Source organism: Canis lupus, chromosome 32 (genome assembly GCF_048164855.1).
Source record: "Canis lupus baileyi chromosome 32, mCanLup2.hap1, whole genome shotgun sequence".
NCBI lineage: Eukaryota > Metazoa > Chordata > Mammalia > Carnivora > Canidae > Canis > Canis lupus.
This window is the reverse complement of record NC_132869.1, coordinates 33,038,246-33,107,686: the sequence shown is the minus strand read 5'-3', so window position 1 is coordinate 33,107,686 and position 69,441 is coordinate 33,038,246. Positions and strand designations below refer to the sequence as shown.

At 44.8% G+C, this 69,441-nt stretch overlaps 1 protein-coding gene, 2 non-coding genes and 1 pseudogene across 8 annotated transcripts; 2 read left to right on the top strand and 2 right to left on the bottom strand.

The window, feature by feature from the left end:
* Positions 1-1,008: 1,008 nt before the first annotated feature.
* On the top strand, positions 1,009-1,449 carry LOC140622846 (prefoldin subunit 5-like; annotated as a pseudogene).
* Positions 1,450-9,319: 7,870 nt separating this feature from the next.
* On the bottom strand, positions 9,320-9,435 carry LOC140623378 (U5 spliceosomal RNA). Its single transcript, XR_012023002.1, has one exon. It is a non-coding gene; the product is annotated as a U5 spliceosomal RNA (small nuclear RNA).
* Positions 9,436-16,883: 7,448 nt separating this feature from the next.
* Positions 16,884-17,002, bottom strand: LOC140623379 (U5 spliceosomal RNA). The gene has a single exon (XR_012023003.1). It is a non-coding gene; the product is annotated as a U5 spliceosomal RNA (small nuclear RNA).
* A 10,997-nt stretch (positions 17,003-27,999) lies between these two features.
* On the top strand, positions 28,000-68,147 carry PARP16 (poly(ADP-ribose) polymerase family member 16). Of its 6 annotated transcripts, none has more exons than XM_072809170.1 (8): positions 28,001-28,580; positions 40,727-40,864; positions 43,222-43,428; positions 46,533-46,704; positions 48,420-48,561; positions 49,877-49,955; positions 51,427-51,462; positions 51,972-54,301. In XM_072809170.1, exons 1-8 carry the CDS (start codon positions 28,407-28,409, stop codon positions 51,981-51,983), a joined length of 960 nt encoding a protein of 319 aa, XP_072665271.1. In that variant the 5' UTR covers positions 28,001-28,406; the 3' UTR covers positions 51,984-54,301. The 6 variants fall into 6 exon arrangements, with proteins under 6 accessions (XP_072665268.1, XP_072665269.1, XP_072665271.1 ...); XM_072809172.1 differs by having other exon boundaries at positions 28,002-28,580; positions 51,423-51,462; XM_072809167.1 differs by lacking the exons at positions 51,427-51,462; positions 51,972-54,301 and adding an exon at positions 68,052-68,147 and having other exon boundaries at positions 28,000-28,580.
* The last annotated feature ends 1,294 nt before the right edge of the window (positions 68,148-69,441 follow it).

Sequence of the window (69,441 nt, the reverse complement as noted above, 5' to 3'; positions counted from 1 at the left end):
CAGAGGTTTGGCGCCTGCCTTTGGCCCAGGGCGTGATCCTGGAGACCCGGGATCGAATCCCACATCGGGCTCCCGGTGTATGGAGCCTGCTTCTCCCTCTGCCTGTGTCTCTGCGCCTCTCTCTCTCTCTGTGACTATCATAAATAAATTTAAAAAATTAAAAAAAAAAAAGTAGGTTTGAAGTGAACATACCTCAACATAATAAAGGCCATATATGAAAAAGCCACAGCTGACATCATTCTAAATGGGGAAAAACTGAGAGCTTTCCTCCATGGTCAGGAACAAGACAGGGATGTCCATTATCACCACTTTTACTCAACAGAGTACCAGAAGTCCTAGCCACAGCAATCAGACAACAAAAAGCAGTAATAGACATTCAAATTGGCAGGAAGAAGTAAAACTTTCACTATTTACATATGACATGATACTACATGTAGAAAACCTGAAGGACTCCACCAAAAAAAAACCCACTACAATTGATTAACAAATTCAATAAAATTGCATGGGATGCCCGGGTGGCTCAGTGATTGAGCATGTGCCTTTGGCTCAGGGTGTGATCCCAGGACCCGGAATTGAGTCCCACATCGGACTCCTTTTGAGGAGCCTGCTTCTCTCTCTGCCTCTCTCTCTCTGTCTCTCATGAATAAATAAATAAAATATTTAAAAATAAAATAAAATCACAGAATACAAAATCGCTATACAGAAATCTACTGTATTTCTTTTTTAAAAAATATTTATTTCAGAGAAGGAGAGCAGGCAGTGGGAGGGGCAGAGGAAGAGGGAGAGAGAAACTCAAGCAGACTCCATGCTGAGTGCAGGACCCAACATGGGACTTGATCTCATGACCCTGAGATTAGACTTGACCTGAAACCAAGAGTCAGATACCCAACTGACTGTACCACCCAGGTGCCTCTCTGTTGCATTTCTATACACTACTAATGAAGCAGCAGAAAGAGAAATTAAGGAACCAATCCCACTTACAATAATAAGATAGTCCTCCTTCCCAACATGGAGCAGTTAGTTAAGATGAAGCTGAACTTGCCAAAGCTATAGATGCTCGAGAACCAGCTGAGCCAGGAAGTTTAGTTCTTGTCCATGTCCATTGCTCAGGTCAAGGGTACAGACCATGTGGAAGCCAGAAACTGTCCGAATGTGCTGGGGAAAGAATTACTCATCCCACTGACGGGTTCTCTGTATGTCCCTGGGAAGCTACATGATGTGGAACATGTACTCATTGTTGTGGGAATAGACTACTATGTAGAAAAGATATCCGAGGATGCCAAGAACTTTTTCGAGAGGAAGACAGATTTCCTCACCAAGCAAATGGAGAAAATCTAGCCAGCTCTGTAGGAGAAGCAAGCCATGAAACAGGCTGTCGTGGAGATCATGAGCCAGAAGATTCAGCAGCTCACAGCACTGCGAGCAAATCAGGCTACTCCCAAGGCCTGAGAGCCTGTTTCAGAAATTGGGCAGAGGGACTCTGCTTCAGGGCTTCAGAAACCTGGGACTTTGTGGGCGTGGCTTCCTGGGATCAGGGAAGAGAAAGGTCTAGTGTTTAATGCTAATAAGTGTGCAAGCTGGGCAAAATGGCAACAACAACAACAATAATAAATGAAACTAGAAATAAACCTAACCAAAGAGGTGAAAGACCAGTACTCTGAAAACTATGAAACACTGATGAAAGAATCTGAAGACCCAAAGAAATGGAAAGACATTCTATGCTCATGGATAGGAAAAATAAATATTATTAAAATGGTTATACTGGGATCCCTGGGTGGCGCATTGGTTTAGCGCCTGCCTTTGGCCCAGAGTGCCATCCTGGAGACCCAGGATCGAGTCCCACGTCGGGCTCCCTGCAGGGAGCCTGCTTCTCCCTCTGCCTGTGTCTCTGCCTCTCTCTTTTTCTTTTTCTTTTTCTTTCTTTCTTTCTTTTTTTTTTTTTTGCCTCTTTCTCTATCATGAATAAATAAAATCTTAAAAAAATAAAAATAAAAAATAAAATAAAATGCCTATACTATTCAAAGCAGTCTATACATTTCATTCAATCCCTATCAAAATACCAACAGCATGTTCCATGAAACTAGAACAATCCTAAATTTGTTTGGAACCACAAATGACCCTGAATAGCCAAAGCAATCTGAAAAAGAAAAGCAAAGCCAGAAGGCATCACAGGTTCAGACCTGTCAAAGCCACAAAGCCAAGAGCTAGTTCAGACTTCAAGTATATTACAAAGCTGTAGCGATCAAAACAGTATGGTACTGGCACAAAAATAGACACATAAATCCATGGAACAGAATAGAAAACCCAGAAATGAACCCACAATTATATGGTCAATTAAGCTTTGGCAAAGTAGGAAAGAATATCCAATGGGAAAAAAACAGTCCCTTCAACAAATGGTGCTGGGAAAACTGGACAGCCACATGCAGAAGAATGAAACTAGACTATTCTCTTTCCCCATACACAAAACTAAACTCAACATGGATTAAAGACCTAAATGTGAGACTTGAAATGATAAATAAAGGTCCTTGAAGAAAGCACAGGCAGTAATTTCTCTGACATCAGCTGCACCAACTTTTTTCTAGATATGTCTCCTGAGGCCAGGGAAACAAAAGCAAAAATAATCCATTGGGAAACATAAAAATAAAAAGCTTCTGCACAGCAAAGGAAACACTCAAACAAAACTAAAGGCAATCTGCTGAATGGAAGTAGATATTTGCAAATGACATATCTGATAAAGGCTTAGTATCCAGAATACATAAAGGACATCTAAAACTCAACACCCAGAGTACCTTGCATGCCTCAGTCGGTTAAGCAGCTGCCTTCAGCTCAGGCCATGATCCCAGGGTCCTAGGATCAAGCCCCACATGGAGCTCCCTGCTCCCTGCTCAGGGGAGAGTCTGCTTCTTCCTCTGCCCCTCCCCCTGCTCATGAGCTCTCACTCTCTGAAATAAATAAGATCTTAAAAAAATAAAAACACCCAAAAAACAAATAATCCAATTATAAAATGGGCAGAAGAAATCAACAGATATTTCTCCAAAGACATCCAGATGGTCAACAGACACATAAAAAAATGCTCAACATCAGTCATCAATAGGAAAGTGAAAATCAAAACTACAATGAGAGATCATCTCACACCTGTCAGAATGACTAAAATCAGCAACGCAAAACACAACAGGTGCTGCAGAGGACGTGGAGAAAGCAGAACCCTCGTGCACTATTGGTGGGAATGCAAACTGGTGCAGCCACCGTGGAAGACGGAATGGAGGTTCCTCAAAAAGTTAAAAATGGAACTACCTATGATCCAGCAATCACAATACTAGGTATATACCCAAAGAACCCAAAAATACTGATTCAAAGGGACACATGCACCCCCATGTTTACTGCAGCATTATTTGCAATAGCCAAATTATGGAAATAGCCTGTGTCCATGGACAGATGAATGGATAAAGAAGATGTGGTGTACACACACGAGTATTTTTCAATCATTAAAAAAAAAGAATAAAATCTTGCCATTTGCAACAAAATGGATGGACCTAGATTGTATTATGCTAAGTGAAATAAGTCAGAGAAAGACAAATTCCACCGTATGTGGAATTTAAGAAACAAAACAAATGAGCAAAGGGGGAAAAAAAGAGGGCAAATGAGAGAAAGGCAAACCAAGAAACAGACTCTTAACTATAGAGTACTGATGGTTACCAGGGGAGGGGAGGGGAGGAGGGCTGGAAGGATGGGTTAAGTAGGTAATAGGGAGGGATTAAGGGGTACACTTCTGATGAGCACCAGGTGATGTATCATGGAAGTGTTGAATCACTATTTGTACAGCTGAAACTGATATTACACTGTATGCTAATTGGAATTTTTTAAAGATTGCTTTTTAAAGATTTTATTTATTCATAAGAGACACACACACCTAGAGAGAGAGAGAGAGAGAGAGAGGCAGAGACACAAGCAGAGGGAGAAGCAGGCTCCCCGCAGGGACCCAGACAAGGGACTCGATCCCAGGACCCCAGAATCTTGCCCTGAGCTGCAGGCAGAGGCTAAACCACTGAGCAACCCAGGCTTCCTTTAAGATTATTTTAGAGAGAGAATGGACAAGTGGAGGGACAGAGGAAGAGGGAGAGGGAGAGAATCCTCAAGTAGACTCCTTGCTGAGTGTGGAGCCTTGACACAGGGCTTGATCCCAGGACCCTGAGATCATGATCTGAGCCAAAACCAAGAGTCAGATGCTTAACCAATTGAGCCAGGTGCCGTAACTAACTGGAATTTAAGAACTTTTAACAAATGCCCCAAATAAATAAATACCTCCTAATAAATTCCTGACTACATATATTTTTAAAGAGAGAGAGAGAAAGGATCAGAAAGTCTCCTGTGTCACCACAGGAGGTAAAATACCCTTGAGGAAACAAAGAGTCTGCTTTATTGACAGGGAAGGGGCTCCCCTAGATAGCAACCCATCTGTCTTGGAAAGGGAGTGTAATTTGAATTCCTATGTGTTCTGGAGACCCTCCAGTGCTGCCCTTAGAAAGGTTGGATGGGAAAGGGATCTTGTGGGGGGCCCTGTGAAAGGAGAGGCACCCAGCACTTGCTGGTGTGGGACCCCAGGGAGGGCTGGGGGCAGCAGTTCTGGACTGTGAGGGCACTTTCCCCACAATGGTGCTGATTCAGACACTGAGGAAACAGAAGTGAGTTCCTGGAGTTGCTTTCTCTCCCTTCACTCTTCAAAGACCCAAAGTAAGGTATCGGGATGCCTGGGTGGCTCAGTGGTTGAGTGTCTGCCTTTGGCTCAAGGCGTGGTCCCGGGGTCCTGGGATGAAGTCCCACATCCGGCTCCCTGCAGGGAGCCTGCTTCTCCCTCTGCCTATTTCTCTGGCTCCCTCCCTCTTTGTCTCCCATGAATAAATAAATAAAATCTTAAAAAACAAAAAACAAAAACAAAACAAAGTAAGGTATCATAACTAACCGGGGGTGGGGGGGGGTGCATCCTTGAGGTGCTGTTTGCACAGTGACATGGTGTGGCCAGAGCAGCATCACAGTTCTAGTTGCAGGGACTGGCTGGACAATGGAGTTTCTTCAGTGTGGAAGGCACAAGTTACCTCAAGCCTCCAGTTTGGAGATGCTGGTGTGTGTGTATGCTCGTCTCATCTGCCTCCGCCTTGCTGGAGAAGGTTGTATCTGTCCTGAAGTCACAGGGAGGAGCCCTGCAGGAAGCCTCAGCATTACTGTCTGGTTTTAAAAGATTAGAGCAATGCTTTATTTTGCATATCGCTTTAAAATATTTTCGTTGTGTATCCATCCCCTCATCTGCTTCTCATAACACTCTGTGAGGCAGGCAGGAAGAAACTTCCATTTTCTCACAGAGAGGACTGGCTCCTCTTGAGACCACTTAACGGGAGACTGTCTTCCTCCTGCTGCTTCCTTGCACATACTATTCCATGGCCCAGTCCAGGGCATACAAGAAAAGATGAGACTGAGGTTGTTAGAAGCTTCTAGTCTGGTAGGAAAAGCAAAATAAGAACATCTAGGGGGGCACTTGGGTGGCTCGGTAGTTGAGCATCTCTCTTTGGCTCAGGTCATGATCCCACAATCCTGGGATCAAGTCCCACGTGGGGGCTCCCTACAGGGACCCTGCTTCCTCCTCTGCCTAAGTCTCTGCCTCTCTGTGTGTCCCTCATGAATAAATAAATAAAATCGTAAAAATAAAGAATACCAGTGGAACATGAGAAACTAGGTGTAGTAACAAACTATCACTGTGATAGACCATTTTTTTCCAAATGAATTTTTATTGTTATTATTTTTTAAAGGTTTATTTATTTATTTGAGAGCATGTGCAACTACAAGTGAGCAGGGGGCAAGGCAGAGGGTGAGGGAGAGAGAACCTTAAGCAGACTCCATGCTGAGCACAGAGCCTGACATAGGACTTTCTCTCACGACCCCTAGATCATGACCTGAGCCAAAATCAAGAGTCACTTAACTGAGCCACCCAAGTACCCCCAAAATGAATTTTAAAATCACCTTGTTGAATGAAAGAATCTCTTGAAACAAAAGAAAAACTACCCAAAAACTACACATGAGTATATTGAAGATATATGGCCAGAAAATAGCAAGGTGGAGGGGGAGTAAAAATCCACTAGAGAGGATAGTCAAACTCCAACTTTGGTTTTTTGGGAAAAAAAATACTAATAAAAGTGACAACTTCTGACAAGATCTATAAGGTCAAAAAAAGAAAAAGCACAAATAAACAATATTGGGAATGAAGAAAAGGATATTACAGATATAACAGAGCCAAATGATAGAGAATATTATGAATAACTACCAATACATTTTATTTTTTTAAAGATTTTATTTATTTATTGATGAAAGTCACAGAGAGAGAGAGAGAGAGAGAGAGAGAGAGGCAAAGACACAGGCAGAAGCAGGCTCCATGCAGGGAGCCCGATGCGGGACTCAATCCCAGGTCTCCAGGATCACTCCCCAGGATCGCACTCCAGGATCACACTCCAGGATCACACCTGCGCCACCGTGGCTGCCCTAAATACATCTTTTTAAGAAGTCTCTAGAGTCTACAGTTTGCGTTAAAAAACAAAACAAAACAAAACAAAAACTCCCAAAATAACTAACACAAAGATTCACAATATAAGGGGGAAAATGAGCAAGACATGTATGGGCATTTCAATGAAGATAAACCATGATGGCCAAAAAAATGTTTGAAAATATATACAACGGGGGATCCCTGGGTGGCTCAGCGGTTTAGCACCTACCTTCAGCCCAGGGCATGATCCTGAAGTCCTGGGATCGAGTCCCATGTTGGGCTTCCTGCATGGAGCCTGCTTCTCCCTCTGCCTGTGTCTCTGCCTCTCTCTGTGTCTCTCATGAATAAATAAACAAAATCTAGAAAGAAAAGAAGAAAAGAAAAGAAAAGAAAAGAAAAGAAAAGAAAAGAAAAAGAAAAGAAAGAAAATATATACAACCAATATATACAAGTAGTAATTAGAGAAATGTACATTAAAACCACTGTCAGGGGCAGCCCAGTGGTGCGGTGGTTTAGCGCCGCCTGCAGCCCAGGGTTTGATCCTGGGGACCCTGGATCGAGTCCCACATCAGGCTCCCTGTGTGGAGCCTGCTTCTCCCTCTGCCTGTGCCTCTGCCCCTCTCTCTCTCTGTCTCTATGAATAAATAAGTAAAATCTTTTTAAAAAAATAAAATAAAACCACTGTCATATCATTTCATGACTCCCAAATGGGCGAAAATTAAAATCAGCAAACCAACAGCCAGTAAGGAGAAGCCTTGATGGATGACCAACACTAATGCCATTGATGGAAATTATTACATTTACTTGCCCTGACCTAGTGGTTCCATTCCACACTTTAGGAAAAGAAAGTCTTGCACACACTCACTGTGAGTAACATGATTCTAATAACTAAAATCTAGGGAAAGAAACCAAACCTCCATGAAGAGAGAAAGATCTAGAACTGGTCTGTTCTTGCAACAAAATAGAAGACCGTGCCTAATACTGTCATTAGTTTCATGTGCTGGTTGAAAGCTCAGAGCAGCTAGTCCCAATTAAAATATATAAAGTGCAAGATACATACTAGATTTAGAAGGTTTAGCACCAAAAAAAAAAATAATAATAATAATATTGAAGAGCACCTTTAATCTTCTATACTGGTATCACATTGAAATGAGATCTTGGATTAAATTAAATAAAATCAACCTCAGATGCTTTGCTTCGTATTTAATCGGCTTTTAAAAACCTTCAAATCCAAAAAAAAAAAAAAAAACCACCTTCAAATCCCTCTGCTTCTACTTGGCAAGCAAGCCAGAAAGCCCTCCTCCTTCTTGCTTAACTGGCTTTTAAAACACTTTAAATCCAGAATGAAATCTTGCCATTTGCAAGCACGTGGGTGGAACTAGAGGGCATTAAGCTAAGAGAAACTAGTCAAAACCAGATACCATATGATTTCACTCCTAGGGACACAGCGGTTGAGCATCTCCCTTTGGCTAAGGTCATGATCTCGGGGTCCTGGGATCCAGTCCCACATCATCCAGCTCCCTGTGGGGAGCCTCTGCCTAATTCACTGTGTCTCTCATGAATAAATAAAGTCTTAAAAAAAAAAGAGAGAGAGAGAGAGATTCCACACCTGTGTGGAATTTAAGAAACGAAACAGGGGAAAGGAAGGAAAAACAAAGACAAAAACAGGCAAATCATAAGAGACTCTTAACTTAAAAAAAAAAAAAAAGAGAGACTCTTAACTATAGGAAACAAGGTTGCTGGAGGAGGGGTAGGTGGAGGGGATGGGGTAATTGGGGGACGCAGGGCACTTGATTTAAGGAACACTGGGTGTCATATGCAACTGGCGGATCACTAAACTTTACCCCTGAAATTAATAATACAGAATGTGCTAACTAAATTAAATTTTTTAACTCAAAAAAAAAAAAAAACAATTAAAAAAAGAATACCTTTAAGGGACACCTGGGTGGTTCAGCGGTTGAGCTTTTGGCTCAGGGCGAGATCCCAGTCGGGGGGATCGAGTCCCACTTCGGGCCCCCTCCGGGGAGCCTCTGCCTGTTTCTCTGCGTCTCATGAATAAACAAGATCTTTAAAAACAAAAACCTGGGGGGTGGGGGTGACTGGGTGACGGGCACTGAGGGGGGCACTTGACAGGATGAGCACTGGGTGTTGTTATTCTGTATGTTGGCAAATTGAACACCAATAAAAAAAAATTTATTATTAAAAAAAAATAAATGTGGGTGCCTGGGTGGTTCAGTGGTTGAGCATCTATCTGCCTTCTGCTCAGGTCATGATCCCAGGGTCCTGGGATCGAGTCCCACATCGGGTTCCCCGCAGGGAGCCTGCTTCTCCCTCTGCCTGTGTCTCTGCCTCTCTCTCTCTCTCCTCTCTGTGTATTCTCATGAATAAATAAAATCTTTAAAAAAAATTATTAAAATTTTAAATATAATTTAAATACAATTTTAAATAAAACAAAAAAATAAATGTAAAAAGAAAAAACAAAAACCTTTTAAATCCCCTTATTTGTACTTGACCACAGAACCAGAAGCAAAAAAAGAGCTATCAACACACAGAAAATTCGAACTATTTAAACTCCCATAACTTCAAGCAAAAAGAACCCTTTAAACGTAAAATTACAACATAAACGAATATAAATACAGCGAAATAACATGCCGGTTCTCAAAATCCATGCCAAAAAAAATGAATAAAAAAAAAAAAAAACCTTGCTTCCTATTAGCAATTGAATTCTAAGCCCCCTGCAGGAAACATTTCAAAACAGCTTACAATTATCTTTTTTTTGAGACATCATGTAGCCTTGCTGACACAAGGCCTCAAAAAATTGGTTTAAGACTCAGAGTTGTTCCTCTCCACGGAAATCTTTAGTAAAAGGCGAAAGATTTATACGATCTGAAGAGAAACCAGAGTATGCGTAGTGAAGGTCTAACTCCCACCTCAGGTAAAAAGTACCCCTAGTACGCTGATGGTGTCTAATTCATGCAAGACTTCGTGCCTGAATAAAAATTTCCAGGTTATTCTATAAGCAGAGATCTAACTGTAAGATATGTAAGTAGAAGAATTTTTAAAAATGTTCTTGTTTTAAACTTGTACCGTGTGCAGTGCACTGTGGGTATGCAAATACCCGCTCTTCCGCTTAGGAAACTAGGTTAATATCCACGCTGTACCTCGGCGTCACCAGTAGGGGGCGAGACGGAGGTTTGGCTGACTTGGGATCTAAACGCCCTATTGATAAGAGACTTATCTTTTTTTTTTAATTTTTTAATTTATTTATGATAGTCACAGAGAGAGAGAGAGAGAGAGAGGCAGAGACACAGGCAGAGAGAGAGAGAAGCAGGCTCCTTGCAGGGAGCCCGACGTGGGACTCGATCTCGGGACCCCAGGGTCACTCCCTGGGTTGAAGGCGGCGCTAAACTGCTGAGTCACCGGGGCTGCCAATGGTTCTATGTTTTTTTTGTTGTTGTTGTTGTTTTGGTTCTATGTTTTATATATGTGCATGCCTGAGTTTGATTTCTGTTGAGTAAAGACTTTGTCATTAAATAGAAAAAGAGAAAATTAGCAAATGAGTGATCGATACAGAATTCAAGAGTTTGATTTCTGTTGAGTAAAGACTTTGCCATTAAATAGAAAAAGAGAAAAATTAGCAAATGAGTGATCGATACAGAATTCAGGTCCTTCCCTCGGTGGGGAGTGAGAGGCACGGCTGGGAGGAGCACACAAGGGTTGTATTTGTCTTAAGCTGCATGGTAGGTGCAGGGGTGTTTGTTTGTTTGCCCTTGTTTTAACTGTGCACCTTCAGGGTATACAGTCTTCAACATTCTGCATTTTTCAGAAGAATTCTTGACAGTGTCCTGTTTAAAATTGGAGCCTGCTTGCTTTTGGCTTCGGGTTTCCTGCCCCACCTGGTGCTGCTTTAGAAAATGAAGTCTACTGCTCCAGTTTCTGATTCCGGGTGTCCTTAGCAGGACACCTTAACAGGCTCTTAATTTTTTTTTTTTAAGTTTATTTATTCATGATTTAAAGTAATCTCTAAATCCAGTGTGTGCCTTGAACTTATGATCCCAAGATCAAGAGTCAGGTGCTTGTTGGATTGAGCCAGCCAGGCATCCCACCCTTATAGTATGCTTTTAAAATGTGCTATTCTCTCCTCTGTGGTGCTCAGTTACTGGATCCGACCTGCCTGCACAGGTTCCCTAACTATTGTGGTAACTGAACAACCTTGAGAAAGGACATTGTTGTCCTTTTTGTTGTTGTTGTTTCTGGCTAATTGTATACACATTTTCCTTCCCAACTTTGACACCTTCTTTCTTTATTTATTTTTTAAAGATTTTATTTATTTATTCATGAGAGACACACAGAGAGGCAGAGACACTGGCAGAGGGAGAAGCAGGCTCCATTCAGGAGGACCAAAGTGGGGCTTGATCTTGGGACTCCAGGGTCATGCCCTGGGTGGAAGGCAGGTGCTAAACCACTGAGCCACCCAGGGATCCCCTGATGCCTTCTTTAAATTGGCACTTTCCCTCCCACTTTGCTGGTTCCTTGGCTTGTAACAAGTCAATCATATGTGACATCTATTTTATTTAAAATGTATATTTAAAAAAATTTTTATTTATTCATGAGAGACACAGAGACCGAGGCAGAGACATAGGCAGAGGGAGAAGCAAGCTCTCCACTGAGCAGGGAGCCTGATGTGGAACTCGATCTGGGATCAGGCCCTGAGCCAAAGGCAGATACTCAACCCCTGAGCTACCCAGGTGCTCCTTACATTTCATATTTGAAAAACTCCAATACAATTTTAAAACAGCTTTACTGGATATAGGATTCACTTGCCATACAATTCATCCATTTAAAGTGGATAATTAAAAAAAAATAAAGTGTATAATTCAGTGGTTTTTAGTATATTCAGAGTTGTGCAGTCATCACTACAATTTAATTTTAGAACTTTCTTTGTCACTTCAAAGAGAAACTCTACCCATTGGCAGTTACTCCCTCTCCCCTGCCACACACACACTCCCTGTTCCCTGACTCTGGAAACCACTAATCTACTTCCTGTCCCTAAAGTGCCTATTCTGGATATTTCATATAAATGGAAGTAAACAATCTGTGGCCTCTTGTGACTGGCTTCTTAGAGAAACATCTGTTAGGTTCATCCATGCATACGTTTGTTTTGATACTTGTTGTGTGCTTGCTGTATTTCATAATGTAATGGAAGTTAGAGACCCGTGACCATGCACAGAGTGGGAACTTTGCAGCCTTTTCCCAAGGCCTGTGACGGGGTAATAGCTCCCGTCACAGGCCTTGGCCAGGGGCTAAGGCAGTAAGGGAACAGGAAAGGAGCAATTCTGTGCACTCTGAAGAGTATTTCCCTGTTCCTAAGTTTTAGGGGATATTCACCTTCTGGACTTTGCTCTGCTTCATTATGAAAGGGTCCTGGGCAGCTTTCACTGGTTAGAGAACCACAAGGAAGGTTAGCTATTCATTCATTCATTCATTGTAGCATCCCAGGCTCCATAGGGAGTCGTGGAGTTCCCAGGGCTTCTTCTTCTTTTCCTCCCCCAGGGCTTCTCAATCTAAAGCCTGACCCCATGTCTGATTGCAAATGTGGAGTTCGAGGGAGGGACTGGAACAATTTCATTGTTTATGATGTGGCTGGCTCTTCCATTCCTGGCAACAATTCATACTGATATTTAATATAAGATATAACCTGAAAAACAAAAAAATAGACCATAAAATCCTTTAATTGGAATTTTTGACTGAAATTTTTATTCTTGTCTTCTTTTTGACTCTAAAGAGAAACATTACATTTTATTTACATGTGGTGTTTCAACGGGCATTCTTCATTAGATTGGGCAGATTCCCTTCTATTTCTAGTATGTCAAGATTGATATACATGTAAGTATAGTGAATGAGTATTCGAGTTTATTAAATACTTTTTCTGCACTCGTGGGATTATTATTAAATGGCTTTGCTCCAATCTCTTCCAGTGGAGGTCTGCATTAAGAGATTGTTAAAATCATCCTTACGTGTTCTTGTAGGTTGTTCTCTGGTTCCTATTTGTTGTGATCAGATCCCAGGGAGCACAGCTACAAGTGGCAGGTCTGAGCCTAGGAGCAACACCTAACCCTTACAGATTTTACAGTGGAGAGAGACTCTCCTGTGAAAGATGGATTAAACCTTAGGTCTCAGCTCCTGTCCCCAGATTTACCTTCTTTCTAGGACTCCTTGCTCATTTTTGCTGCAGCCTCTCTACTGGCCACAAAGAGGCGCTGCTTCTCTTTAGTGCTCAGTTCCTGCAACAAGGCCCACCTCTAAGGTCTGGGAGTCCAATGTTTTGCTCTTAGAGCTCCTGAGAGAATTCTGAAAATATATATTCCTTGTGCACACTTTAAAGAGCATATGTATAGTTTCCATAAGATAACTTACACTATCATTCATTTAAATAGAAGCAAAGGTGGACATTTTGTGCATTGTAAATATTGATACTCTAAGCTATTATATCACTTTAAAATGCAGTCAATGGAAGATAAATGCCTTGAGAGATTTGATACCTACCATCATACTTTTTAAAAAAGATTTATTTTTTCATTTGAGAGAGAGTGAGCGTGTGAGCAGGAGGGACAGAGGGAGAGGGAGAGAATCTCAAGCAGATTCCATGCTGATTGGGGAGGACAATGGGGCTCGATCCCACAGCCCCAAGATCTTGACCAGAGCCAAAAACAAGAGTCCATTGCCCAAGCAAGTGTGCTACCCGGGGGCCCCTTATTATAAAAAATTTAAAATTTTCCTTTCTCTTCTCAAAGTTGTTTTTCTACTTCCATTTCACCAAGAATTTAATACAAAATTTTTTTTTTAGATTTTATTTATTTATTCATGAGAGACACACAGCGAAAGAGGCAGAGACACAGGCAGAGGGAGAAGCAGGCCCCATGCAGAGAACTTGATGTGAGACTTGATCCCGGGACTGCGGGATCACGCCCTGAGCCTAAGGCAGACGCTCAACCACTGAGCCACTCAGGTGTCCCAATACAAATATTTTTACACCAGAAAATGTTTTATTGGGATCCCTGGGTGGCGCAGCGGTTTGGCGCCTGCCTTTGGCCCAGGGCGCGATCCTGGAGACCCGGGATCGAATCCCACGTCGGGCTTCCGATGCATGGAGCCTGCTTCTCTCTCTGCCTGTGTCTCTGCCCCTCTCTCTCTCTGTGACTATCATGAATAAATAAATAAAATCTTTAAAAAAAAAAAAAAAAGGAAAATGTTTTATTGATTACTCAATCGTATTTCACTATGACAAAATAAGTACATTAATTGAATTTTAAAACATTTTCCACAGTGTTTGAACTTAAAATACTATGCATTAATTTTTTTTCTGGATTAATTTATTATTACGACTATTAGTATGACACACTTGACCCATACAACATAAACATACTACAAGTTTTGGTAATTATTAAACATAAAAGTGTCATTGTATTGGAAATACATTTCTTAATTAAATAGACACATGTTACTTATTGCCGGGAAAGACAGGGTTTCTTTCCAATGACTTTTTTTGTTTGTTTTTTGTTTTTATAGCTGTAACCTAAGAAATCTTGTTCCCATAAGTCAGTGGATGGAAGGAGTTTCAACAGCGTCAGTCACTACCATACAATGAACTATTAGTGGCAAACAAATTAAGTCCTTAAATTTTGTTGAAAGAAAAGATATGGAAATTTTTTAATTTACAAAAGAATTCTTAAAAGTTTATAAAAGAATTTGTTGTCCAGGGATCCCTGGGTGGCGCAGCGGTTTGGCGCCTGCCTTTGGCCCAGGGCGCGATCCTGGAGACCCGGGATCGAGTCCCACGTCGGGCTCCCGGTGCATGGAGCCTGCTTCTCCCTCTGCCTGTGTCTCTGCCTCTCTCTCTGTGACTATCATAAATAAATAAAAATTAAAAAAAAAAAAAGAAAAAGAAAAAAAGAATTTGTTGTCCAGATTCATTTATTTCCTCCAAATTGATGTAAATAATTTCACATTGACATTTGTTGGGAGCCCCAAAAGTTTTTACATCCATCAGCATTGCACCTTGGTAAGATTCAGGGTGGATTTCAGGAAAATGTTTACCTTATGAAGCGGGAGAAGGGCAGTTAGTTAAAGGAGGCAGGAATGGGGTCTTCCATAGATCTCCTAAAGTCACTCACCTGGCCACCTCTCTTTTAAGCCCCAGCCCAGCCCAGCTGCCCTGTTGAGATGCTTTAGTAACTCCTGTCTCAGGGTGTGGATATTGGGAGCTTCTTAACTTAGGGTAGCAATGATGGAAATCATTATGTTCCAAAATGACAGTCACTACTCCCATGTGACTATTGAGCACTTGAAATGTGACTAGTAAGTCTGAGGAACTGAATTTTAAATTTTATTTAATTAATTAAGGGTAAATAGCCAACATGGGAAGGGGGTACCATATTGGACAGTGCAGAGCTAGGGATTCAGCAATGTTCTAGGCTTGGTTTTCCACTTGATCAAGGGACTGAACTCTTGAGTTTTTGCTCATGGTGGAGAGGAGATGGTAATCCAGTCCCTTTTCTTCTGCAGTTAGATCAAAGCCTCCCTCATCCATAACCCCCACTCCATCACCTCCTCTGCTCCATACTTCGGTACAGAAATCTTGAGATATTTGAAAGCAACATCTTAAAATTTTTTTTAAAGATTTTATTTATTTGACAGAGAGAGAGAGAGAGCACAAGTAAGCAGAGGAAGCAGGCAGAAGTAGAGGGAGAAGCTGAGCAGAGAGCCCAATGCTATGTGGGGCTCAATCCCAGGACCCTGGGATCATGACCTGAGCCAAAGGCAGATGCTTAACCAGGCGCCCCTGAGAACAAAATCTTAATGTGGGGTTGAAAGGCAGGATGGATGGTAATCCCAGACCCACCCTTCTGACTTTGTGACCTGCACCATTCTGAGTATCCTTTTCCTCTGAGTTTAAATGAATCTTTTGTCCTGACTGTCAGCCTTTGAACAGAAATATCCCAAGAAGGAAACAGTGGGCAGGAGTTATTGCCCAACGAGAGACAAGCAAGCTGAGCCTATAAGGTCAAGAGAAAAGCAGTTCAGGTGCTCTGCATCTGTGAATGGTCAAGAGAGGACAGAGAGTAGTTGGGTAGTTATGCAACATGGGGTAGTTATGAGGATATAACTCAGGTGAAGGTGGCTGTGATGGCTAATTTTATGTGTCAGCTTGATGGGCCAAGGGATGCTCAGATAGCTGATAAACATTTCTGGGTTTATCAGCTATCTGTGCAGAACTCTTCCAGGAGTTCTGGTAACTCCTGGAAGAGATTAGCATTTGAATAGTAGAGTGAGTAAAGATCACTCTCATCACTGCAGAGGGCATTTATCCAACGCAGAGAGGGCCCAAAGAGAAAACAAAAGGCAGGGGAAGAGCAAATTTATTCTCTGTGCTTGAGCTCAAAGACACATTTTCTATTGTCTTTGGTCTTTGGCACTCCTGGTTCTTGGGCCTTGGACCCAGAGTCACAGCACTGGCTCCACTAGTTCTGTTTTTCCAGTTTGAACTGCACACCACCAGCTTTCCTGGGCCTCCAACTTGAAGACAGCAGAGCATAAGATCTCTTCTCAGCCTCCTTAATTGTGTGAGCCAGTTCCTCCTAATAAGTCTTTATATTTTTAAAAATCTTTGTATTTCTATATATGTTCTATTAGTTCGGGTTGGATTACCACCAAAAGTTAGGCTAGTGTCTGACTCCGCGGGCTAGAGAAGATACTGTACTGAGAAAATTGCTGAAAAACTGGAGTCCTGGACCCTACCCACAAGGCATGTGGTAAGCACACTGCGAATTTCGAACCCCTTTAAGTGCAGAAAAGCTACTAACTTCTTGCAAAATACAGTACTAGCATGAAATGCTAAAAGATATACTAAGCAAAAATAGAGCAAGGTACACCAACTCCTCCTAGGACCAGCTTATAGAACCAATTTTTAAAAAAGATTTTGTTTATTCACAAGAGGCACAGAGGGGAGAGAGAAAGAGAGGCAGAAGCAGGCTCCGTGCAGGGAGCAGGACATGGGACTCAACCTAAGGTCTCCAGGATCACGCCCTGGGCTGAAAGCAGTGCTGAGCCACCTGCTGCCCAGAAAATACAAATATTTAAAAGAGACTCACTTCAGCAACTAGCCAGAGTGAAAACAAAGTTAGTACAAAATTTAGCACTAAGCACGTTAATGGGGAGTAGAGACCACAACACTTAAAAGGGCAACATACATAACAGCTTGCTCACCAACATTTTACTCCCCTTGTGATAAAAGCACTTAATGCCTTAACAGGAAAATAAATGTCCCAAACATCTGTTTTTATACCTTATAGATAGTCCTGTTTAAAAAACAGGACCTCAAAAAATTGAGTTAAGACTCAGAATTGTTCCTCTCCACGGAAATCTTTAGTAAAAGGCGAAAGATTTATACGATCTGAAGAGAAACCAGAGTATGACTGTGGTACTTGCTAACTTATTTTTCAGGTAAATACAACTCCTAGTACACTGAGGGTGGTTATTTATCACAAAAGTTAGTGCCTACGGAAATTTATCCAAGGAATTGGGAAAATAACATCCTTACACTTAGAAAAGTCAAATAAGAATTCTTTTTTTACTTGATGACAATATACTATTTGCAGTGTATTATGGGTATGCAAATGAGTCTGACTAATCACCCTTCAGACTCCGGAAATCTTAGTGTTCAAAACGGTGCTCTGGTATATAGTAATGTAATTGACTTTTATTTATCTCCCTTGCATTCAGCAATCTTAAACTCTGGTTATAGTGATTGTAGATTCTATTGGATGTTGTATGTAGACAAGCATATCATCTGAAAATGACAACTTTGTTTTTCCCTCATAAATCTATATTTTTTATTATTTCTTTTTCTTGTTTGATTTAACTGGTTGGGAACTCTGGTAGAGACATTGAACTGAAACAATGATAGTGGAAATCTCTTTCTTATTCTGATCATAGCTTTTTTTCTTTAAGCTTTTTTTTTTTTTTTAAGCTATGATCAGAATCATGATATGCAAATTTCTCACTGGGGAAAGAGGCAGAGACATTGGGCTCCCTACAGGGGAAAGAGGCAGAGACACAGGCAGAGGGAGAAGCAGGCTCCCCGTGGGGAGCCCAATGTGGGACTCAATCCCAGGACCCTGGGATCCCCACCTGAGCCAACGAGGTGGTTATTTTTTTAACCACAGAGTCACCCAGCTGTGCCCTGTTCATAGTTTTCACTGGACCACCATTAAGTGAGAAATTTGCTGTAGACAGGTGAGGCATCATGAGCAGGCAATCTATGCAGTTGCCCTGTGCTTGCTCATACGGCCACAGCTCAGCGTCACCTTCATGAAATTCTTAGTCATTTTGAAAAAAGATCCTGCATGTTCATTTTGTACTGGGCCTCAAAAGGATTCTGGTAGAAACTCTTCTAATTAAGGTAGTCCCATTCTATTCCAAGTTGCCATGATTTTTTTTTTTTTTATTGTACTAGAGGTTAGCATTGAGATAATCATAAGTTTTCTCTTTTAATCTATTAATATGGAAAGTTACACTCACAGACTTTCTATCATAAATCATTCCTGCAGTCATAGCCTAAACTCTATTTTGCAATTATGTATTTTTAAATAGACTTTATTGTTTAGAAAAGTGTTAAATATACAGAAAAGATGTGAAGATAGTGCAAAGAGTTCTGTATATCCCACACCCATTTGCCTCTATCACTAACATGTTAGTATGGTACACTTGTTAAAATTAATGGCTCAATAGTTTATAGTTTATACAGATTTGTTGAGTTTTTTATGTTATGTCTTTTTTTCTGTTCAAGGACCCTCTCCAGAATATTATATTTAGTTGTCATGTCTCCTGAGAGTCCTCTGAGCTGTAAGTTTCTTATACTTTCTTTGCTTTGATGACCTAGTTTTGAGGCATCCTGGTAAGATATTTTGTAGAATGTCCTACTGGGATTCATCTGATGTTTTCCTTATGATCAGACTGGGGTAATGTGTTTTTGAGAGGAAAACTTCATAGATAGATTGCCATTTTCATCACCTCATTTCAAAGGTATGTACATCAACATGACTTATCCCTCCTGATATGATGATATTAATCACCTCCAGAGAGGAGACAGGGCTAAAGGTTGAATCAATGGCCAATTATATAATTAATTGTGCCTAAGTAATGAAACTTCCATAAAACCCCAAAAAGGATGAGGTCCAGAGAACTTCAGGATTGGTGAACATGTGGATATGCAGGGAGAGGAGTGTACCCAGAGTATGGAAAGCATCTCTTCCCACATACGTTGGCCTGTGTATCTCTTCCATATGGCTGTTATTGAGTTATATCTTTTTAAAATATTTTATTTATTTGAGAGGGAGTGAGAGAGAGCGCGAGAGTGAGAGAACATGAGTGGTGTGAGGGACAGGGGAAGAATTATACTCCCTGCTGAGCAAGGAGCCTGATGCAGAGCTTGACCCTGGGATCATGAGCTGAAGGCAAATACTTAACTGACTGAGCCATCCAGGTGCCTCAAGTTATATCTTTTATAATAAACCAGTAATCTAGTAAGTAAACTGTTTTCCTGAATTCTGTGAGTTACTCTAGCAAATTAATCAAATCTGAGGAGGAGGGTGATGAAAACCTTCAATTTATAGTTGGCTGGTCAGAGGTACAGGTATAGCCTGGACTTGCCATTGCAACAAAAATTTATGAGAGATGCAAAGAAACAGAAGAAGTATGACCTATACATTGTTGAATAAAGCAGTCAACAAAAACTGCCTGTGAAGGCAACCAGATGTTGACTTGAACAAAGACTTGAAAGTAGCTATTACAAATATGTTTAAGGAAGTAAAGTAAGTATGGTATGAGGACAATGTCACATCAAATAAAGAGTATTAATAAAAGGATAAAAATTATTGAAAAAGAAACAAATGAAAATGCTGGATTTGAAAACTACAGTAATTGAAATGAAAAATTCACCACAAGGATTCACAATAGATGTTAACAAGCAGAAGAAAGAACTAGCAAACTTGAAGATAGATCAATAGAGATTATGTAATCCAAAGAATAGAGAGGAAAACAATGAAGAAAATTAACAGAGCCTCAGAGAAATGTGGAACACCATTAAACACATCAACATACGTGTAATGGGAGTACTAGAAGGAGAGAAGGGAGAAAGGAGAGGAAAACAATATTTGAAGAAATGATAGCTGAAAACTTCCCAAATTATAGAAAAACAATCATTTACATATCCAGGAAGCCCAGTGAATTCCGTGTGGAATACATTCAAAGAGATCCACAAACAGACATATAGTAAAAATGCCAAAAGTCAAAGACAAGGAGGGGATTTTTAAAAAAATTTTTATTTTAACTAGGTTCCATGCCCAACAATGGGACTTGAACTCACAATCCTGAGATCAAGAGTCACATGCTCTACTGATTGAGCTAGCCAGGCACCCAAGGAATGAACCTTGGAAGCAGCAAGAGAATAATAAATCATCAGATAAAACAGAACCCAAATGAAGTTAACAGCAACAAAGCCAGCCAGAAGGCAGGGAGATAACATGTTCAAAGTGCTCACAGAAGGGGTACCTGGGTGGTGCAGTGGGTTAAGTGTACAACTCTTGGTTTTGGCTCAGGTGATCTCAGGGTTGTGAGATTGAGCCCCACATCCAGCTCTGTGCTCAGCATGGAGTCAGCTTGGGATTCTCTTTCCTCTTCCTCTGTCCCTCCTGATCATTTTCTCTCTCTCTTTCTCAAATAAATAAATCTTTTTTTAAAAAGTGCTCAAAGGGATCCCTGGGTGGCGCAGAGGTTTGGCGCCTGCCTTTGGCCCAGGGCGCGATCCTGGAGATCCAGGATCGAATCCCACGTCAGGCTCCCGGTGCATGGAGCCTGCTTCTCCCTCTGCCTGTGTCTCTGCCTCTCTCTCTCTCACTGTGTGCCTATCATGAAAAAATAAAAAAACATTTAAAAAAAAAAAATAAAAAGTGCTCAAAGAGAACACTGCCAACCAAAATCCTATATCCAAAAAAAGCGATCTTTTAAAAATGAAGTCAGGGGCTCCTGGGTGGCTCAGTTGGTTAAGCATCTGCCTTCAGCTTGGGTTGTGATCTCAGGGTCCTGCGTTCAAGTTGGGCTCTCTGCTCAGTGGGGATTCTGCTTCTTCCTCTGCCCCTCCCCCTGTACATGCCCTCTTTCATGTGTTCTCTCTCTCTTAAATAAATAAATAAAATCTTTAAAAAAATGAAAATAAAAATGAAGGCAAATTTGCAGATAAACAAAAACTGAGAGAATTTGTTACTAGGAAACCTGCCTTACAAGAAATAGAGGAAGTTCATCAGGCTGAAAACAAGTGACCTCAGATAGTAATGATAGTCCACACAAAAAAACAAAGAGCACCTGTAATTATGTAATTACCAGGTAATTATGTAATTACAAAAGATAGAGTAAATGCAGTTTTGTTGTCCTTGTTTTCTCTTAACTTATTTTTAACTTATTTTTTTTTAATTTATTTATTCATGAGAGACCAAGAGAGAGGCAGAGACATAGGCAGAGGGAGAAGCAGGCTCTCCACAGGGAGCCTGATGTGGGACTCAGTCCCAGGACCTCGGGATCACTATCCAAGCCAAAGGCCAACTCTCAAGCACTGAGTCACCCAGGCATCCCTCTTAACTAATTTTTTAAAAAAGATTTTATTTATTTATTCATTTTAGAGAGAGAGAGAGCAGGGAGAAGGGGCAGAGGGAGAGGGAGAGAGAGAATTTTAAGCAGGCTCCATGATCAGTGTAGAGCTCAACACTGGGCTCAATCTCACAACTCTGAGATTATAACCCTGAGATCACAACCTGAGCCAAAACAAGAGTTGGATGCTTAACTGACTGAGCCACCGAGGAGCCCCTCTCAACTGATTTAAAAAGCAATTGTAGGGGTGTTTGTGCGGCTCAGTCAGTTAAATGTCTGACTTTGGTTCAGGTCATGATCTCAGGGTCCTGGGATTGAGCCCTGCATCTGGCACCCCCCCTCAACAGGGAGTTTGTTTGTCCATCTCTCTCTGCCTCTCCCCCTGTTCATGCTCTCTTTCTTATTCTCTCTCTCTCTCAAATAAATAAATAAATAAACAAACAAATCAATCTTCAAAACAAAAAACAAAAAGCAATCATATAATATGTATACAATATATTGTATACAATGTATTGTTGGGCTTATAACAGAGGAATATAATATATATTGACAATAAAAGCACATAGAGTATGTGTGGGAGCAAAGCTGTATTGGGCTAAAGAAATGTCTCCAGATGGTAACTCAAATCCAGAAGAAGAAATAAAGACAAACAAATGATAAATAAGAATACTATAACAAAAGTGATAAAGCAACAGAATACACATTCTTCTCAAGTGCACATGGAACATGCTCCAGAATAGATCACATAGCAGGTCACAAATCAGGTCTCAACTGGTACCAAAAGGTTGGGATCATTTCCTGCATATTTTTGGACCACAATGCTTTGAAATTGGAACTCAATCACAAGAGGAAATTTGGAAAGAACTCAAATATGTGGAGGCTAAAGAGCATCCTACTAAAGAATGAATGGGTCAACCAGGGAAGTAAAGAATTTTTAAAAATTCCTGGAAACAAATGAAAATTAAACACAATTGTTTAAAACCTTTGGGACCAAAGGCAGTCTAAAGAGGGAAGTATATAGCAATACAAGCCTTTCCCAAGAAACAAGAAAGTTCTCAAATACCTAATCTAACCTTACACCTAAAGGAGCTGGAGAAAGAAACCCACCAGGAGAAGAGAATTAATTAATTAATTAAGATTAGAGCAGAAATCAATGAAATAGAAACCAAAATAATAGAACAGATCAATGAAAGTAGGAGCTGGTTCTTTGAAAGAATTAATAAGATTGATAAACCACTGGCCCAACTTATAAAAGAAAAGAGAAAGGACCCAAATAAATAAAATCCTGTATGAAAGAAGAGAGATCACAACCAACAGCAAAGAAATATAAACAATTAAAAGAACATAGTATGAGCAGCTATATTGCCACAGTAGGCAATCTGGAAGAAATGGATGCATTTCCAGAGACATATAAACTACCAAACCTGAAACAGGGAGAAATAGAACACCTGAACAGACTCATAACCAGCAAGAAAACTGAAGCAGTAATAAAAAATATCCCAACAAACAAGAGTCCAGGGCTGAATGGCTGGCTTCCCAGGGAAGCTTCTTTTTAAAAGATTTTACTTACTCATTTGAGAGAGAGAGAGAGAGAGAATATGCACACGAGAGAGAGCATGAGCAGGGCAAGGAGCGCAGAGGGAGAAGCAGACTCCCCACTGAGCAGGGAGCCTAATGTGGGTGGGACTCCAAGATCATAACCTGAGCCGAAGGCAGATGTTCAACTGACTGAGCCACCCAGGTGCCCCATCTATCAAACATTTTTTTTTAAGATTTTATTTATTCATTCATGAGAGACACAGAGAGAGAGAGAGGTAGAGACACAGGCAGAGAGAGAAGCGGGCTCTCCGCAGGGAGCCCAATGTGAGACTAGATCCTGGGACCCCAGGATCATGCCCTGGGCCAAAGGCTGGTGCTTAACTGCTGAGCCACCCAGGCGCTCCTCTACCAAGCATTTAAAGAAGAATTAATACCTATTCTTCTGAAATTGTTTCAAAAAATAGAAATGGAAGGAAAACTTCCAAACTCTTTCAATGAAGCAGCATTACCTTGATCCCAAAACCAAAGACCCTCACCAAAAAATAGAATCACAGGCCAATATTCCTGATAAACATGGATGCAAAAATTCTCACCAAGTACTAGCCAATAGGATCTAACAGTACATTACAAGATTATTCACTATGACCAAGTGGGATTTATTCCTGGGCTGCAAGGGTGGTTCAACATCCACCAATCACACTACATTAATAAAAGAAAGGATAAGAACCATATGATCCTCTCGATAGATGCAAAAAAGCATTTGACAAAGTGAACATCCTTTTTTGATTGAAACTCTTCACAGTGTAGGGATAGAGGGAACATACCTCAATATCATAAAAGTCATCTATGAAAAGCCCACAGCAAATATCATCTTTAACAGGGGAAAACTGAGAGCTTTTCCCCTAAAGTCAGGAACACAGCAGGGGTGTCCAGTATCACCACTGATGTTCAACATAGTACTAGAAGTCCTAGCTTCAGCAATCAGTCAACAAAAAGAAATAAAACCATCTGAATTGGCAAAGAAGTTAAACTCTCACTCTTCACAGATGACATGATACTCTACAAGGAAAACCCAAAAGACTCCACCCTAAAATTGCTAGAACTCATACAGGAATTCAGCAAAGTGGCAGGAAATAAAATCAATGCACAGAAATCAGTTGCATACCTATACACTAACAGTGAGACAGAAGAAAGAGAATTTAAGGAGTTGATCCCATTTACAATTGTACCCTATACCATGAGATCCCTAGGAATAAACCTAACCAAAGAGGCAAAGGATCTGTACTCAGAAAAGTAAAGAAGACTCATGAAGAAAATCGAGAAAGACACAAAGAAATGGAAAAATATTCCATGCTCATGGACTGGATGGACAAATATTGTTAAGATATCTATGCTATCTAGAACAATCTATACATTCAGTGAAATCTCTATTAAAATACCATCAACTTTTTTCACAGAGCTGGAACAAATAATCCTATGATTTGTACAGAACCAGAAAAAACCCCAAATAGCCAAAGGAATGTTGAAAAAGAAAACCAAAACTGGTGGCATCACAATCCCAGACTTCAAGCTCTATTACAAAGCTGTGATCATCAAGACACTATGATACTGGCACAAAAGCAGACACATAGATCAATGGAACAGAATAGAGAGCCCAGAAACGGACCCTCAACTCTATGGTCAACTGATCTTTGACAAAGCAGGAAAGAATATCCAATGGAAAAAAGATAGTCTCTTCAACAAATGATGTTGGGAAAATTGGACAGCCACATGCAGAAGAATGAAACTGGACCATTTTATTATACTATACACAAAAATAGATTCCAAATTGATTAAGGATCTAAATGTTAAGACAGAAATCCATCAACCTTGAGGGAGGGATGCCTGGGTGGCTCAGTGATTGAGTGTCTCTGCCTTTAGCTCAGGGCATGATCCCAGGGTGCTGGGATTGAGTCCCGCATTGGGCTCGATGCAGGGAGCCTACTTCTCCTCTCCCTGCCTATGTCTCTGCCTCTTTCTCTGTGTCTCTCATGAATAAATAAATAACATCTTTAAAACAAAAAAAATCCTCTAGGAGAACATAGGTAGAAACCTCTATGACCTTGGCCACAGCCACTTCTTGCTGGACATGTCTCCAAAGGCAAGGGAAACAAAGGCATAAATGAACTATTGAGACTTCATTAAGATAAAAGCTTTTGCACAGCAAAGGAAAAAGTCAACAGAACCAAGAGACAACCCACAGAATGGGAGATGATATTTGCAAATGTCTTATCAGATAAAGGACTAGTATCTAAAATCTATAAAGAACTTATCAAACTCAATACCCAAAGAACAAATAATTTAGTCAAGAAATGGGCAGAAGACATGAATAGATATTTCTCCAAAGAAGAAATACAAATGGCCAACAGACACATAAAAAAATGCTCAATATCACTTGATATCAGGGAAATACAAATCAAAACCATAACGAGATACCACCTCACACCGGTCAGAAAGGCTAAACTTAACAAGTCAGGAAATGACAGATATTGGTGAGGATGCAGAGAAAGGGGAGCCCTCTTACACTGTTGGTGGGAATGCAAGCTGGTGCAGCCACTCTGGAAAACAACTTACATTTGTTGATCCAACAATAGCAGAATATACATTTTTCTCAAGTGCTCATGGAACATTCTCTAGGATAGAGGTATGGTGAGCCATAAGACAAAGGTCAATAAACTAGAAGAATAGAGGTAATACAATATATGTTCTCTGACCACAATGAAATGCAATCAGAAATCAGTAACAGGAAGAAATTTGAGATACTCACAAATAGGCAGAAATTAAGTGGCATACTCCTATACAACCAATGTGTTAAGAAAGAGATAAAAAGAGAGATTAGAAAATACTTTGAGATGAATGAAAATGAAGATACAACATATCAAAGCTCATGGGATGCAGCTGTACTGCAGTACTTAGAGGAAAATTTATATGTATAAAGTACCTAGATTAGGAAAAAAGAAAGGTCTCAAAACAATAAACTAATAGGTCTCAAAATAATACATTTTCACCTTAACACACTCAAAAAAGAAGAGTAAACTCAATCTGAAAAAGCAGAGAGAGGAAAATGAAGAAGATTGGAGAACTTAATGATAAAACTACTAAATAAGATAGCAAACCATGAAACCAAAGAAGCACAAGACATACTCAGAAAACTACAAAACATTGCTGAAAAAAAATTTAAAGATCTGAATAAATGGGAAAACATCCTATGTTCATGTACTGCAAGCACCTACTACAGTTTCTTTTGAATGTGATGAAAATGTGACAGTGACACCTATCTGTGAAAATACTAAAACTATAAAGTTTTACACTTTATTTTAAAAAATATTTTATTTATTTATTTATCTATGAGAGACGCAGAGAGAGGCAGAGACACAGGCAAGAGGGAGAAGCAGGCAGAGGGAGAAGCAGGCTCCACCCAGGAACCCAATGTGGGACTCCATCCTGGGACCCCCAGGATCACGCCCTGGGCCGAAAGCAGATGCTAAACCACTGAGCCACTCAGGGACCCCCAGTTTTACACTTGTATGGGCTGTGGATTATATTTCAATAAAGTTGTTTCTAAAAAAATAAAAAAGGAAATAAACAGGAGCTCCTGGTTGGCTCTGTCCAAAGAGCATGTGACTCTTGATCTCAGGGTCATGAGCTCAAGCCCCAGGTTGGAATAGAGATTGCTAAAAAATAAATAAACTTTTTAAAAAAGGGAATAAACACAATGGTAACTCAGCTTGCTCTGCAGAGCGCCTGGAGACTGAACACTGCATCTTCAGAGCATTTCCCACATCCCAAGGGATGTGGGTGTTTTGCTATGATTCTCATTTCATGTGTGAGAAAACATATTCAGAAAAGCAAATTTCATGTTTTCACCCAACAAACAAGCCTTGAGACCAAGGAGTTGGCCCGGCCTAAGGGGCCACAGCGAAGAAGAAGTGGAATGACAGAGGTTCCCAGGTCTCCTGTCCCACTGTTTCCAGATCTTTCTGGGCCTGAACTTCAGCAGCCATGCTAGTTCCTGTGTCCCCTGAGGTCTTGGAGGCACTTAGTGGTCTTGTCTGAGGGCATAAGTTTCCACGACACTTGTTCCTGCGTCTGCACCAGTCTGGGCCTCATAGCAACCAGAGGTTTGATGTGGACTCCTGGGCGCAGCCCACACTCGTTCCCTGGCCTGGGATCCCCTGTGGTGTCTGGAGGCCCAGTATTGCTCTTCCTCCCAAAGTCAAGCATACCATCCAAAGTCATGGACCACCTCTTCTCTGAACCCAGCGTAGCCTGGATGGGGAGGGAGGGGAAGCTCCTCTCTCAGAGGATGCTGGAGTGTTGCAATGGGGGCCAGGGTATTGAGGGACTTCCTGGTCTAGGAATTAGGCAACTCCCTGTGCTTCAACTTCCATGTGACTATGAGGCCAAACTGGGGTTTTCTCTAGTGGGGTTGTGAATTGGGAGAGGGAATGGGAGTCTAGCCCCTTCCCTTCTGCAAGGCTGGGTCAACCTCTCCTCCCGCCTCCCCCGTTAATTGTCTCTCCAGGCTCTTTTTCGGAGAGGACCCCAAAGAAGGGTCTTGCTAACAACACCTCGTCTGAGAGGCCAGAGACCTGAGCAATGCAGTGAATTCTGTAAAAAGCAGAGGAGAGAGGTCTCTCGGTTTTCAGATCCAGGTGTGAGTGCCGGGGTCCATGCCCTCTGGCTGTGGGACCTTGGGCCAGCCGTGCAGCCCTCTGGGGCGCAGTTCCCTGGGTGTTCACCGGCTCCTTGTGCTCAGTCCGTTTCGCAGGGAACCGGTTCAGGAGGGAGGCCACGGGTCGTAGCAATTCCCCGGGAAGAGCCAAGCAGCTCAGCCACGGCAAATCCACGGGTAGGTCAAAGGGCGCCGGGGTCAGCTCCCACCCCGCGCCTCTGGCAGGAGGGCGCGCGGCCGCGTGGGCGAATCCCCGGGGCGCACCTGGCGGCCCTGCCCCCCCCAACCCCTCGCGGCGCGGGCGGGGCGGGCTCGCGGGGCCCCGGGCGGGCGGGGCGGGGCGGGGCGGGGCGGGCGGCGGGGCGGAGCGCCGAGCGGCGCGGGGGGAGGTAGGCGGGGCGCGCGGCCGGGGCGGGAGTCGGCCCGGGGGCAGGGCGCCGCGAGCTCGGCCGCGCGGCTGGCGGGGCGCCGGGGGCGCCGGGGCTTCGGCGGGGCGGGGCGGGAGGCGGAGCAGGAAGGCACCGGCCGCGCGGCAGCCTCGCCCGGCGCGGAGAGGGGCTCCTCCCGGCTTCCCTGGGGGTGCCCCCCCGGACCCCCGCCCCTGCAGAGGACGCGTGTCAGCGCGTTCCCGCCGCTGTCGTCTCATCCCATGTCATAGCCCCTCCCCCAGGCCTGGGACACCCCCCCCACGGGGCCCATTATCCCCAGCCCCCCCCGCGCTGGCCCCAGGTCCCGGCCGGGCCCCCCTCCTCCACCGGCCGGTCTCCCCCGCCGAAGCCAGCCGCCAGCACGCCCTAACCCGTCATCCCTCCGCCTCGCTCCACCTCGGGCCGGGGAACCCCGGCCCCCTCGGGCCCTCGTCCCTGGGCTCGGCCGGCCCTAGCCCCCCGCCGTCTCCCCGGCGACGCGCCGCCCCCCGGGATGCAGCCCGCAGGCTGGGCGGCCGTCCGGGAGGCGGCGGCCCGCGACGTGCTGGCCGCCGACCTCCGGTGCAGCCTCTTCGCCTCGGCGCTGCAGAGCTACAAGCGCGACTCGGCGCTGCGGCCCTTCCCGGCGGCCTACGCCCGCCACGACTGCAAGGACTTTGAGGCCCTGGTGAGTGCGCTTCCCTCCCAGCCGACCCGCGCTGCCCTGGGCGGCCGGGCCACGTGGCCTGGGGACCCGGTTAGTAAACACGCCAGCCCCCCAGACCTAGCATTCCCAGCCTGGCCTTGGGGAGGGTTTCTGCGAACTCGGAACACTCACCCGTACCCTAACTAACATCGACAGCCCCAAGGCTCTTGGTGGCTGCTTCCTCGTGTTAATGACAAGTGACTCCCAAGAGTGAATTCAGTAGTTGCATAGGCCTCCACAGAACGTCCTAGCATGGCCAGCAGTAGGGGGCTGATCTGAATCCGATGCTTCTGGGAAGCTAGCCACCCATCCCTTTGCAAGTTATCAGACACCAGAAATCCCCAAAGCCTCCCAGACCTTGATCTTCAAACGAGGTAATATATGGGCAGTACTTTTATAAATTGTAACGTAACAGTACTCATGTCAGCTGTTATGCTCTATTGATTCACAAGGCAAACTTAATTTCTTAACAGAGTGCACTTCTGGGTCAGGGTCAGCATTCCAGATAATCAGTTGTCTTTGCAATTCAAATATTTGGAATTGCCTAGAAAAAATATAATTTACCAAAGCTGATTCTGTAAGAAATAGAAAATCAAAATAGACTATAATCATTAAAGGTGTTGAATTAGTAGTCAAAGATTTTTCCCTTCAAAACACCAGGCCAAAACAACAACAACAACAACAACAACAACAACAAAACACCAGGCCTACCTGGTTTCCTTGGCGGATTCTACCAAACAATGAGGGAATAAGTGTTTCCCGTTTTATTTTGTGTAAAATTGTTCCAGAATATTGAAAAAGAAGCTAATATAACCTTCATCTAAATCTGATAAGGATAACGCAAAATTATAGGCCAGTGTCACTCATGAGTATAAATGTAGAAATTCTCCATAAAATATTAGGATCTTGAATCTAGCATTGTATAAAAGGAATAATTCCTTATTAAGAGGGTGGATTTATTCCAGGAATCAAAATTAGTTAAACATTAAAAAAAAAAATCAATGTTATGAACCATGTTAACAGGTTAAGGGAGATGTTTAGAATCAACAGATGTTTAGAATTCTCTCTGATGAAGTGGTCAGGGTTGGATTCCCTCTTTGCTACCACTAGCAAAGGAGGTCTAGGGACAAAGCCCAGCCTCATGGCCCTTACCCCGTCCATTGCAGCCCAGGCCAGGGATGTGTTGAGGGCACCTTGCCCACAGTACACAGGCATTTCAGGGTACAGGAAGTAGGAGGTTGGAGAAAGATAAGCAAACTGACATCCCCTATGGTTTGTTCTGAAAATTCAAATAAATAGTCAGTTTTGTGAGTTTATGATATCAGAGCCTTGGGGATGAAACTTCTTCAGTTTTGTCAGGAGATACGGAGCGTCTGCTGTGGGCCAGGTGCTAAGGATATAGAATTAGAGACCCAAGAAGAGATCAACAGTGTACTTAGCTGTACTATGGGGTAAGCCTATATATATAACATGGAAGCCCGGAGCTGGAATCCCATTCCTTGGCAGTAGACTGGGATCAAGGAGCACTAAGTAAGGGCCATGGCTGATGCCATGCTGAGGCCCTAGAGACATGGAGGGGTTTTGAGGAGCAGAGAGGAAGAAAGGGGTATTCCAGGAGAAGTAATAGGATGGACAGAAAGCCAGAAACTTATGGAGAAGGACAAGTCTGTACTTTAGTGTCAATGTCATGGGGAGCAAGAAGAGATGAGGCTGACCAGAGCACACAGAGCTGGGCATGTCTTGCCAAGATGATTGATTTTACCCTTGGACAGAGGAGGCCATTGGTGAGATCCAGGATGCATTTTTTTTTTTTAAGATTTTATTTACTTATTTGAGAGAGAACACGCGCATGTGCAAGTGGAGCGTGGTCAGAGGGAGAGGGAGAAGCAGGTTCCCTGCTCAGTGGGGCTTCATCCCTGGACCCTGAGATCATGACCTGAGCCAAAGCCAGACGCTTAACCAACTGAGCCCCCCAGGTGCCCAAGGATGCATTCCTGAAAGACCCCTGGGGTGGCAGGGTGAGAGAGGGATCTGTTCAGGAGAGGTGGACAGAGGGGAGAGATTAGGGTCAGAGGAACAAAACTCACCAGAGACGGTGCCCCGCAATGCACCATATTAATATTTCCCAGGAAACATCCACATGGACGAGAATGCTCATTGTGCGCTTTTCCTGCTAGAAGGTCTTCTTGGCAGACAGAATCAAGTTTGTTTGACAAATATGGGATAAAAGCAAAGGGAGCTTTGGAATTGTTTTTGTTCATGCTTTTTAAAAATTTATTTTTACTTATGCAAACAATGGTTGGATATATTTTTCTTATAAAAAATTACAACTGATAGCGATAAAGTAAAAAGTGCCCCTGACAGAGCTGCTCACCCTATTCCACATCCCCACCCCACCCCCAGGTATCAGTGCTCTCAGTTTAAGGCACTTTCTTCCTTCCTCTCATACCTATAATCCTTTAGGAGAGCACTGGCAACTCAGAGAATCTGAAATAGCCGCTCCTTTATAGGGACCGACTATCTAGGCCTGGGGCTTATTGTGCCAGTTGTAGCCGGGACACCCTTTCTCTCAGGGGCCACTGGAGAAACATGGACAGGTTCCCATCATCCTGTTCCGCCGTCATATTCCCTAGCTGTTGGGCCTGGGCTAGTTTCCCTCACAGTGGTGCCCAATAGGGAATATGGGGTATAACGTAGAATATAAAGGAGTGGCTAGAAACTAGCCCAGGCGGTGCAGCTTCTTGGCTCTCTGTAGGCATGGTTTTAGTGAGCAGTTTCCTAGGAGAAGGCCACTCCCCCAGGCAGGGCCTGGTGTGATGACTGCTGGGGGTTATGCACATATTCTTAAATAAATATACTTTAGGTTCCATTTTGCCACATGTTACATGAATTATAGAAAAGATGCAGAGGACTTGGTATCTAGACCTTGGTATCTGACTTAAAGTTTAGCTTTTTATTATGATGATGATGATTATTATTAAGTAAACTCTACCCCCAATGGGGGGCTTGCACTCATGACCCTGAGATCAAGAGCCCTGTGCTGTACTTGACTGAGCTGGCCAGGCACCCCTCAAAGGTTAGCTTTTAGACAAATGGAATCAGGCCTGGACTTGGCCTTCTGGATTATTTTGTGGTTACCTAAAGAAGGAAGGCATGTAGCTCTGAAAAAGTCCCTCATTGTTGGGGCACCTGGATGGCTCGGTGATTGAGCGTCTGCCTTTGGCTCAGGTTGTGATTCTGGGGTCCTGGGATCGAGTCCCACATCAGGCTCCCCACAGGGAGCCTGCTTCTCCCTCTGCCTATATCTCTGCCTCTCTCTCTGTGTCTCTCACGAATAAATAAATAAAATCTTTTTTAAAAAGTCCCTCATTGTTAGCTAAAAGCACTTGAAAATAATGTGAAACTGTATTATTTTCAACCCCTTTTAATTAATTTTCTCCCCACTGTGAGGTGTCATTACACACTTATAACACATGTGTTGCAGTTTCCAAAATTCGGATCTTTGGCTGAATTATTTTATTGACTGTTTTCCTGATAACATCCCCTTGCTGAACCAAGCTCTTGGCTTTAAGTATGGCTCTGGCCTTAGTTTGTCCCAGGCCGCAAAGTCCCAAATCATCTCTCAGGTGCCTTGTTTGGAGGACATTTCCATTCTGAGTCAGCACTTTAATTTTGCCCTGGGAGTTCTTTTTATTCTCGGGGCCTGGCCTGAGAGGTCCTTGTCAGATGTTTTGAGGAATCAAATGAGGTATGTGCTGATTGCCTCTGCCTCTGAGGACAGGTCTGTAACCTTATTCCTTAGGAAAAGGGTTGGCTAAACTCTTATCAGGTCACAGAATCTCTAAGATACTTGGGATGTCCTATAGCCCCAACCATTGACCCCTGAACTTCAGGTTGAGCTATCCTGGGCACAGTTTATATTCCAGAGTCACTTTACATAGGATCTTGTCATTGGTGTCACAGCTGTTTTGTTTTTCCCCTAGAAAACATCCTGCTCTGGTTCACCATGAGCCTGAAGATTCTTTCGGGGGTTAGGACGTCAGGGGGAATGGCTCCTTGGTATTAATTCTAGCCCCTTGCCACCCAAAGTGTGGTTGAGGCCCAGCAGCAGCAGCAGCAGCACTTGGGAGCTAGTTAGAAATGCAGACCTACCCTGGAAAACCCAATCAATACCTGCATTTTAACAAGATTCCTTGGCATTTGTGTGCAGTGTGAAGTCTGAGAGGCCCCGTATCCGGCTTCCCCCATTCCCATCTACTATTTTGGGGGATGAACTATGCTGGTTCTGGTCTGTGGCTTGTGCTCTCTAGCCAAGGTGACTCCCCAATGTCTGGGTTAAAACATAAATAAGCTTCTCTCTGTCCTAATCTCAGGGAATGCTTGTCCTCTCCATGCCATCTCCCTCTTTGTCCAGACAAACTCTCCTTAATCCTTTAAGACCTAACTGTAACCTCATCTTATTCTCTGCCTCCACCCTCAGCAGTTAGAGGAGTCTTTCCTCTGGGATCTTTCAAAATTTAAAAAAATTTGCTCTTATTAACATTGCTATGATAATTACCTTCTACATTAGTCGTGGTTTATATCTCTAGTTATTCTCTTGAGATAAACTCCAAAGGGTGAACTTTCTGGGTCAAAGGGCAACAAACTTTTTGAAGTGAGGCTTTTGATGCTAATTTTCAGATTAGAAATTGAATATTGACATTTGTTGGGGGAAGTCATTTTTTTTTTAAAGATTTTATTTATTTATTCATGAAAGACACACACACACACACACACACACACACACAGAGGCAGAGACACAGGCAGAGGGAGAAGCAGGCTCCATGCAGGAAGCCCGACGTGGGACTCGAATCCAGGTCTCCAGGATCCCACCCTGGGCCTAAGGCGGCGCTAAACCGCAGAGCCACCCGGGCAGCCTGGGGGAGGTCATTCTTTATAAGACCGTCCACCTTGGCTCACATTAGAATCTCCTGGAAAGCTTTGAAAAATACTGTCTGGGCCCTCCCTCTAGGGATTCTGATTTAATCTCTGAGGTGGAGCTTGGGCATTGGGATATTGTGTTTATGTGCCGAGACTATGTAGTTTTAAGATTTTCCTATTGATCATTTTCATGAGCACTCATGTGCTGGGTAGTGAGGAAATGATTACAGTTATTCAGTCCAGCCCGTTAAGTGTCCATTTAGGTACATATGTGATATCTCAAGGTAAAATTCTCAGTCTTTTGGGTTACCTTTTTAGTTCCCTTCTCTCAGGAATAGTCTCTGAAGAATAGAGGGGAAAAGTATACAGATATAAAAAAGATTTGGATCAGGCATAGATGTGTGGCGTGACTGTGGGTGGGTATGTGGCTAGAAAGATGTCTCAGCCTGTGAGATGATGATCCGGAGACCCCAGGGGTGACATCATTCTTCTAGTACAGACTACTTCCTTCCTTCTCAACATCCCAGAAATGCAGGCTTCCCCCTATTGAATTGGTGAGCAGGAGAGAGGGGGCATTTGATGCATAATAATACAGTACCTAACGCTTATATGATACTAATAGCACTTGCTACCTGCCTGGCACTTTCTGAACTGTTTCTACATGGAACTCGTTTAATCTTCTTAACACCTCAGTGGTATCTTATCATCTCTGTCACCATCAGCTAATCAGTCTGTGCTGGTGGGTAGACCACCCTCCAGCTCCCAGATAATGGTGGCATGTAGCCAGAGAACCACTCCTTTACAGGGACCCCAGGCTTTTTGTGAAGAGTTCTCTTATAAAGTAAACTTTGCCCCCTCGTCTGTTTTAGTGAATCTGGATTTTTCAGACCTTAGGTTTGTGCAAAGCAAGGTATACCTGTGTGTATAACTGGGGTGGCCACCTTTCCCCAGCTTCGTTTCCACCCGTCCCGCCCACTCCACTGTTCCAGGTGTTACTTTATCTGTTTGGCCCTGGAGGCTGGTGACCTTGGTTGTACCCTTTGGCTCATACCCTTCTAGCACCACCACCCCCAACTAGTATCAAGACCTCTGGCTTTTTTTTCAGGTGTTCTTTCTTTCCTGCTGCCTGCCCTTTTAGGACAACATTGATTAATATCTAAACCTGAGTATCCCCACCTTTTCCTGATAATAAGAATCCCCTGTGGCAGTGGCTGTAAATACCGGTTCCTAGGCTTCCTCATCAGGAGATCATGATCTGGGTGTTTGCAGAGTGTCCACTGGGCTGTCCTGTCACTTCCTGATTCAGAGCAATGACGTAAGTTGTCTCCTTCCAGGGTCATTGGTCTTCTCTTTGCTCTGTTCCTCCCTTTCTGGTTCCTTGCCCTTGTACTCTCAGTCGCCCGAACTACCTTTCCTGAGAGATTTCCTTTCTCAAACCCCTGGTACTGCCCACTGGTCAGGCCCTGTCTAGGCTCCTGGACCCCTTCTCCAGCTAAACAGTTCTTTATTTCTCAGAGCAGAGGTTGCAAAAGTGGAGTCTGTGGGGGTGACAGGCTTTATTTGTTCCATTAGACTAGAAATAGGGAAGAAAAAAAAAAGCATCTTACAGATTTCTTTTTAAAAGAAAAACATCTGAGGTTCCATAGCCTGGCTAGAAGTTACCCATGGGCAGAAACCAGCTGAGCTGGGGGTTGGTGGTTGGGCCCTTTGTTCCTCAGCACTCCTTTCTGGATGCCTCCCATGCTCGTTTTCATCACCTGTCTGGCTCCCAGGGCATTTGAGCTTGGGACCACCTTTTGCCTATCTGCCATGCTCTCTCCCACTGGGAATGCCATCTGCTCTACCTCTCAGGACCCTCTCCACCACTGTGTCCTACCCACTCCATACACCTTTCCCTCTGCCTTCTCCCCGAACCCCCAGAAATACCTGCCTCTTTCCTGAACTCTTGCTCTCCTCAGTCAAGTTTTTGGCAAATGTCTTCCACTGTAACTTGTCTACATGGAGGCTCCATACTACAGGGTACATCTTTCTCTGTACCTTTGACAGGGCTTAGGCTCAGCCATTAGCTATGATGGTTGTATTATTTGGCAGAGGGGGTAGGGCATAGTCTCCAGAAACATACCTGATAAGCTTCCCAAGCAGTCGCTTAAAGTTCTGCCAGAATTGCTCCTTTGGGCTAAAATATTTAGTCCATAATAAATTTCTCCATTGAAGGGTGCCTGGCTGGCTCAGTCAGTGCAGCATGCAACTCTTGATCTAGGGGTTATGGATTCCAGCCCCACGTTGGGTGTAGAGATTACTTAAAATCTTTACAATAAATAAATACATTTCTCCATTGATTTGGTAGGAGAGGATAATGGAGAATGGACTTGAAATCAGGCTGCCTAGCTTCGTGTCTCTGCCCTGCCACTGAATAGCTGCATGACCCTGGGGGCAAGGTGTTTAGCTCCAAATCTGTCCACTCTTCTGGCAAAGGCCAGTGCGAGGATAAAATGAGATGCACACACAGCAGTTAGCCCAGCTCCTGGTACATGATCAGGCCTCAGTAAATAGTAGCTGTTCTGAACTTGTGCCAGGTTCTAGGCCAGTTGGTGAGTCTCTGGATACATGAGGTGTGGTTGGTTCTCTGGAAGCATTTGTCCCAACCACATTTGAGGTGGCCCTAGAGAGTCAAGTACCAACGTGGGATTCCGCATAGAGCACAAGAGAGCACAGACATCAAGGGTGGTCAGGGACAGGGGAGGTGACTTTAGGCTAGCCCTGAAGACCCTGTGAAGTGTTACGCTGAGCAGCTGCAGAAGCATAAAGGAAAGACACAGGGCGGGACGCCTGGATGGCTCCGTGGTTGGGTATCTGCCTTTGCCTCAGGGAGTGATCCCGGGGTCCTGGGATCAAGTCCCACATCGGGCGCCTTGTGTGAGCCTGCTTCTCCCTCTGCCTATGTCTCTGCCTCTCTGTCTCTCATGAATAAATAAATAAAATCTTTATAAAAAAAAAAAAAGGAAAGACACAGGGCAGTTGAGGAATAGCATGAGGGCAGTAGGTGGGAAGTTTGTGGTAAGAGGCGCTGTCAGGCAGAGAGGCTGAGCCAGACCAGATATCCATGGGCTGTGTTAAAGGAAGCATTGTTAGATTTAGCAAACTAAGTATAGGCCACCAAATTAAATTTGGATTTTAGATAAGCAACAGATAATTTTGAAAGTGCAAGTATGCCCCAAATATTTTATTTTATTTTATTTTATTTTTAATTTTTATTTATTTATGATAGAGAGAGAGAGAGGCAGAGACACAGGCAGAGGGAGAAGCAGGCTCCATGCACCAGGAGCCCGACGTGGGATTCGATCCCGGATCTCCAGGATCGCGCCCTGGGCCAAAGGCAGGCGCTAAACCGCTGCGCCACCCAGGGATCCCCAAATATTTTATTTTTTAAAAAGATTTTATTTATTGATTTGACAGAGAGCACAAGCAGGGGGAGGGGCAGGCAGAGGGAGAGGGAGAAGCAGACTCCCCACTGAGCAGGGAGCCCAACAAGGGACTCCATCCCAGGACCCTGGGATCATGATCGAAGCTGAAAGTAGATGCTTAACCTGCTGAGCCACTCAGGCACCCCTGCCCCAAATATTGTATAGGTTATACTTACACTTAAAAAAATGGATTTTATTGTTTATCTGAAATTCAAATTTAATTGGGCAAACTGTTATTTTATCTGGCAACCCTACTTGTATGCCTGGTTCCCAAAAGGTCCTGCCAAAATGCAGGCAGGTTTTGGTCAAGAGGAAGAATCCTATTAACTTTTTGGAGCAGATTTCTTTTTTAGAGTAGCTTGAAAAGCGAAATGGACATAAGGGTAGCCCTTGAAAGGTTAAAGAGTGGGGACAAAGGGAGCAGCAGGGACACATACTGGCCCTGTTTGGGCAGGCAGCAGTGGGAGGGCCTGAGCTCTGGAAGGGGAGCTCGGGGGGCCTATGTCCAGCCTGGAGCCGGGGGGATTTCTCCCATTTTCCCAGACTGAACCCCTAGAGGCAGCCTAGCTTAGCTGACTGGTCTTTTGCGGGCTCCATGTGCCCAGGTCTGGACTGTTGGCAAGGACTGTGGCTCATAGGTGGGATTTGAGAATAAGAGTGATGGGGACAGTAATCGTGGGAGAGAAGACTTAGCTCTGGCTCTGGGATAACAAGCGTAGACCAGGGGTAGAAAAGAAAGACAGAAGCTATAGGCTGCTGGGGGTGTTCTCTGGACTGTGTAGGCAGCAGGCAGGATGGCCACCAGAGGGTGCCCTCCGTGGCTCTCTATAGCCTACAGAACAAAGCTGAAGGTCCCCAAGGTACATCAAGGGTTTTCACAGACTGGCGACCCCTCCCTCACACTCTAAGCTCCAGCCACCTGGAACCTCCTACGGTTAATGATGACAGTTGTGGCAATCCCACTAACAGTAGAGTACTCAGATCCTCCTATTGTCCTAAACACCATGTTTGTTTAACCTGATTAACCTTTACAGGGATCTCATGAAGTGGCTACTATTATCCAAATTATGTATTTGAGGAAACAGACACAGGATTCAAGGTCAGACAACTCACTCAGGTCACACAACTAGTGGGGACGTAAGAGCCCTGGTTAAGACCCAGGCTGCCTAGGAAAAGAGCATGCATACTTCACCATGTTGCCTTTTTCTTCCCTGACTACAGGCTGCATCTTCCTGCTTCTGCACCTTTGCATATCAAGCCCAGGTCACACAGCACCTCCTCTGTGAGGCTTTCCTGACAATCCCCTATCCCCCCAGGCCCCGATCCCCTATCCCCCCAGGCCCTGCCAAGCAAAAGTCCCTCCTGGTCCTCTTAGTAGTTAGTATCCACTTCTGTTAATGGCAATGAATAGGTTTCAGTTATAATTCTTTACCTTGCTGCCTTCCCCCCTGTGTAGTTCCATACTCGTGGAGCATTTACACATCCACACATCCATGGCATGTATGTGTGTATCTTTAAAGATTTATTTTAGAGAGTGTGTGCATGAGAGCAGGGGAAAAGGGAGAGATTGCCTGAGCAGACTGCCCACTGAGTGTGGAGCTGGATCCTAGGACCCTGAGATCATGACCTGAGCCGAAATCAAGAGTTGATTGCTTAACCAACTGAGCTACCCAGGCACCCCATCCATGGTTTTTTAACTGGATCTTCATTGATGCTCCACAAGGCATGTAGAAAGCTCTATTAGATGTTCAACGCTAGTGATCGAATCTTTGAAAATAGAGATAGGAATAAAGTAGTCTTGAGATGTTTCTGAATTTCAGCTACCAAGTTAGGAAATAAAACCCCCAAGGTTAGCAACAACGAACTTTCTAGAAAAAATGGAAAAGAAAAGAAATGGACACATAAATGTGAAAGAAATGTGACCTTCTTTTATCTTCTCAGCAATTCGACGTGGAAGCAGCTGGGATTCTGTGTTAGAGGAGACTGAGGTGTAGCCAAGTCCAGTGCTTTCCCTAAGGAGCAAGCATTCAAACTCGGATCTCTCTGTTCTTTCCTCTACATCCAGGAAAGAGAATTAGGAAAACACCAGACAGTCCTTGGCCTTTAGGAGTCTTGGCCATACTGAGAAGGGAGTACTGGAACTGAGAGTTGTAGGTGTTGTAGGAGAGGGGTGCCTGGGTTAGGAGAGGTGCGGGAAGGCGCATCCCAGGGGACTGAATGAGGAAAGCTTGGAGGTGGTACAACCCAGGCCATGTTCACACCGCACCAGTCTGCAGTATCTTAAATGCCGTACTGGACAGATTGGGCTTCTAGCGAGGTATAATTTCTGGGCAAAAGCTATAGATACCTTGTAGCTATCTGTAAATTGGGGTCCTCTGTCCCTTATCAGAATTCTCAGCACCAAATGTGTTTCAAAATTCAGATTCTGTCCTGTTTTACAAAGGTAATGATGTGCTATACCCATACAACTAATCCGTTGACGCCGTTCACACAAGGCGACAGCCGAGACCGAAGGCTCTCGGACACATCACAGCTCACAACAGGGCAGCTTCAGGTGTCTGTTCCTGCACAAGTCCCTGCAAGGGCCCACACAGAGGTCCAGGAGCTTGTCTTTGCCCCCTGAGAGTGGTGGCTGAGGAGTAAGGAGATGAATGCGTGGGTGCCGGATCTGGTCTGGCCTTGATGAAGCCCCATGTGTCACAGAGGCTGGGCTCCCTTGTGAGAACACCATAGACATAGCTGCTGGGGTCCTCACAAAAAGTCACCACACTTAGGGAAACCCCAAGCCGTGAACTCCCCACTCATAGTTTCTTCCCATCCAGGTACAGTTTACCATTGTGGGTCATTTTGACCATAAGCAAATGTTGCTTGGTTATGTATATAGTTGCCATACTACTTTTTTTTTTTTTAAGATTTTATTTATTTATTCATGGGAGACACAGAGAGAGAGAGAGAGAGAGAGGCAGAGACACAGGCAGAGCGAGAAGCAGGCTCCATGCAGGGAGCCCGACGTGGGAGTTGATTCCGAGACTCCAGAATCAGGCCCTGGGCCAAAGGCAGGTGCTCAACCCCTGAGCCACCCAGGGATCCCCGCCACACTACTTTCATCTGGTCTCCAGGAGACAGGTTAACAGGGTGTTAACTCATGTTGAGGGGAAAAGACTTCCTTAACTCTTTACCCATGCTTGTGTATATCACCTGTTTGGTAACACCTCCAGTGAAGTGGTTTCCCATCACCAGACATTAATATTACTGCAGCAAAAGGTATCACATCAGTAGTAACAGGAAGTGGGATGAGTAAAGATTAAACTAACCTCACATCAGCTCAGGTTTTGTACCAAATGAATTATGAAACAGTGTTTTAGTATTCAGAGCTTTTAGAGTTTGGTATTTGGAAAGGGGATCGCAGACCTGTACCTTTCTCTCTCTCTCTCTTTTTTTTTTTTTTTTTAAGATTTTATTATTTTATTTACTCATGAGAGAGACAGAGCGAGCGAGAGGCAGAGGGAGAAGCAGGCTCCACATAGGGAGCCCAACATGAGACTCGATCCCGCGTCTCCAGGATCAGGCCCTGGCCTGCAGGCGGCGCTAAACCGCTGCGCCACCGGGGCTGCCCCGTACCTTTATCTCTTAAGAAATTTCTTGAAACACGAAAGACATGCGGTTTGCCGGCCTCACCATGAGAGGGCGCCGGATTATCATCTTGTTTAGGTCCTTACTAATGGAGGTTTTTCCTCACTTCAGCTTGCAGATGCCAGCAAGTTACCCAACCTGAACGAACTTCTCCAGTCCTCTGGAGACAAAGACCTACGGGCCAGGGACCTGGTGAGCTGGATTTTATCCTCAAAGGTCCTGACAGTCCACAGTGCAGGGAAGTCAGAGGTGAGACTTGACAGCAACTCCTAGGGCTGACGGGCTCTGGGACCCCCTTGTTCACCAGAATGGCCTGGGAAGCTTGCTGAAAATGCAGGTTCCTGGACCTTGCCCTGAGAGATGCTGATTCTGTGTCTGGAGTTGGCTCAGGAACTTGCATGTGGTGGTGCTAGGCTGTGTTCTCCTTGTTACCATAAACCTAGAGCAGGCCACCGGGTGCATTTCCATGTCTCGGTCTCCTCATCTATAAAATGGGGGTAGTAATAGTATACTTACTGGCTGTGAGAATTGAATGAATTTTCCCATCTAGAAGAATGCCTTAGGGCATGTACTAAGGGCTCGGGAAATGTTGGGTATCACAAGCACCCCAGGTAAATTCAACAAGGGTGGGCCCTTGACCACACCGCAAGAAACACTGGCCTCATCCAGTTGTCGGGAAACAGAGGCAGAACCTGGTTCATGGAAAACTTCAGGCTCTGACATCAAATCCCACTTTCATCCAGTATTAAGTCTCCTTTTCCCTATTTGTGAATTGAGAATATTAATAGTTACAAGAGAGGGGCGCTATGGTAGAAAGTATGTAACCCCCAGTATAGTTTCTGGCGCAGACCAGGCATTCCATAATCTGGCTTCCCTTGCCTGGGCAGGATCTCCTGGGCATTGGCTGGGATGACAAGGACCAGAGCATAGATGGCAGATCCCAGATCTGGTGCTCTTTCCTTTGAACAGCAGTGTTTATCTGTATTCTTTACTTTATCAGTTTTATTTTTAAATATTTTAATTATTTATTTGACACAAGTAGACAGAGCAGCAGGCAGAGGGAGAGGGAGAAGCAGGCTTCCCACTGAGCAGGGAGCCCAATGCAGGCCTCAGTAACAGGACCTTGGGATCATGACCTGAATGAAAGCAGATGCTTACCTGACTGAGCCACTCAGGCACCCCATACTTTATCAATTTAAATTTAAGAGCATTTCATTTTACAAGCTCCTGCTAAACACAAAAATCCTCCTCAACTGGCATAGAATTTGGTATCTCGGATTCTGGTGTCTAGGGATGTCCACCTGTGTTGGTAAAGGGTCAGTAACACAGAGAACCCTGCAGTGGGAGTCAGAAGATCCATATTCAAGTCCAGGCTGGGTTGCTAACTCCTAGGTTATCTCTGGGTTTCACTTTTGTCATCTGCTAAATTGAGATTTATTCATTCCTCATATGGGTATCAAGTATCTACTAGATGTTGGGTACTATAGGTAAAGTAGTTGTAGATAAGGCAGTGGCTTTTTGACTTTTAATTATAAATAAGTTAAATTTCATTAAAATATGGAGTGTTGGCACCATATGGAGTGAGAATTATCAGCTTTTTATTGTGCCCAAGTAAGGATATTATTGGGTTTCCATGTATCATCACTTTATAAAAGGATGTTTTAATACAAAAAAGGAGGATGGCCTCAAAAAAATGACAAAAGGTCAAGGCAAGCTTACAGCAATATAAACAGATCTGTTGCATGGTCCTTATTTTTCTCATTTAATCACAACCCAGAGAAAACTTCATCACAGACTGGCTTTGGTCTATGACTTTAGTATTTAGAAATCAATGAAATGATGTGTTCTCTGCCCTGAAAAGGATTACTGCCCTTCAGGAAGAGCTTACTCTTTTGTGTCAATTAGGTTTTGTTGCATAACAAACCATCCCCAAAACCTAGAGGCTTAAAACAACATTGATTGTCTCCCATGATTCGATGGTTTAGTTGGGTTGTTTTTTTGGATGGGGCTGGATGATCTAGGGTAACCTCACATGTCTGGGTCTTTAGCTGGGACGGCTGCTGTGGATGGGGCCCTCCTCCTCTATCCTACTGAGGGCTAGCAAGGCTTGCACCCATGGCAAGGAAGGGCTCCCAGCAACAGGTGGTAAAGGGCAAGCCCTTTCAAGTTTCTGTTTGGTATATAATTGCCAGGGCCAAAGCAAGTCACGTGGCCAAGCCCAGATTCAAGGGGTGGAGAAGTAGATGCCACTTCTTGATAGGAGTCCTGGAATTCTGCCTACAGAGTCACAAGGATTGGGGGTGGGGGATAAGGTTTTGCCCATTTTTGCAATTGATCACACCCCTTTACCTCCTGAGATTATTGTAAAGATGGAATGCAGGAAATGGATGTGACAGTGTTATGAAAATTAGAGATGGTCTTTAGTTAGGAGGAGGAGAGTAGTCCATACTTCGCAGCCTGGTGTAGGGAGAAACAGTATTTGAGGAAAGCAGTCTTGAGCTAGAAGCTTTCCCCGTAGGCGGTAAGCCCAAAGCTTTAGGAGGCCATTTTGGCAGCACATCTTAACTACCTTCCCAAATAAAACTGACTTCCTACATGTTTTCAAGTTCGAAAAGATCCAAAAGCTGACTGGTGCCCCTCACACGCCTGTCCCGGTGCCGGACTTCCTGTTTGAAATTGAATACTCCAACCCAGCGAATGCCAAATTTTATGAGACCAAAGGAGAACGGGACCTAATCTACGCCTTCCACGGGAGCCGCCTCGAAAACTTCCATTCCATCATCCACAATGGGCTGCATTGCCACCTGAACAAGGTGGGGCCTAAGCCTGCTGACAAGGGGGTCAGAACCCTGGGGAATTTGCTGGTGGGAGCTGGGGGGAGAGGTTCGCAAAGGCCTTGCCACTCAGGTGTGATCTGTAGACCAATAGCACCAGCATCTGGGAGCCCGAGAAAAGGCAGATTCTTGAGCCCACCCTAAACCTTCTGAATTAGTACCTGCATTGTAACAAGATCTCCGGGTGATTCCCATACTGATTACAGTTTGAGAAGTACTGATTTAAAGATGGTTCCCAACCTTAGCCTCCCATTTAGAATCACTTGGGGAGCTTTTAAAGATCCCAATGCTTGACTGCATCCCCAGACCAGTTAATGAGGATCTCTGGGTGTGGGGCCCAGTTAACAGTATGCTTTAATAGCCAGGTGATTTCAGTGTGTAGCCAGTCCTTGCGACTCAGCATGGTCTCTGGCCCAGCAGCATCCACGTCACCTGAGAACATGTTGGACATGTGGAATGTCAGGCACACCCCAGACCACCTGGTCAGGGATCATTTTAACAGGCTCACCAGGTGACTTGTATGCACGTTGAAGTTTGAGAAGCTCTTGTCTAGGAGGAGACAGTCCCACAGAGCCGGTCCTAGGAAAAATTGAGGAATGCTCCAAAGAGAGGTTCTTTCTTCCTTTTTTAAAGGTCAAAACGGTGTCAAGCACCCATCTCTGCTGGCTGTGTTTTGCTCCTTAGTGAGGTATAGGAGGAAAGGTTCAGATAGCCATAAAGACCACCTTAGCAGCTCTGTGTCCTGGGCAAGTTTACTTAACCTCTCTGAGACTCAGTGTCCCCATCTGTAAAATAGGATGTCATCACCCACCTTCTGGTGTGCTGAAAGGATTCAAACAATTCATATATGCAAAGGCCTCTTCCTATACTGGACTCCAAGAAAGTAATGGTTGTTTTTATAGGTGGATGGAGAGGGAATCTGGGGTAGTGGAAGGGCTGTGGCCTTCCCCCAGTCATGCCAGCATCTGCCTCATCGGAGGGGCTGGTTCTGTGAACCATGGGCTCAGTTGTGGCTGATGCAGCCCTGGGGCTAGAGAAACTTTTCCAACACTGCTGTAGCTGATTAGTGCAGTTGGGTTTTACGTAGGATGATGGGCTTGTTTATACTGGCTCTCAGCTTATTATTATGGCCAGGCTACTGGAATCCAGGAGGCCTCTGCTTCACAGCAGAGCTGGCCTGAAGAAGCTGCCTTCAGATTACAATCTCGTACAGCAGACCTTCACTTCATTGTTCAGGGAGTTGCCACTTAGAGGCACATTGTCAGAGTCCTTTGGTAAAGTGGATGCTCTGTTGGCCACTTCTCTCTGGGTTTTTAGTGAGGGGCTTGCTTGAGGGAGCTTACTTGCCAGTTGAAGCTGTGAGATTGTTTTCATGGTACAGATAGCCCACCTTTCCCACTCTTGTGCACCTCTGCTCATAGCAATCTGGTTTGAGATTCTTGAGTCTAGGGGGTCTGTATATATGTGGCAGCCAGAGCTTACAATGGGTATGGAAGCAGATCAGATGACATTCACTGTTTTTGGAGAAGGTCTGTGTCAGCTTTTGAGACATGGGGACATTGCCTAACTTGACAAGGGGCTTCCCAAAGGTAAAACAAAGGCTTTTTTCATTATCCCTCAACTTCACTGAAACAGCTTAGAATTTTGGAAGCCTGGTGCCACTGAATAGGACATCTCTCTCATTTCTCAAGGTTAAATGTTCACTGAGCAGTTTGAGTTCACTCAACAGATATCGAAGCAACACAACTACATGCTTCACTGCCTGAGAAATGAAGAAATGTATGGTGACCAATCACTGACAGACTTGGAGAAAAGAGTGATGATTGATTACAAATAGTAATTTGCATCTGTTATTTGTGTAGTGGTATGTAAATTGAAGAGCAAGCAGCAGAGTTCAAACTTTATACCATTACCCAAAGTTAATATACTATAACTGAAATTTAAACTATGTGAACTGGTGTTATGTAGCTAAACCCTGGTAAATAAAATTTTGCATATAACCCCCCCCACAAAAAAAACCAACCTAAACCAGATACTGATACTGCAGCCCAAACATAGCCATTGAATTTCAACTTGAATTTCAAATTCCATCCATTGGTAGCAGCTACCTGAAATGTGAAGGATTCTGAGTCAATATGAATGAGTGCCACAATTGATATTTTTATGTTGGCTATCATGGTTGATTATTTGACCCTTTGCCATGGTCTACCATGGGCAGAAGATGTGTTTGTTATGCCTGCTGTAGCCTCAGCTTGCAGGTATGTCACATGGGCTCATTCTCTCTCACCTGGCATGCTTCCTCATGGAGGACCTGAAGTTAGCACCTGTCACTAGGGACCTGCCTCCTAGATTTTGGACATTTTCTTGGTTGGCAGCAATACAAAGAGTAAAACATACTCTGCTCCTAATAGAGGCCTAACTTGTTACGGTTTCTGGGCTAAGATTCATTTCTTTTCTGCATAATGACTTATATTACTTCCACCCTCAGGTGTGATCCCCCTCCCTGTGCATAAGTGTGTGACTTTGCTTCTGCAGGGCCGTCAGTATAACCATGCTAAATGCATTCATTTAACAGGAATTATTGACATAATACCACATAAGGGCCTACTCCTCTCATGTGCCAGGTGTCCTGCTTAAGGCTTTAGGTACATATCTCATTGAATCCTCATCTATGATGTTGTGAAGGAGATACTATCATCATCATTTTGCAGATGTAGAAACTGAGACCCAGAGAGTTGATATAACTTGCCAGCTTGTAGGAGGTGTAGTCTGAATTCAAACTCAGGTCTGTTGGGACTCTCATACCTATGTTTTTCTCACTTAACCTTGACCACTAATTTGCTAGGTGAGGCAGTCACATCCACAATCTAAAGCTAAACTGTTATCAGATAGAAATGTGTTTAATTATAACTCTGTGATGATGTCATAGAATGACTTGATATCATATGCCTTTTACTAGGGGAAAGGAAGGCTTGAGAATTTTGTGTTTATAGTTCTGTTGAAGAAAGACCTACGTCATCTTGCTGTGCCAACTTTACATTCACCCAGCCTTGTTTCTTTTCTGTCAACCCTTGGCATTCCAGACATCCTTGTTTGGGGAAGGGACCTACCTCACCAGTGACTTGAGCCTGGCCCTCATTTATAGCCCTCATGGCCTTGGATGGCAGCGTAGCCTCCTTGGCCCCATCCTCAGCTGCGTGGCTGTGTGTGAAGTCATTGATCATCCAGATGTCAAGTGCCAAATGAAGAAGAAGGGTGAGTGAGCACTTGGCCTGGACCTGGGCTGCAGGCCTCTTAAGCGTACGGGCTCTTGCCATTGACCCATCTGTTGGGTGGAGCACTCATTGCCTACTAAGGCATGGACCAGGTCCAAAGCAATGTGGGACAGGAGCTTGTCTTCAAGGAGTGAGCAGTCTCCTTAGGGACAAATGATGGAAAAGATACATTTACTACAAAGTGGTGGGCAGAGAGTGCCAGGTGACAGGGCTGATGGGGTCCACAGGGGCAGCTCAGAGGTGCAATCAATCGTTGGTCTGAGCGCTTAAGGAAAGCTCTAGGGAGGAAGTGTTTCAATAGTTAAAAGTGAGTGTGTGAAGCTAGAGTGTGGGCTCCTTGAAGGCTGAAGCTGGGTTTCAGTCACTGTTGGTCTCCTGGTATTTGCATAGAGCCTGGAACATACTTGGCATTCAGTAGGTATTTGCTAAACTGAAGCTAAAGACCAGGATCCAGACCCTGTCCCTCCAGGCTACTCTGGTGAGTGGCCGAGCCCCCAGAGGATGTGAAGGGTAACTGAAACCACAGGGAGTAAATCCCCGACTCCCCCGCCCCCCACTCTCTGGGGAGCAGAGGACTAGCTAGCCCCCTCCATCCACTCCTCTGATACGTTCCTTAGAGTCTCTGGCTTGTGCATCTTACTGTTTTGCCCTCCAAGGCAGAAGAGTCACGGAACTGTTATTCTAGTCTCCAGAACTGACCTGTTGCTTCCACTGAGAAAAGGAGAATTGAGAAAACTGTCTGTTCCTGGTCTCTAATGTAAAACAACTGGAATCCTGAGGACCGGGCCCAGGTCTGACGCCACCCTTCTAAACCAGGCAGCATGAATATTTGCATTTATAATTCTTAGGAAGTTTGCAAACTGTGACATTAAACATCAGAACAAAACCTTGCAGTGTCTGCTGTCACCCAGCTTTGGCTTTGTTTGTTTGTTGTTTTGTAAAGCTTCATCATGTTTTATTTATTTTTTTTTAATTTAAAAGTTTTTTTTTAATTTTTAAGTGACCTCTTTCCCCATTGCAGGGCTCAAACTCACACCACTGAGATCAGGAGTTACATGCTCTACTGACTCAGCCAGCCAGGCGCCCCAAAGTTTTCCTTTTTTTTTTTTTTTTTAATTTATTTTTTATTGGTGTTCAATTTACTAACATACAGAATAACCCCCAGTGCCCGTCACCCATTCACTCCCACCCCCCGCCCTCCTCCCCTTCTACCACCCCTAGTTCATTTCCCAGAGTTCATCATGTTTTAAAAAAAAAAAAGTTTTGGGTTTCTTGTTTTGTTTTTTAGACGAGTCTTGGTACAAAGGGCGGAACGTAAGAGTTCTAAGAAGTTCAAAAATCCGGATGGTTAACTTAAAATGCCTGTTAAGAGGCTTGTTTTAGGTCAAATCCTGTGCCTAAGCCCAGATGATTTTTTTGTTATGACCTTCAATCCGCTTCTTCCCTCTGCTTTTCCAACTCAGTTTCTTCCCCTTTGTATCTTTTTTATTTTCTTATTCTTTTTTTCCCCCTCCTCTGGTTTGTCAGATTCTCCTGTTTTTTTAGTGTCATATACGCAGGGCATTCCCCAGCCTGCTGGGGCTTCTCCATCCTCACTACCAGGAGGCTCGACCCGTTTCTATTCATAATTTACTTCTTTTATTATTGAATTTCCACTCCCCCTCAGTGAAGCTGTCCTTAATTCTCCTTATTCAGATTCCAAGGAGATAGATCGCAGGAGAGCGAGAATCAAACACAGTGAAGGGGGAGATGTCCCTCCAAAGTATTTTGTGGTCACCAATAACCAGCTTCTGCGAGTGAGGTACCTGCTGGTGTACTCACAGAAGCAACCCAGCAGGTAAGGAGGACAATCCCTGCGAGAGGCCCAGGATAACAACCAAATGCTGCATCAGAGTATTGGGTTCTTAGTTATCAGCTTCCCTTGCCCCCAACCTTATACTTGAGCTACCCACAGTGAGGGGTGAGGAAGATGGGGCTGATGGGATGTGGTCCTGGCCCTAAGAGGACTGTATGTTCTAGTGAAGAAGATAGAGACTTGTATAAACACAAATGATATGTGGGACTAAACGAAGCCAAATTGGCTGCCCCAGACCATGAGGCCCCTCTGCCACCTGGGCTCCTGATTGGGGTGAAGCTGAGAGGCAGGGTGGTCCCTGGATGCTAACTAGGAAGGTGTGTTGCCCTGTGTGGTCACTTGCTGCAGTGGCTGTTGATCTACCACCTGCTCCTCTCTGCACCTGAGATGCTTCATCTTGAGCTCTAAAATGAGGACATTGAACTCAACAGGAGATGAGACCTTTCAGTTCCTAAGAACCATGGTGGATTCCTCATCCCATCTCAGCAGGGTGGTAGTGGGGGTATATGCGGGGTTCTCCAGGGTCAAGGGTCACTTTGAGATCCTGTCCCATTGTTGGGGTCCATGACAGAGCTCCTGATGGGGACGAGCAGCAGATGAACAGGTAGGATAGGAAAGAGGGTCACTTTTAATACTGCCCACCCCTGCTTGTGGTTTCCATGCTTCAAGATTTCATAAAACAGTAATACCCCCCCATCCCCCAAATTGGGGAAATTTGTATGAGGTTCCTAAGTGAGGAACATTATCCTTTGGTTTAAAACCATCTGGCTTTTTCTACTTGAAAATTCCATTCCTTTCCCACTTCTCCCTGGAGTGTCTCTTCAGTGCACACTTGGACAGTTTAGATCATCTCCCAGTGGGCCAAAGAGGATTTCCCCAGCTCGGACTCACATCTACGTGTCTAAAAGTGAAAAGACTTTTGCTAAATAATCGGCCACCTGCTGCCATCTGGGCAGACACCCTGAGCAGGGTCATTCTTCTAGATACCAAAGTCTCGCCTGAGAAAAGACGGGTCGTAAAAGGTACAGGAGGAGCCATGAAAGAGAAGATGAGGATGAGCTCATTGCATAGCTGCCTTTGTACATTTAGAAAATGTTCTGGTGAAAGCTGTGTCGGCGCCAGGGCAAATAGCCCCAGATTTTTTGAGCAAAGGAGCACGCATGAAGCTTCATTTCATGGCTCACTCAGAGGATGAAATTCATCATTTCATCTTATTTGAGCCAGAAGTTGTTACATACACTTTAAAAAAAAATGTTTTTCACTTCTTGCCAACATCACTTTTTTCTCCCTCCGGCAGGGCTTCAAGCCAGCTGTCCTGGTTTTCCAGCCATTGGTTTACGGTCATGCTATCGCTGTATCTGCTGCTGCTGCTTATTGTGAGTGCCATCAATTCCTCAGCTTTCCAACACTTTTGGAACCGTGCAAAGAGATAATCTCTCTGGGCTTGGTGTGGGGGCCACCTCAACCATGTGCCTTATGATAAGCTGTCCTGTACCTCCCGTGCCTCACATCTAACCAGGTGGAGCCTGGGGGCCAGTTGGGGACCGCAGGACAATTTTCATATGCCATAAATGTATTGATTGCCTTTGGTGACGCTCCCAGCCACACTCTGGTCAGCGGGGACTACGAGCCCCTCACTCTGAGGTTTTGGGGGAATCCTCCTGTCTGCTCCTTCCTAAGCAGTCCCAGGGAGTTGGCTTTTCTGCCAGGGCCAAAGGAAAAAGTCCTGCTGCATTTAAAAACGAAGTGTCTGGGCTGTCCGTGGTATGTTTACAATCACTCCTGGCAGACATTGGCCCTTTCTCTAATGCCTTCTGGAAGGCGGAATATGTGTAGTGGGGACTGTAAATCACTAGGCGGTTGCCTTGTTTTGACTTGAGACACCCAAGAGGAACAGTCATGTTTCTCATAAAAATCGGTGGGATCGTTTCTGAATTCCATCAGCCTTTGTATGTGAGTGCAAAACATTTTCACAGTTTTCTCAGATCCACAAACAGCCTTCTGCTGTAGCTGTCAGCTCCTTGCCCTAACATGGATGAGAAAGGAAGGAGCCAGAGACCTGGTAAAAAAGACAATCTTAACAATGAGCAACTCAAGTCATCTTTTTCTAAAAATCACCAACTGCTGATAATAGCTGAAATGGAAACACATGTTTGTTTTTCTGTTGTTTTTTTGTTGTTTTGTTTTTAATTAGCCATTTGACAAATTCATCTTTGGGAGCTGAGTAAAAGGGGAGATTTCTAAACCTAGAGCACTCTTTGGCCAGTGCCTGTAGTCTCTTTCCTGGCTGTGTTTTAGAGAAAGCGATTTGAGCCACAGGCCTGCCTCCTGTTCTCGTTCTCACGAAGCTGCCTTGATTGTGGCCTCCCAGCCACAAATGCTACACCACAGGCCTTCTGTGGGCTGCCGGCCTTCAGGACAGAGGCCTACCTCAGTCTGCCACAATTGTGCATGGACTTAGCCTCCCTTGGAGGGCTCACAGGTCTTGGGGACTCAACCTGGGCTTTAAAAGTACAAAGAGCACCTCTGGCTACCCAGGGAGCTGCAGTTCTTGCTGATTCTCTCTGCCCTTCCTTCCTGCCCTGTTTCAGCCATCATGGAGCCCTGTCTGATTTGGGGGGTAGATTTCTGTAAAGAAGGTAGAAAGTCAGTTTTCTATAATCTGTGAAGTTGTGAAAAAGCCACTATCATGGTTTTTACATCAAATATTGCAACATTTCAAAAATAATAAAGGTATTTTCCTAATTAGTAGGTTGTCTCTGACTGCTTTCAGCCTTAGCGAGAGTCTGCCGAGTATGCCCTGTTACTAAAAATCTTATCCTCGCTTCCCTTCCTTGTTCGAGGTAGTGGTTTGCTGAACAGCATGTATCACCTGGATATCTGGTAGGTATTAGATTTCTCATCATTGATTGAACACATATGAACACCTACCATGTGCCAAGCGTTAGAAATAGGAGCTCCCGGGACCAAGGTCAAAAGGTCCCTGCCCTCCTGGAGTTGAGGTCTGGCAAGGTGGGAATATAGACAGGCATTCTCAGGAATGAGGTTGGATTATATGGTATTATTATTTTTTAAAAAAAGATTTTATTTATTTATTCATGATAGACATAGAGAGAGAGAGAGGTAGAGACACAGGCAGAGGGAGAAGCAGGCTCCATGCTGGGAGCCCAACGTGGGACTCGATCCCGGGACTCCAGGATCGCACCTTGAGCCAAAGGCAGGTGCTAAATTGCTGAGCCACCCAGGGATCCCTGGATTATATGGTATTATAAAGGAGTTTTGGGAAATACTTGGCAAGGAGCCTAACATAGTCTGGGGTCAGGAAATACAGCAGTCAACATGTAGCACTGCAGAACACCTATGGGTACTGATTTCTTTCATCCTGACAACAGATGAGATATTGAAGTCCCGGAGAGTTTCATAGCTTGCCCAAGGCTACCTGGTCATTGGAAGTGGTATAGAGCTGGGAGCTGTTCTCATAACCATCATCCTCGACGGCTCCCCTGGCCTACCAGAAGAGGTGATGTTCAACTGACACCTGACAGAGCCATCTGTGTTAGGCTAAGAGATGGAGGAAGAGTGTTTCAGGCAGTGGGAGCAGCACATGTGAAGACCTAGAGTTCTCACTGGAGAAGCTAAAGGCAGGAAAGTCACTCAGAAAGAGACTGTGGTGAGAAATGGGGCTGGAGAGGTGGGTAGGGGCTAGATATGAAAAACTGCCAACGCTATGGGCCAAGGAGAGCCATTAAGTTTTAAGGAAGGAAATAATAGGATTGGGTTTGGTTCCTGGTAAGATCACTTTGGCTTGTGGTTGCAGAATAGATTTAGTGTGATTTTGAGGATTAAAAGAACTGACAAAGTAGGGCTCATCACAGAGCAAATATAGCTGGTGTATTTCAGCTGCTGTTATTAGTTTTTAATGGCCCTGCGGAGGGAATGAGCATGCAGAGGAGACCTAGCAGCAATGTCCAGGGAAATAGGAAACCCAAACAGCAAAGTGTCATGGAAGCCAAAAGGGAAGTCTTGGTGAGCAGCATCAAATGCTGCCGAGCAGTCAACATTATACTTCAGAGTATCCACTGGATTTACTGAGTTGGAGATTGTTGGTGAATTTGGTAGGAACAGTTTCATCAGAGCTCAGCCCCGGGGGATGTGGACAAAGTCCGACTGCATAGATGTGAAATGTTGTGCACAGTTTCCAGCAATTCTCAGGCAATATCTATTTAAAACCTAGCCTTTTTTTTTCCCCTGAGGTTTCTGCTCTCCCCCCACACCCTCAGTGTGGAGCAGGGTCAGTGCAATACCTGATAATGAGCGTGGAGCAGGCATAGAGCATATGATGGGGACATGAGGGTGAATAAAGAACGGTCCTATCCTCCAGGACCTCCTAGGCTAGTGGGGGCCGTTGGACAGGTACATTTTGATATGGCAAAGGAAATCCCTGGAGTCTGGACGGTTGAAATGAGCAGAAAGGAAGATTAGGACAGAACTCCTTTATGACTTAGTGTCCTTTTTTTGCCTTCCTGGACTCCTTCCTCAATAAAAGTATCTAAAATTATATTTTATGGGGTGCCTGGGTGGCTCAGTCGGTTAAGCATCTGACTTTGGCTTGGGGCATCATCTCAGGGTCTTGGGGTCACGGAGAGTCTACTTGTCCCTCTCCCTCTGCTTGTGCTCCCTCTGTCTCTTTCTCGAATGAATAAAATCTTTAAAAAAGATTATGTTTTATGATTGTGTTGGTATAAAGATGAATATATTACTATTAAATACTAAAATGTTTGCTTCTGCTTACAAGCTTGTTTTTTTCCTTTGGATTTTAAACGAAATTAAAATATTTTTTATAATGCGGACTCTAGGCCCTTTGCCTACAATGCCCAATGGATCAGTCAACCCTGGACTAGGGTAATGGGTAACAACGTGAGATCCCTGGGTCGCTGGGAATGGAGAAGTAGTCAGGAGACAAAGATTTATAGTTCTGTTTAGCTCCAACCTGACATCTAAGGCAGACCGCATAGGCCAGTCAGCTCCAAGAAAGAGCTAGTTTGGGTGCTGGGGTTTGGGAGCTCAGGGGGCTCTGTTACACATTTTCGTGGAGCAGGAAGAAGCAGTCTCCTTTTTTTTTTTTTTTTTTTTAAGATTTTATTTATTTGATGGAGAGAGAAAGCAAGCACAAGGAGGGGGAACCGTAGAGGGAGAAGGAGAAGCAGGCTCCCTACTGAGCAGGGGGTCCGATTCAGGGTTCCATCCCAAGACCCCAGGATCATGACCTGAGCGGAAGGCAGATGCTTAACTGACTGAGCCGCCCCGGCACCCCAAGAAGCAGTCTGCTTGCTGACAAATCCCTTCTGGGCCACTGATGGCAGAGGAGACCAGATGGTGGTTCAGTTGGAGCCACCTCACATGGGAGCCCCAGCTGCCTTGGTCTTGTGAAGTAACCCCATCAACCCTCTGTCACTAATGCCGCTATGGGAGGGGGGGAGCTTGGGGGAGGGGTGGCAAATAGAATTCCCACAGGTTAGGTCCCTGCTTCTAGGAAGTGCCAAGAATCAATGAGCCGTCAGTTTCCGCCCCACAAAGGGAAGAGGTTTTACTCTGTGGGCTTTTGATAAGTGTACATGTGTATGTGAGAGAGACATGGAGTAGGAATGTGGTTCACTCTTGTTTCTGATTAATTCATTTCATTAAACACCGACTGCCTACAAAACCAGGAGTGGGTAAGCAGTTTGTGGCTTAAAAAGACCAATTCAGATCTTTTTCTTTAGAACATGACCCCATGCATCTGAGCCCATTCCTGCCACTAAGCCCTGGAGGTTTGTGTTGGCTTGAAATCAGCTGCACTCACCCTCCCCGTTGCCATGGTGATTCCTGGGCTGGTTGTGGGGAGCTGGGTTCAGCTTCTCTCACACACAAAACCACAGGATCATGCCCTTCCTCAGCCCCCTCCACAGCCCCTACCCATCTCTCTCCTTGCTCCCCTCCTTTCCACCCTACCCCACCTCGTGAGTTTTCCATCTCTTGGCCTTTGTTTGTTTTTGCTTTTGTCAGTCTCCCTCCTTTGGATTGGTTTCTGTTTGTTTCCAAACTGTCTGGGGCTGTGTACCAGGGAGACAGTGTCCTGGGCTGCCTCTAGCCCTGATCTGGTTAGAATAAGCCCCTCTCCTTTGTATGATCTCCAACCTGACATTTGGAACATCCAAAACAAATCATGACATTCTGAAGCAAGATAGAAACCACCATCCCCACCCACTCCTGTTGGCACTCCTGTCCACCTGGAAAGGATTTTAGAAAATTTCCAGTGTTTTCCACATCATGCAGCCCTGCGGAGGGGAAGCAGCACTTACTGAATACCTACGGCATACCAGGCACTGGTATTTTTGTGTGTTAAAAATCTGGTGGTGAAGGTGATGTTTCCTGCATTCAAATTCAACTGCAAGCTGTCTGAGGGCAGGGTCCAGGCTGTCTTGGTATATCCAAGTATCTAAAATATGGTGGATACTCAAGAAAAGTTTGTTGAGAGAATAAATAGAGGAGAAGATGCAAGAAACTTCCTGCCATAGCAAAGAATAATGATTGAGTGTCAGCAAAAGTGATTGAAGTTATTAGACTTGAGAAGAAATGCATGTGGATGGGCAAGCATTTCAGGAAAAGCTGTGGACTTTGGATGCTTGATTTCAGACTCCCATTTGCTCTCTCTACCTTTTCGGAGTAGTCGGGCAGAGGGGTAAGGGGGGCAGGACAGAGCCTTTTATTTTACAGAAAAGGCTCAAAGTTAAAATTTTATTTTAAAGATTTTATTTGTTGATGAGAGACACAGAGAGGCAGAGACATAGGCAGAGGGAGAAGCAGGCTCCATGCAGGGAGCCCGACGCGGGACTCGATCCCGGGTCTCCAGGATCACACCCCGGGCTGAAGTCAGGTGCTAAACCTCTGAGCCAACCAGGCTGCCCAAGGCTCAGAGTTAAAATGCAAGTAGTCCTGTAGGGCACCTGGGTGGCTCAGTGGTTGAGCACCTGCCTTTGGCTCAGGTTATGTTCCTGCGGTCCTGGGATCGAGTTCCACATCAGGCTCCCCTCAGGGAGCCTGCTTCTCCCTCTACCTATGTCTCTGCCTCTCTCTCTGTGTCTCTCATGAATAAACAAATAAAAAAGAAAGATTAAGCTACTGATCTGATGCGTATTCATACACACATGTAAGTGACTGGTAATAGTCTTTTTTTTTTTTTTTTTTTATGATAGTCACACAGAGAGAGAGAGAGAGAGGCAGAGACACAGGCAGAGGGAGAAGCAGGCTCCATGCACCGGGAGCCCGATGTGGGATTCGATCCCGGGTCTCCAGGATCGCGCCCTGGGCCAAAGGCAGGCGCCAAACCGCTGCGCCACCCAGGGATCCCTGGTAATAGTCTTTTCTAAGAACAGGATTTAGGAATGAGCCGGGGAAGAGTGGTGGTAAAGAGAAAGCAACCACTGGAGGTTCAAGGGCAAGAGATCTGAGGTGGGCAGTGGGAGAGAGGGAAGGCCTGAGCCACTGGAGTCAGACTTCAATACCCGTGTAGCCAAGGGAAGACCCGGGTGTCCACTAGTGGGGACAGGAAGGAGGCAAGGCCAGTCTGAATTCCTGGGAAGTATGGATTACAGATCGGCTTAAAGATGTAGTTTTACCATTCTTAGGCAAATATTGGCTATCCCAAAAAGGCCTGGTAACACATTGCCTGTCAGAGACCAACAGGGATTTAAAACTAGCACAGGCCTCAGCCAATCAGCAGGCTGCATTCCTATGGCCTTTGTGACTGGCTCAGATGCCAACATGTGCCCCAATAGGAGACTAAGTTTTTTGCAGGGGCTGCTGGGAAAGAGGCTCTTGCGTTGGCCAGTACCCCCCACCCTGCGACTCGCTACCCTTGACCCCCACCCCCACCCTACCTCCTTCCTCCATGAGAGTCTGGTCCTGGTGTTACTCAATGGAGAGCAGAGCCAAGAGAGGAAGAGAAACGGAGTCCTGATGATGTTGAGTACTGAGTTGGGTTGTGCCTAAAGCTGGACTTCTCACTGTGCAACCAGTAAATTCTTTTTATTTAAGAGTTTAAATTGGATCTTGTGGGGATACAGTGGGGAGAAGTCCTTAACTAACACCCTTTGCCATCCTGGAACTTCATTATTTTTGGTGTCAACCCTTTATTAAATACATAGAAAGATGAATTCCAAACCAATGAGTCAGGATTGATGAATTTTTCTTGACACCCTCCCCGCCCCCCCCCCCCCACACACACACTTGGACAAGGCACTCAGACCTGTGCAAAATGAGAAATGGGCAAAACACACCAAAAACGCACTGTATTCTGGGGTCTTCTGTAGCTTTGGCATCAAGGGCCTCCTTGGGTCAACTTGGACTCTGCTCCAGAAAGGCTTCCAGCCTAAAGAACCCCAGGGCACTCAGATCTGGGAGCATCAATAGGTAATGCGACCAGGGCAGATGTAAGCTACACTGGAGGGGCCTGGCCCTCAGGAAGACCAGAAGTTGGGTCTGCTCAACACAAAGAATGGGAGAGAAAGGCACTACCATTTCTCCAATGCCTCCTGCATGGTGGGTGTATTGAAAGAATTACTTAATCTTCACAGGATCCTTGTAAGACGGATACCATAATCTTTCTTTTACAGAAGAACCAGACCTGGAGAGGTGACTTGCCCAAGGTGAAAAGGCCCGAAAGAGGCCACACCAAAGCCGACTCTGGAGCTAGAGTAATAAGAAAGGCAGATAAGCACAAGGCTGCAGCTTCTACGGGCTGTATGAGCAAGAAGGATCCAGGCTGGTGTAGGGAGGTTGGAATGGGCAATACTAAGTCTGGGGGCTGCAGAAATGAGCTCCCTTCCTAGGCCCTGCCATGTCTCCCAACTCATAAGCTGGGGGCACCTGGGGTGTTGGGAGGGGGACCATAGGAGGTCTCACCCGACAACCACACTATTAGCAAGAGCTCAGGGTTCAGCTCCATTCACCTTCCCGCCCATCGCTGCAGGCCCAGGAGGTGAGCTCAGAGGCACATGGCATAGAATGTGGGGCAGGGAGGGGTGGGCCCTCTCTTCCACCCCTGCTGCCTTCTTGGAGCTCGGGCCATCATCCTGCTCTGATTAAGCTGACTCCTTGGAGTCCTCAAATGCAGGGGCTGCCAGCAGCCAAATCCCCCTGATTGTCTGGGATGTTCCCGACAGCAGAGAATAAACAGTCTCCCCTGTCCGGCCAGCTGTGCTGAGCAGCATTCCTGTCTCTCGGCCCACCCAGTTGGGTGGGGCTGCAGCCCTGCATCCACCTCCAGCAGAGGCTTGGCGAACCTGGTGAGAGGGTGGAAAAAGAGAGGAGAGGTCACTGTCTCCAGGCCACACGGGACATTCTCTTGCCTGAGTCCTCATTTTGCCTCAGCATGAGGCACCTCGATTTCAAGCCACTCCTGGCACAAGCTCTGTGCTTGTAATAATGGCCCTGTGACTTAAGAGGAGGCCCACACCAGGCCACTGGCCCCAGGGGTTGGAGCCTCTCACCCTTCCCCAGAGACTGCCTGGGGAATTTGAGACTCCTATATCATTCTAGCTACATCTGAAGGCATCACACCCAAATGGTTCATTTTATGGAGGAGGACGCAGTGAGTCAGCAACAGAAGCAGGACCAGACGCTGGACCTTTCACTGCTATCCGCTGTGGATGCTGTGGATGGTGTGGCTGGAATGGCAGAGGGGCTCTGAGTGAGAGGGGCGGCCCATGTTTTTGGAGAGGAGCAGAGGTGTTTTCATCCTACGCCTGTTTTGGAGATCAGGCTTGTGGCCGAGCCATTTCCTGAGGAAGTAAGGCCTCTGGAAAAGCACTGTTCACCAGCCCCTCCTAAATCATGCTTTTGGGAGCAGAGCTGGGGCAGCAAGACCTGAGTGGGGCTCTGTTACTGTTCAGAGGCCAGTGCCCAGCCTGGGCTTGGCAGGCTATGGGCGGTGCCCGGGGACAGAGGGCAGAGTCCTTGGCAAAGGGGAGCACCCCCAGCACACACCATGTGTGGAAGCCAGAGTCCTTGGCAAGGGGGAGCACCCCCAGCACACACCATCTGCTTCTCTGCTGTAGGACTCTGGCCTGGGATTGCGGAGGAGGAGAGACAGCAGCCTTTCCTAGCCAGTCTGCAGAAGGAATTCCTCTAGGAGCTCCCTCTGGCCGCAGACAGAGGGGGAAGGAGGCAGACAGTGTGGGAGCCCAGGGGTCTCTGTGGACAGGTGTCTCGCTCCCAGTCTGTCTCAGCCCTATAGCTTTGTCTAGCTGCATGTATCAGTGTGAGTTTATGTGACCGTATGTCTGGCTGGCTGCATTTCTGGTTGGAGCTGGGTTCCTCGGCGGGAAAGCGTGTACTTATGTGTTTGCCAGGATATCTGTGAGCCCACATCTCTGCGTAAGCTTATGTATGTGGGTATGTGCAAAGGAATGTGGGGGCCTCTGCACAAATGAGTCAGGTCTACGCCTGCCAACATGTTTCCGTGGGAGTATGCATTGTGGCATTTAGGTTATTTTGGTATAAACATGTACCCATCTTTCTAGATGTAAGATTAGGCATATGTGTCTCTGGGAGCATGGGTAGATATTTGTCGATAATGTGTGGGTGAGTGCCTAAAAGGGTGTATGCCTGTCTATTTACATTTGTGCAGAAGTCTTCATTCACTCATTCAATTCATTCACAAAATGATTTTCTCATTTATTAGCAGCCATTTGTAAAGTGCTTGCTCCATGAGCACTGGGCACTGGGAATTTAGAAAGGTTTCCAAGGCAGCACCTAACATTTGCAAGAACCAGGGCAAGAGTACAAATGAAGGCTTACATTCGTATATCTAAATATTTAAATATTATAAGTCACAACAACAAACTGTTAAATAAGATACTTAATCCCAATAAGCCAGAGGGCTGGGTTTGATTTTGAATTCCCAACTCCTCTGACTCCTGTGCTGGAATTCAACAACACAGAACAAGGGGCACTGATCTGAGTTCAAGCCACTGTCCTATGCTCAATTTAAGACTCACTCTGTGAGGGACCCCTGGTGGCTCAGGGCCTAAGTGAGTCTGCCTTTGGCCCAGGGCATGATCCTGGAGCTGGGATCGAGTCCCACATCGGGCTCCCTGCATGGAGCCTGCTTCTCCCTCTGCCTGTGTCTCTGCCTCTCTCTGTGTGTCTCTTGTGATTAAATAAATAAAATCTTAAGAAAAAAAAAGACTCTGTGATCTGGCCTCATTTTCCTCACCTGTAGAATGGAGGACTGTGTTACCATGTCTTTAACTTACAGGCCTTGCTTGGTTTATAGGAGTGTAATTAATTTCCTGAGTTAATTATTCTCCAGAAGTCAAATAGAGGAATGCTTAACTGTAGAATTGTGGGTTCGGACAGAATTGAGTTTGAATCCCAGCTCTGCCGTATACCAGCTGTGTCTACTTTATTATTTTTTTAAAGATATATTTACTTATTTTAGAGAGAGAGCAGGGAAGGGCCAGAGGGAGAGAAGCAGACTCCCTGCTGAGTGTGGAGCCCTAAGCTGGGCTTAATCCCACAGCTCCAAGATCATGACTTGAGCTGAATTAACCAACTGAACCACCCAGGTGCCTTGCTGTGTCTCCTTTAGAGTTACTTAATTTCCCTTAGAGTTATGAGGATTAAATAAAATAATGTGCATACAGTGTTGAGTACTGTCAGGTTCACATTAGATGTTCAATAAATATTGGCTTCTGTCCTTGTCAAGGCTCTTTCCAGCTTCCATACCTTACAAATTCTGGATTCAGTAGACATCTTGATTGATTGCAATGATTGGGACCATATGTTTAGGGAGTTCTGGCCTTGTTGAGGGTGGGGGATGGTGGCAAGGACAGTTGGATGAGAAAACCAGTGCCTTCTAAGCTGCCACTCCAGATCTGTGTGTGAGCCATGCCTTCTATCCCATTCTCCGATGTGGACCCTTGACATTTTCTCTGTCTTAGGTCAAGTGCTATGAAGCGCAGGTTCACCAGCGTCTTCTGACCTGATTTTGCCCCTGAGCCCCTCCCTGGTGCTGTAGGATGCTGAGCTAAGTAGGATCAAGCTTCCGGGCAGGGCTGGGTCAGGTAAGGCCTCAGGCTCCCCAGCGTGTCTGGGCCTGCCTGACCAGCCCCAATAGTGGGCAGATCCAGCTAGGCAGAGGGCACCTGTCTCCTGTGATTGATATTCCTGGGAGGGCATCGCTCTGCTGCTGGCACAGCTAGCCTTGGGATCTCGAAGCACTGGGGTGCCTACGGAGCCCCCTCAATGACTCCTGTCCTCTCAAGGTCCCTAGAATGGCTGAGTTCCAGCAGGAACACTATGAAGAGAATTGGGGAGGGACAAGTGACAGTGCCTCTCAGCCATGGCTGGTGGGGGTGACCATCTTGGGAATCCCCTGGAACCTGTGAAAACTGGCGGCTCTTGGGCTCTCCTGAAATATCCCTGACCCGAAGGGAATGAGGGAGGGGTCCAGGGCCTGGCCAGGGTTGCTGAATTGGGAAATGCTTTGAGTATGAGCTCAGGGTAGCTGAGGCCATGAGGGAGATGGTGAAGGAGAGGGTCTGCCCTTGAGGTCATGGCGGCCATCCCTCTGATCCCATGCACAGCGGGTGCGGGAGAATTGGTTTGAAGATCTCCCGGCTCCTGGGATTACTGGGGAGGTGGGAGCAACGTAATCTCCAAAAGGTCCTCTGGGGGGGTCCTTGTGATCGCTCCCCCACCACCTCTAAGCCACTCAATTTGGGGCTAGAACTGGGATTTTTCCTCTTGAAAAAAAAATGAAAGCAAGGGAGGAAGTGGTGGGTTGAGGCCAAAATAATATGTTTAAGGAAATTTCTGCTTCATGCTGGCTAGGATAGGGAATGTCTAGTCAAAGAGCTGCTGACAGCCAGGGTCCCTGTAAGTAAACAGACTGCCTCTGATGGCAGCCGTGAGCTCATTTCCCTCAGCAGTGTGTGAGGAAGATGATGTCACTAGAGCAGGGCCTCCTAGTCATGGAGTTTGTCAGTGAGCAGGAGTGAGAATCAGGGATCGCTGGCCGCCTGGGTGCTGCTGCCTAGTTATTGCAAGCAGCTGCTTCCCACACAAGCAGCTCTGACACCCTCCTGCACATACTCATCTATGATGGGACTCTAGCCACACCAGGACCCATAGCCAGGGATGTTCTTTGGGAAACTTGGATTAACTGTGAAGTCTCTAGATTCCATGCGAGGTCTCTTCCTCTAGAGAGCTGGGGCCCCTCTGGTCTATGACAAGGGGCACTTAGGATGGGTTCAGTTGCAAGAAGTGGCTCCTGGAGGTACAGGCTCATGTCCTGCCCCTGTGGAGAACAGGCAAGGGCAACGTGCACCACAGCGTGTCTCCTAGGCCAGGCAGCCAGGTCCAGTGGGGCACTTTCCATGAGCAGAGGGCCAGGTCAGGGGAGGTTGGGAGGTTGGGGAGGAGGTGGAAGAAACCATAAAGCTCTCTCTGTGTCTCTTGCATAGGCTTTTCCTGAGCACTGCAGTCGCCAGGTGAGGCTTTTATGGGGCTTGAAAGGCCTGCGGCAGAGTTGATGAGGAGCAGCTGCCAGCCACTGGGCCAGACTCTGCAGCCTTCCCCCACTTGCCCTGTCCCATCCCCCTTTCACCTCCTGGCTGGGCAATCGGGAGCAGGGAACCTCCAACTAGAAAGGTGGGCCAGAAGCTTCTTAGGGTGGCCCTCAGGCTTTCACTTCTTTGTGTCCCCCCAGAATCCTAGCCTGACTTCACATCAGGGCTCATCAGACACAGATCTACTCCATTGAGCAAACAGCACACTCGGTCCCTGCCTGGCCTACTCCATGCTGACCAAAAACCTCAGATTGACAGGCAAGCTCACAGAAAACTTACTGCCTGCCTCACTGCCTGACTGACCCACTAAGCGAGTCCACTTAGTCAAAAAAGACTCATTGAACACCTTACTTGTGCCAGGTTTCATGTTGGGTGCAATGGATACAGCAATGAACAAGATAGACAGGATGTTTGCTCTTAGGGAGCTCACAATAAGCAAACAAAATGGTGACAGAATGTGATAAATATATTACGGATGGGAAGTAAATAGGATTCTGCGTGAGAGAGTATCCAGCAGGCCCTACCATGAATGTAATAGTCAGGGAAGACCCCTTTGACACATAATCTGAGACCTAAGGGATGGAATAAAGAGCCCGTGGAAGAGCTTACCAGAGAGAGGGAAAAGCGATGCCAAGGCCTTGAGTTGGGAAAGAGTTTAGCATAATCTTGGAATAACCAGAAGACCAATGTGGTTGAAACATGGTATGTGAGGGGAAGGTGCTATGTAGATGAACCTGGGAAGGAGGGCAGGAAGAGACCAGACAGGGCCTTGTAAGCTACAGCAAGAGTTCAGGTAAGTGTTTGGAGAAACCCTAAGGGCTTTAAGCAAAAGTGTGACACATACTCAAGAAGAGATAGATAACATGAATAGCCTTATATCCAATAAAGAAATTAAATTTATAGTTAAAAATCTTTCCGTGAAGAAAACTCCAGGCCTAGATGCCTTCACTGGCGAATTCTACCAAATATTTAAGGGAGGAAAAAAATACCAGTTTTATATAAAATCTTCCAGAAAACTGAAGAGGAATGAATACTTCCCAACTTATTGTATGAGGCCAGTATTAGTCTGATAGCAAAATCAGACAAAACATTCCAAGTGGGCAGCCCGGGTGGCTCAGCGGTTCAGCGCCACCTTCAGCCCAGGGCGTGATCCTGGAGACCCGGGATTGAGTCCCACGTCGAGCTCTCTGCATGGAGCTTGCTTCTCCCTCTGCCTGTGTCTCTGCCCCCCCACCCCCTCTCTCTCTCTGTCTCTCATTAATAAAATCTTAAAAAAAAAAAATTCCAAGGAAAGAAAATACAGACCAATATCCTTTAGGAACACAAATGCCAAAAAGTAAAAATAAAAATTCTAGCAAGTAAATCCAGCAATGCATAAAAGGATAATTCAATAGTTAAATGGGATTTATTGAGAAATATCAGGTTGGATAAATATTTGAATATCAGTTAATGTAATTCACCATATTAACAAACTTAAAAATAAAAAAACACATATGATCACTTCAATGATGCAGGAAAAGGATTCGACAAAATCCAACATTTTATTCTTGATAAAAACCCTCAGCAAAGTAAGAAAAGCAGGGGACTCCCTCAATCTGAAGTCCCTCAACCTGTTATCTATGAAAAACCTAAGGCTAACGTCATAGTTAATGGTAAAAGATTGAATACTTTGGGGAAAAGATCATCTTTTCAACAAATGGTGCTGGAACGACTGGATATCTGTGTGCGGGAGAAAAATAAACCTCTACCCTTACCTCACAGCATACACAAAACTAATTCAAAATGGATCACAAACCTAAATGTAAGAGCAAATTTATAAAACTTCTAGAAGAAAACATAGGAGAAAAATCTTTATAACTTGGGGTTGGGCAAAGAATTCTTAGATATGACACAAAAGCAATGAAAGAAAAAGCTGACAAACTAAATTCATTACAAAGTTTTGATTTCTAGAAGATACCATAAAAAAAGTGAAAGACAGTCATCAGTAGGAGAAAATATTTGCAAAACATATATCCAACAAAGGACTTGTATCTAGAATATATGTATATATATATATATTTTAAATATTTATTCATTCATTCATTCATTCATTCATTCATGAGAGACAGAGAGAGGCAGAGACATAGGCAGAGGGAGCAGAAGCAGGCTCCATGCAGGGAGCCCCAGGATCACACCCTGAGCCGAAGGCAGATGCTCAATCGCTGAGCCATCCAGGTGTCCCTAAGAATATATTTTTTAAAAACCTCTTTATATACCCAGGATACATAAAGAACAAAGGATTTATACCTAAAATATATTTTAAAAGTATATGCAGCTCAGCAAAAATTTTGGACAGACATTTCTCCAAAGAAGATATACAGATGGCAAATAAGCACATGAAAAGATGTTTTCTTGGTTATCAGTGAAATGTAAATTAGAACACAATGAGACAGCACTGCACACTCACTAGAAAAGTTAAAATTAAGAAATTGACTATAACAAGCATGTTGGCAAGCATGTGGAACAGCTATAACTTCTTTTTTTTTAAGATTTTATGTATTTATTCATTAGAATACACAGAGGAGAAAGAGAGAGAGGCAGAGACACAGGCAGAGGGAGAAGCAGGCTCCATGCAGGGAGCCTGACGTGGGACTCGATCCCGGGTCTCCAGGATCATGCCCTGGGCTGCAGGCGGCGCTGAACTGCTGAGCCACTGGGGCTGCCTTTTTTTTTTTAAGCTATAACTCTTCTACATGGCTTATGGGAATGTAAACTGTATAAACACTTCAGAGAACAGTTTGGCAATTTCTCAAAAAGTTAAATATAATACCTCCTCCAAAAAAAAAAAAAAATACCTCCTCCATGATCCATTCCTTCCTTCCCTAGGAATTTACCATTAAGTCCACACATGAATGTTTATGCAGCTTTATATATGACAGCTAGAAACTGGGAACAACCCAAATATCTATCATCAGGTGAACGGTTAAACAAATTGTGGTACATCCATACAATGGAACGCTATTCAACAATAAAAGCAAACAAACTATTGATACAGTGGACAACATGGATGAATCTCAAAATCATTAAACCACATGCAAAAAGGAGAATATACTATTTCATTTATGTAAAGTTCTAGAAAATGCCAACTAGTCTGTAGTTATAGAAAGCAGATAAGTGGTTGCCTGGGGATAGGAGGTGGGGGAGGGAGGGTTGGATTTCTAAGAAGCACAAGGAAACTTTTAGGATGATAAATATGTTCTTTATGTTCATGGGTGTATACGTATGTCAAAACTTATCCAAGTGTATATACTTTAAGTGTACAATAAAATTGTATGTCAACAATATCTCAATAAAGTTGTTCAAGAAAACTGCAGTCTGATCTAATTTGTGTGTGTGTAATTTCTTTTTTAAAGTAGGCTCCAGGGATCCCTGGGTTGCTCAAAGGTTTAGCGCCTGCCTTCGCCCAGGGTGTGATCCTGGAGTCCCGGGATCCAGTGCCACGTCAGGCTCCCTGCATGGAGCCTGCTTCTCCCTCTGCCTGTGTCTCTGCCTCTGTGTGTGTGTATGTGTGTGTGTGTGTGTCTCATGAATAAATAAATGAATCTTTAAAAAAAAAGTAGACTCCATACCCAGCATGGGGTTTGAACTCATGACCCTGAGACCGAGATCTGAGTTGAGATCAAGAAGCCCATTGCTTAACTGACTGAGCCACTAAGGTGCCCCTGTGTGTGTTTTTTGAACTCACTCTGGCTGCTGTGAGAAGGGACTGTGGCGGCCTAAGTGTAGAAGCTGGGAGTCCTTAGGAGCCTGGGGCAGTCGTCTTTCCACTGTGATGGCAGTGGAAATGGGGGGGAGTGGACAGATTTGGGAAACATTTTGAGACTTAACAAGATTTGCTGGCGGTTGTTATATACAAGGCATGAGGGAAATGGAGAAATTGAGGATGGCTACAATATTTCCAAACCTTGAGCACTGGGTGGCTGAAGACATCTGGCCAGGAAGATCTGTGGGTGGGGAAGTGGAAAGGGCAGAGGACAAGAGTTCTCTTTTCTTTTCTTTTCCTTTTTTTTTTTTTTTAAGATGTTATTTATTCATTCATGAGAGACACGGAAAGACATGCAGAGACACAGGCAGAGGGAGGAGAAGCAGGCTCTATGCAAGGGAGCCCGATGTGGGACTCGATCCTGGGAATCCGGGATCAGGCCCTGAGCCAAAGGCAGAAGCTCAATCGCTGAGCACCCAGGCCTCCCAAGAGGTCTCTTTTCATCTACCTGCAGAGATGGCTGGGTTCCATGAGAAGAGTCTGGGTAGAGATAAAATTTGGAGGATATTAGGAAATAAGTGGTTCTTTGATGCCAAGTGAATGGATGAAATCACACAGGGAGAAAGACTAGACAAAGAAAGCTCTGAGGACTGAGACGGGGGCATTCCAACACTCGGAAATCCCCTGAAGGAGCCTGCAAAGCCCCTCAGGAAGGAACAAGTAGAGAAGTACCCAACTATATTCATTTCCTCTGGCTGCTCTAACAAATTACCACAAACAGTGGCTTAAAACAGGCAGAAATTTATTCTTCCACAGTTTTGGAAGGCAGAAGTTCAAAAACCAGATCACTGGGCTGAAATCAAGGTGTCAGGAGGGCCACACTCCTTCTGAAGGCTCCAGGGGACAATCCGTTCCTTGACTCTTACAGCTTCTGGCAGCTGTTGGCATTTCTGGGCTTGCAGCCATACCACTCCAATCTCTGTCTCCACGGTCACATTATTTCCTCCTATTCTGTCCATTTCAAATATCCCTCTTCCTCAGCCTTAAAAGGAACATTTGTCATAGGATTTATGGTCCACCCAGATAATCAAGGATCATCTCCTAATCTCAAGATCCTGAGCTTAATTACATTCAAAAAGACCTTTTTTTCTTTTTTCTTCTTTCTCCTTTTTTCTAAATAAGGTAATATTCACAGGTCCTGGGGATTAGGGTGTGGATATGTCTTTTGGGGGCCACTATTCAACTATACCAACTAACTGACAGACTAATTAATAATGCAAAGGAGTGACTAATTAATAATGCAAAATGGCAAAACTTCCTGTGCCTGAGAAGAGGGTCAAGTAAGAGAGTCAGTTGTCAAAGTGATTTTTAGGATGCAGGTCTGTTCACATCATTCTAGTTAGTGACCCTACCCAACAGCTTCCTGCAGCTTTAAGGCCAAACACTAATATCCTTGCCTAGTCTACAAAGCCCAAGGGCCTGGCCTCAGCCCACCTCAGCAGGCTTGTCTCACACTGCTCTCCTCTGCTGTCTTGCCTCCAGCTGCCTCTCCGGCCACCTTTCCTCCTGTCCCAGGGCCAATGGTTGTTGTTCTCTCTGCCTGGAAGGCCCTTCTTCAACCCGCTTCACAGAGTTAGCATCCACTAATGCTTCAGATCTCAGCTCAGAAGTCTTTGCTTTGGGGAAGTCTTCCTTGATCCCTGGTCCATGTCATACAAATGTGTGATATAATTTCTCATGGTTCCCTGTATTCCTCTTTCATAGGACTGTCAAAGTCTACAATTGCATACATATCTGTAACACTATTTTATTAGTATGTATCTCTGCCACTAGACTGTAAATACCATTAGGGCAGGGTTTGTGACTTACCACTATCCCAAGTGCCTTGTCCAGTGCTTGGCACACAGAAGAGGTATATAATGGTTTTAAAACATATCTGCAAATTTTTTGACACGCTTCCCACCAAGAGATAGAGTCTAGCTGACCTTCCCTTAAATTAGAACTGGTCTAATGACTTGCATATAATTAACAGAATGTGGCAGAAATGATGCTTTGGGACATAGAAGGCTAGGCCATAAAAAAGTTAATATGGCTTCCTCCTGGCCGACTCTTTTCAGATGTTCCCTTTTAGATCCCAGTTTCCATGCTGTGAAGATGCCCGGGCCACATGTAGATGCTTCAGCCAAAAACTCCACTGAAAATCTAACCTACAGCCAGCATCAACTGTGAGACATGTGCTGAGGAGGCTTTGAGAGGATTCCAGCCTTAACTGCCTTCAGACTACAACCGCCTGAAGACACCTGAGCGAGAGTTACCTAGCAAACCCAGTTAGTCCTAGAGCCATGAGAGATAATAATAAATGATTGTTATTATTACAGAAGCTACTAAGTTTTGGTATGATTTGCTATGTAGCAGCAGATAGCTAGAATGGAGTCCAATAGATACTTCCTGAGTGAATAAAGGTGGAGAGATCTGGTTGAGGAATCTCACTTGCACTTTAGCTCTATGCAGGTGACAGCTCTGCAGGTGACAGCTCTCAGTTATTCCTTCCCCAGGAGGCCCTGGAGATCCCTGAAGCCCCAATTCAGAACCTCAAAGGTCTGTACTCCTCATAGCCACCCAAAGGGAGACTCCTGGAAACTCTCTGCTCAGAGTACAGAGTGAGGCATGGTCATTACAAGTTAGTTCTGGCAAGAACTTCAGAGAACATTCATTTCACTGCGGGTTCTTAATCTTGGGCCCATGCATGGTTTCAGGGGAGCACTTTTTCTCTTTCAGAAGCACTTTTTCTCTATGTATATGTGTATTTTCCTGGGGTTAGAGTTTCCAGGCTCTAATTTTTATCAGATTCTTAAGAGGTGTGTGTCCCCAAAGTGCTAAGAACTACTGATCTAGTTCAATTATCTCAATTTCTAGGTTAAGAAACTGAGGACATTTCCTTTCGTAGTAACAAAATGGACTAGGTACCCTAAATGAGCTTCCTTCTTTTTTTTAAAGTAAAGATCTTATTTATTTATTTATTTATTTATTTGAGAGAAAGAGAATGAGCAAATGAGAGAGAGAACATTAGTGGGGGGAGAGGCAGAGGAAGAAACAGATTCCCCATTAGCAGGGAGCCTAACTCAGGGCTCAATCCCCAGACTCCAGGATCATGACCTAAGCTTTAGGCAAACACTTAACTGAGCCACCCACGAGGCCAATGAGCTTCCTTTGGAAAACAGTTCTGTATGAGGGAAAACAAAATTTTTAATTTTTTAAATTAATTTTTAGAGGGGGGGGAGGCAGAGGGAGAGGGAGAGAGACTCTGAAGCAGACTCTCCGCTGAGCATAGAGCCTGAGGTAGGGCTTCATCCCATGATTCAGAGATCATGACCTGAGCTGAAAGCAAGAGTCAGATGCTTAACTGACTGAGCCCAGGCACTTCCATCCTGTTTTATTTAAGAACAAATTAAAGATGTTGATTAACTTTAAACTTAGACAAATAAAATATGCATGTCAGAAATTTCT

Coding starts and splice junctions, on each gene's coding strand:
- PARP16 (XM_072809167.1), top strand. CDS start 28,407: ATGCAGCCCGCAGGCTGGGCGGCCGTCCGGGAGGCGGCGGCCCGCGAC. Junction 28,581..40,726: donor GCAAGGACTTTGAGGCCCTG/GTGAGTGCGCTT, acceptor TCCTCACTTCAG/CTTGCAGATGCCAGCAAGTT. Junction 43,429..46,532: donor TGCATTGCCACCTGAACAAG/GTGGGGCCTAAG, acceptor TTGGCATTCCAG/ACATCCTTGTTTGGGGAAGG.